This window comes from Corvus cornix, chromosome 1A (assembly GCF_000738735.6).
Source record: "Corvus cornix cornix isolate S_Up_H32 chromosome 1A, ASM73873v5, whole genome shotgun sequence".
Classification (NCBI taxonomy): Eukaryota; Metazoa; Chordata; class Aves; order Passeriformes; family Corvidae; genus Corvus; species Corvus cornix.
In genome coordinates, this window is record NC_047057.1 from 15,557,189 (window position 1) to 15,629,277 (window position 72,089).

Consider the following 72,089-nt stretch of genomic DNA (forward strand, 5'->3'; position numbering starts at 1 on the left):
GTAGTAACTGCATCTCTGTTCCCCAATTGAAAAAATATAATTCAAAAATTCCTTAAAATGAATAATTTCCCAAAATTACATTTGCAATATGATTGATTGCTAAATTCCTTCTTTAGCTGTTACTTAAGGACTAAAGTGTTACTGGGAGAACGTACAGATGGAGGGAAGGGTAAGGAGGGACAAGACCTCTGTCAGTACGTGTGAGCTGTGGAGCTATTTGTGAAGCAGAAAACAATTACTTACCCTCTTCTCTGAGGAAGTAGGGAGAGACAAGGGTGTCTTTGTCCACTGACAGTGAATGCAGTCCTGCCATAGGGATTCACAGTTAATGATGACACAGCCTAGCATGAAGCAAGGGGGAAAAAAAGGAAAGCTGTTTTTCTGAAAAAAATTTTTTGTATTGCAAACTCTTGCTGGCTTTTCTCATGCGTTGGACCTAAATAACAGCCTAAGCTCAGCTTTCATTTTGTAATAGTCTGTTGTTCTCCTCTAGGTTCCAGATGTGCACTTCTAATAGCAACGACAAAGCACAGCTTCTGATTAACACTAATGATGCTATTGTGAAGTGGCACTGTGACAATACAAATGCTTTTTGGACTGCTTAAGCTTTTTACCTTAGACCCACCCATGATCTGCCTCCACCTGGGACATTCGAGTAAATTACTTTCCCTTACCAGATTCCCTGTGGGATTTACGTAGAGTTTTTTCCCCTTTTCTTATTTTTTTTTTTTGGGGGGGGCTCTCTTGAACTGTACTCTCTAAATGTACAGTTAGATTGGTTTTTTGTACAGTCAGTGGCTAGAATAGAGATGTCTTAAAAAGACAGATGTGGAAAGGGGAGAAACCAATAACCTATGATTAATGAATCATTGGGAGATGATGTATAAAATTATACACAGAGAGAAAATGGAGAGCAGAGGCAACTGTGACAGTTGATTATCCTCCTATCTTCATATTTCAGCCATCCCAGGTTTTTCACTGGTATGGTTGACAGATATATTTTTCCAGAATATATTTAATAATTAATAATTTTGGGTCTAGCAAGAAGTTCTAGATACAAAGGCCTGGATGGCAAGACTCAGTTTCAGAAGGAAAAATTATCTGCATTCTTTCAGCAGCTCTGTTGGCTATTGAATATATTTGCTCAATGTTCTTCATTTAGTCTTTCTAAGCCCGTAAGAGCTCTTATCATTTTTAAACATAAGATTACAATTGATTAAATTAAGAGAAACAAGTCCAAGCAGGCAAGTATATCTTTATTCAGATAGAACTGAATCTTCTCCTATAAATATGTAAGTGCCTAAATGATGTCATTGTACAAAATTATGTTGAAAATCCGGATCTCAGAGAGCTGTTTATAGTCCTACCAAAAAAAGGTAACCTTAAGGATTCAGGAAGTTAAATCAGCTAAAATTAAGCACACCTCAAAACTGGTTTACATAAATTTTCTTTGTAATTTATGCTGGCTGCTCAAATATCATGGAAGTAAAAGGTGCAAAAATGGATGGGTGAACTGACAGATGGATATGAAAAATCAGAAAATTAGTTTAAATTTCCGGATTTTAATAAATTAAGCATGACAAGCATAACACAGGAACCCAATATTTATTTAGTTAATTTAGCTTTGTTTTTATTATAAAAAAATTGTCAGTACATATTGGAAATCTCATTTATTTCAGAATAAAAGAACATGCAGTTGGCAACTGATGATGCCAAACCCAGAACTGCAAGAAAACACACATTCTGCTGGCAGGATTAGGGTGTGATTCTGAAAAATATGGTCATGATTTAAGAAAGTTTTGCACAATTTGGCTACTAAACTGACAGAGTAAATTTTAACAGTCAACATTTCCTTCCTTCCTGCCTTCCTGCCTGCCTTCCTGCATCCCTCCCACCTTGCCTTGCCTTTCCTTGCCTTGCCTTGCCTTTCCCTCCTTCCCTCCTCCTTTCCTTCTGTCCTCTTCCATTTCTCCTTTTTGCTGAAAATGTGGCCTTTTTTGGTACTTTCTCTGTTCCTGTTCTTGAACAATTTAATCTCTAATTTTTCATTTGCAGAATGAATGCTGATACTCACAGTAATTTTCTTTCTACTTTCTTTAGGGCTTTTCTCTGTTTCCTTCTAAATTCCCACTTGGTATATATACATTGTCTTTTCTGCAGTCAGGTTTTGGCATTTTGATGGAAGTTTATGGACTTTCGTTCTGTTATATCTAGAGAAATTTGGGTCTTAATAAGAGTCTAAATAGTCTAGATTCATAGTACTGGATTTAAGTCTGTAACAAGTTCATCTCCAATTCATTGTCTGCTGTTGCCCTGAGCTTACACCAGTCACAAGAAACTTCTCTTTTTCTTACAGAAAGCTTTTTCCCTTCCCCCACTGTCACCTCCACTAATGACTATCACTATCTAGTGTATCCATTTCTACCTTCCATTCTCATGCTGGTTGTCCAGTATATTTTCTTCTGTGGGATTTTAAAACTGTTTCTTTCTTTGGATTTTTTAATAGTACAAGGACCTTCACACACAGGAATATAAAGATATGAAAGTGCATTTTGTTTTCTTTGGCTTCACAGGTAACCTTCATGCGAAAAAATTATTTGCCTCCATGAGTCAGGCTGAAGAACTTGGTTTCATGAAGACACTTTGGGTCATGTAGATCCAGTTTTGTTCTACAGAATAGGAATACTTTCTGCAGTAGAAACCAAGCTGCTGTGAATTAAGGATTACACAATGTGCTATCACAAATGGAATACTACTTAACTACATTTTTAATACTTCACTAAATCTCTTATCTATTGAACATATCTTCTTGCTAAGTCTGAATGGTGTTACAAGACAACCCCTTACTAGGGCTAGAAACTATATGCACAAAGAAATAAAAATCTAATCTCTGTTTTCAGCTGTAGCCTGTACAACATCCCACGTCCATTTCCTGTTGTGTTTTCCAGGTAAGTAATACCTTTCAGAGTAAACAGAACATAATATGCAAGAGACCTGATATTTTTAAATTTATGCTGAATTTTATGTGTGAATGAACTCAAGCTCTAACAGAATACTCTTTTCTCTCTGTCCCACTTTAAATCTGAAGGAAAACTTGGGGTGCCAGAAACTGTTTTTTGGAACAGGTACCTACAGTTATTTATATATGGATATTGTTGTTCACATTTAGAGGATTATATGTAGATAATATCAACAATAAAATTAAAGTAAGTGTGCTTCAAACTAATTTGATCTGATAATTTTGATATTGTTTGGTTAGGTGCTGGATAACATTCGAACATTTTTTTGTTATTCAGGGATAATGTATTATTGGATATAAGCCAAAACATGAACTTCTGAAGATTTTTGTATATTATTTCACAGTGGAAAGAGTGTTGTGCACATTAGAATTTAGGAAAAGAGCCCTACATGTAATGATTTGTCCACTCTTACCTAAATGAATAAACATATATTCTAAAATAGGAAGTTAGTTTCTTTTGTTCTCAGACTGTATACTTTGATATACTGGCATTAAAAATTTTTATATCCTGTTTTGACTGCCAGCATAATCAAGTGCCAATAACTCTAGCCGCAACTATTCAGTGATAGAACAATCTTACTAGCTTCCCAATCTTTGAAGATCTAAGTAAATACAAAAACCAATTTTCACTTCTTTGTTGATCTAGTTAATTATAGTGTAGAAAGACTAGCAGCTGTCCTGCATATGTTTCATTTTTGTCCTCTTTTTCTTCCCTCCTGATTTGAACCTTACAGGGCTTCTGAAGTATTTTGGAGGTTAATAGACTGATCCAAATCTTTGTATCCATAGCAATCCATGGATATTATAACACTCACAATAAAAACTGAAAAAAAAGATGCTAGAAATATCTCCATTATGAAAGTGAATCCCAAAAGAAAACAGATGCTGGGTAAATATCTTGTGGTGAATTATTTTTAAAGAGCTTAGACAATTAGCATAAAAATTTGGGCACCAAAATCTTTTAACTCATGCAGGCCAAACTTACATTGCTATAGTTCAGCCCATACAGTGGTGGTGTTTTTTAAACCAAATTTGAAACACACAATTGATTACTTCTTTAAAATACTCAGCAGAGCTGGAGAATGAGATATTATTCTTAATGGCAATCTAATAAAATTCCAGACAGGCCCACATATTGTGATTACCATTAGAAGACCCAACAGTTGCACTGAGCAGGCTATATCTGGGAAACCAGTCTCTGTTGGATAAGCATGGGTTCTTCCAGGTAATTAATCAGCATGACTATTTGTTTCAGAAGTAAAAAACAATGGAAAAATACAAATCTTTCAGAATGAAGATTTAAAAATAAAATTATATATATATAGGATTTGGCCTAAATATACTGACAATCAGGCTTCAAGTTCTGTACAGACTTGAGAGTAGAACTCAGTTTATGAAAGCTCCTATTTACATAGTGTCAACTGTTGGATCACATTTTACTGATCTAAAGACTGCTTTCCTTTTTGATCTGCTGCAAATCTTTACAAGACTTCATAATTTGACAAGTCACTTTTGTAGCACTACAAAAGAAATAGCTTTTATTAAAGAACTCAACAGCTGACAAAAAGTAGTAAGGCAAACTTAGGTCAATGGGGGAAAAGCACAAACAAATCCAAATATATCCATGAAAAAATCTGCAAAGAGAAGTTAAACAATTCTTGTTGCTGGGAGTTCACCTGCCGAATTTTAGCTGTGAGCAAGTTTGGCATGTGGAATTAGTTTGTTGTCTAGACTACTTCTCTAGCAACTGGAAAAAGACCAGCACTTCTGGTAAATATTTAATTCTGACTAGCTTAAAAGCCCTCATCTATAAAGCATATTTGGCATATTTAATCAGCTTCTTAATGCTTCAAATAAAAAATAATAACTTGATTAAAAGCATTCTGGGAAATATTAATAATATTGAATAAATATACCAAATCACTTATTTCCACTGCGGTGAAAAATAGTAAAAAGTGTTTTTATAAATACATCAACAACAAAAGGAGAGCCAAGGAAAATCTCCATTCTTCATTGGATGCAAAGTGAGGAACATTGCCACTAAGGATGTGGAAAAGGCTGAGGTAATGCCTTCTTTGCCTCAGTCTTTGATAATAAGACTGGTTATCCTCAATGCAGCTGGCCCCTTGAGCTGGTAGACAGGGACAGGGAGCAGAATAGACTCCTTGCAATCCAGGAAGAAGCCGTTAGTGACCTGCTGTGACAATTAGATGCTCACAAGTCTGTGGAACTGGAGGGGATTTGTCAAAGGTCACTGAGGGAGCTGGCAGAAGAGCTTGCTAAGATGATCTCTTTCATTTATCATCAGTCCTGGCTAACCAGGGAGGTCCCAGATGACTGGAGCTTGGCCAATGTGACACTCATCCACAAAACGGCCTGGAAAGATGATCTAGGGAACTACAAGCATGTTCTTCTTGATTTTTAGAATCATAGAACAGTGCAGGTTAAGAACGACCTCGAAAGATTGTCTGGTCAACCTTTTCTTGGAAAGGAAGTCTAGATCACAGAATCAGAATCACAGAATCACAGAATATTCTGAGTTGGAAGGGACTCACTCTAGGACCTTGTCCATTTGCATCTTGAAAACTTCCAGTGATGAACACTCTACCATGTGCCAGTGGATGAATGCTCTCGCTGTAAAAAGTTTCTTTCTTCTATGAAGTTGAAACCCCTTCACAGTGCAACTGGTACCCACTGGCCCACAGCTTCTCCACATGACTCCTTGAGAAGTGAGAGGACAACATTTGTCCTCATCAAGAACTGGAATACTGTGATGAGGTTACTCCTGAGCTTTGTTTTCTCTAGGGAGATTTCTTCAGTCTTTCCTCAAAGGACAGGCTCTCCATCCTGAAAATGGAAAATTTATTTTTGAATTAATTTGAAAATAGCATCCCACTCTTACTGTATTTGCCTACAGAGCTTCTTTTTCAGAGACCTTGCAGCCTGAAATGTTAATTCTTCTTCAGGATTGTTTTCAGACAAACCAAAATATATTTGAAAATTATCCAATTACTTTCAGTGTGAAGAGTGCTGCTTTATTCTCTTTGGTATAATAAGGTCACAATGTAAATGACTGGGTTGCTACTGCTTATCAGTGGCTACATGAACATGAAATAACATCTGGTGGCGGGATGGGATGTGTATACCTTACAATATTAAACTTTATAGAAGAAGAAGAGAAAAAAAAAGGCAATGACTGATATTTGAAATTTATTTTCCTTGGCTTTGTTTCAATGACTAGAACATTTATATCATATTGTCAAATGTGCAAACTTCAGTTACCAGCCTCTGTGAATTGAAAACATCTTTTTACTTGTAAAAAAAAAAAGGTGATTTTTACACAGAAGCACTCTTTGTTTACTGCTCAAGAAACTGCGTGAAATGTTATTTGTTAGATTTCATTAAAATCTCCTAAATATAATGAAAGACTAAAGTGGGCCTACAAGAAAGCTGGAGGGCATGTAATGATAGGACAAGAAGGAATGGCCTTAAGCTGAAGAAGTGCAGGTTTAGATTACATATTAGGAAGAAATTCTTTACTGTGAGGGAGGAAAGGCACTGGAAAAGGATGTGGATTCCCCATCCCTGGAAGTGTTCAAGGCCAGATTGGATGGGGCCCTGAGCAACCAGGTGTAGTGGAAGGTGTCCCTGCCCATGGCAGGGGGTTGGAAGTAAAGGATCTTTAAGGTCCCTTCCAAGTCATTCTATGACGGTCTTGCACATGTGAACATGTTCATTCCCGTGTCAATAAGTGGAATAACCATCACTATGCATCAGTCCACCATCTCCTGCTGTAAGTGTATCTCAGGCTAGCCAGAGATATCCCAGTCTTTCAATAATGAAAAACATAAGTAATTATGGTATATTACATCATTTTCAACAAGCAATAATTAGTCCTAATTGATTGATAGACATCATCATCTGTATGCCCATACTTCACATATGGGGGAAGGAGAGGCTGAATTACAAGGCAAAAATTGTCATAATGTACACACACCATGACCTTTTCTAACTTGCAAGACAATTGACTCATAGTAAGATGGCAGCCTTTGGTTTGATATAACTTGTTCCTAAGCAAAGAGTTCACAGCTCCAAAAACCACTCATTAAATTCATGAAGCTCTGCTGATAAGCTATATATTAAAAAAAATTTTAAATAATGAAAGGTAAAATTGTGTTTTCATCAGGAATTTTAATTACCAACTGAGCTTTGTGTGTTGTGAGAAGTATTTAGCAATAGTACTAGCTTAACTGAATGGTACACAGTGAGAAGTGTTTGCACTGGCTTTTACCAAAAAGTAGGAGCAATATGGTCCTGGTAAATTCATTGAATGCTTTTCACTAAGATTACCACAGTTCTTTTACTTTCCCTTGAACTCTGCAAAATAAGAAAAGTCTGAATAATCATCATACATTCATAATCAAATTATGATGAAACAGTATTGGGATAGTTTTTAAGACTGGGTTTCAGTCAGTATCTCAGGGATAGGTAGCCATAATAACCTTTCCAGCATTCAGTATTTTCTATAGTATTGATAACATATTGCTAAAGTTGGTCTTGATTTTAAGGCTGCAGACTTCAAAAGGCCAGATTGCCTGAGGACTAAGAAAAAATCTCTTTGATTTGAAAATGAATGTTCATATCTTGAAAAGACTCAAATGCATTTATCCAGGTAATTTAAGAGGGAATTCAGACTGGATTTAAGTCTGCTGACTTAGAGTTAATAATACAGATTTGTGTTTCAAAAGACTTTAAATGCAAATATCAACTCTTTGATGAGATATGACTATTGTTAGCTCTTGTCCTGCATGATGTCATTTACTCAGTAACCTGATTCAACAAGTGTGTAATAAGGCCAATTGGCTTGACTAAAAATAATTAAAAGACACCAATAAAGATAACATTCTAAACTGAAGTAAAAAGAAAGAGGAAGGAAGAATAAAATGACCTTCAACATTTTGCTAGTGAAATTGCACATCTGATAACTATGGAGTTAAAGATATAAGCATGAAAGCACCCTTCTCTCAGTGTACTAATAATAAACTGCTTGCTTCATGTCTTTTCTTCTGTGGTTTTATGTAGGCATAATACTCTTAATCATGAAGATGTACTTGTAGAGTAGTGCAGTTTTGCATGGCACTTGACTGCAATAAAACTAAAAAGCATTTTGCTGCATTCTCAAATAATTTTTTTCTCAAATACAGACTAGAAAGTAAAACACTTAGTCACTTTGCCTCTGTAGGTGATTAGTACTCTGGAATCTTTCTCTTTGTTATGCACTATAAGAATAAACATTATTTAGTGTGGTAATAGTAAAGGAAATATTGAATTCGAGAGTTGATACAGTAGATAGTGAAAGTTGTATTACACCAATAAGTCACTCTGTTCTGAAAATGTTCTACCCAATGCTTCTGATAATAATTGAATGCTATTATGATGCATCCCACACCTCATATGTTATCATATTTGCTTCTTTGCCTTGTACTAAAATCTAAAGTTCACATTTTGACAACTTTTTTTCTGAAAGCTAAATTCACAAATCTTTTTAAACCCATAGGGCAACAATACCACTTTTTCGCTTTTGCTTTACCTTCTCAAAGAATTGACATTTTGTGAGTCAGCATGAACATTTTAGGTCAATGCTGTTAGAGTTGCTGCCTTGAAAATGTATCTTATTATTACTTTTTTTTAAAAAAGATTTTTCAATAAAGGTAGAAAGATTGTACAAAAATAAGATACAGAAGCATAACATTTCCAGCCTTTTACCATTTTGATCAGACACCAGGATAATTTGAACTCATTAGGGATGAAAAATACGAAATGCTGCTGGTATTGATATCGACAGAAGGTGCACATATATCTAGGAATACTTTCTTTTTTAATCTTCAGTATTTCAGTAATGGAAAGTAATGTTCCTGCTGAAAGAAAAAGAAAGTAAACAAGATGAACTTAACAAACTTATCATAGCAATGTTGCAAGTAAGCAGCAGGAATAATGAGCAAAAAGAGAAACAAAAGGTTCCCCAGGGGACTAAATTAGAGCCAAAATGGTGTAACCTCATTTTCAGTTATTTGCAGGTCTCATTTTAATGAGTTGCCGAGAGTGCTGGTATGGTATGAGTATGAAGTCAGAGTCCTCAGACATTACTATATCCATAAACAGAATGAAGAAATGGCTTGGAATGTCCACGTTTTAAAAGAATCTATATCTTTAGAGTGTCGCTGATCCCTGATATTCTTCTACAGTTAGCCAGCTCTCAAGCAGTCTGACTGCAAGCCCTGAGTCACAGCATGGTGATGGGAAATGAACTATTTTTGGTTGCAACAGACCTGGACCTGACTTCTTTCAGCAGATCTCTTTGTGACTGTGGTTAGGATTTCATTGTAAGTCACTTCTTGATTCTATTTACTGAATCCTTCATAGTTTGTAACACAACAGAAGAGACGTGTGAGACTCACACTGTGTCATCGAACCTCTGGGAGAATAATGGAGGGATTTATCTTGCAGAAGGTCTTCAGGAGAGCACTCTCCTTTGTAGAGTTAATGGCAATTTGTGTAGAAAAAGAAAGGGAAAAGAAAAGACAACGTTCTTGAAACAATAGTCATGTGAAAGTAGCTACAGACAGCCCAGATGGAATTAAGCATTAAACTCCCCAAAGGATCAGGACCTATTAAGCCATTGCCAGCCACTTATTCAAGTAAAATAGATGTAAAGTTAGAACAATGCACCTTCTATTTCCCTTTCAGCACAGGAAATAATATTTTGGAGAAAATAATATAGGTCAGTATGTTAACAAAACATCATACTCCATAGAATAATCTATGAGATTGCTCACTATATTTCAAGGCTCTGTTCACATGGAAGACAGGATGTTATTCATCATTAGATATACCACCCTCCTTCAATTATGAATTCTGATACCTTAAGGTGTTTGCGTTTCCTTTAAATTTAATATAAGACATTAGTTTCCTGGAATTATATGACCAATGAATTCACTCCTGTATAGATTTTCACTTTTAAACTGGCAAAATTTATTTCTACAAGCTTCATTTTACCTAAACAACAACGCACAGGTATGATTTGTCTCACTTATTTTTGAACATTTAAAAGTTACAATATAAATATCTCCTTTTTTATTCAGTGCTTTATAATTCAAAGGAGAAAATGTCTGAAACTCTTTGTCTGAATTACAGAATAAATTAATTATAGAATTAATTTTATCAGGCTCAGATTTTGAGTCTGTGATTTCTGCTCACACTTAGATATATAATTATTAAATTCTGCCATTTTTTCAAGCACTTCCTTTAGTGTTTGGATATTTCTTTTAAACAAATGATGATTGAACAGGAAGCCCAGTTTCTTCATGACTTCTAAATCAGGAAATATTAGCAGATTATTGCTCTGAATGTTAAGAAAATGAAAAGTCAAAATATTTTACTTCCCTGTCTTTGCTGGATGAGGACTACTCGCAACAGTGACTAACCTCAGTTTTTGCAAAACTGGTCAGGACTTCTGCAGATGCTGGCAAACACAAAGTTGAGACTTGAAGAAAAGTAGGACTCCAGAACAAAAAAAAATTATTTCCCCACTGTACAAAAGAAGTTAATTCACAAACAAACATCAGCAATTTTTAATTCTAAAATTCTGAATTTTGAACTTAGAAGATGTTTTTTCTTCTATCACTTTTATATTAGTAGTATTACAGTATTATCTAATTTCAAGTTAAATGTAATGTTATACTATCTAAAAATATCAAGTATCTTAATGGAAATACCTAATTTTTTTAATTTCACTGATGGAAATTAGATATTTAACTGCATTTGAGAATCTGAATAAATTATGTAAATTTGCAGTCACATAAACAATCATATATGTACTGACAGCCAGTGAATAATGTTACATGTAAAATACAGACATGAATATCTTGTCTTGCAGAAAGGCTTGGCAAAATATATTCTAGTTTTAAAATAAAATAAACATGCTACAAAACTTATTTACAACCACATTGCACAGAACACTAGAAATACGTATTTAGAAATCTAGAATTTTTTGAAGTGGATGCAATAATTACTGAAATCTACTTTTTCTCTGGTTTAAAATTAAATAGTGCATTACAGTGATTGACTAAATTAGGAAAATAATTCAACAACCACATCATAGACCCAAGACTTTGCACTAATTGTGACTGCTCAGGTAGTTTTTCCAATATTACATCAGATTTCCCATCTGAAATGGATTCAGTGTAAGGACATATCCTTTCTAAAAATTTCTAGTTTAATGCAAACCCTCCATATTTCCCATATAGATAATAAGGCTAATTTTCAGAAATAGACAAAATTTGGAAATGGAGAACTCAAAATTTGACTCTCTGATCCTTTTTTTTAATAAAGATTTTGGTGTTTGTGTCTTACCTAACACAAATTAAGATTCCAGACAGGAACACATAGAAAGTGTTCTCATTAAATGCCATTAAGGAATCTTTTAGAAAAACTACTGGTTTCAGCAGCCTTACTGAGTGCAAGTGAAATGCTAAAAATATTTGCAAATGCACATGAAGGATTCAGCAATACGATGTTATCACTCTGAGACTTCGTTTCTTTACTGACACTGTTTAAAAGGAGGAAAGAGTCACCCCATTAGATTCAAGGGTAGTAAATCACACGTTTACAAATTTTACACACAATATGCTCACTTGAATACCCAGAATGAGTTGTTGGACATCTGTGCTGTATTCCAAAGATTAATTTCACAACCCACTGTGATAAGTGTAGTCATTCTGTGAAGTTGCCACTACCAGCATCATCAAGTCTGTTAAGTTTATTGTTAGTTTTGCATTGTTTGGCTCCTGTTTTAAACTGAAACTTTTAAAATATCTTCACATGGGCATGTTCGTATTTCATTGTGAGATTTCATTCTTGTAAGGATTATTTTCCTGTTTATCTATTTGCATCACATGCAATATGCTAGTTGTGATTCATTGTCTATGAGCTTTCAAGATTACACTATACAAGGTTATTTTGCAAAGGTGATGGAAACTGACTTTTTTTTCCCCCTTGTTCTGTCAGCATTTATGATATTTTTAAAAATTTGCCTTGCATATAAGCCACATTATATTTTTGTGCAAAAGTGTGATATCCTTTGCCACATATGTACAACAATTCATAGTAATTATAGAGTATTTATTCTACAGATTAGAATAACCAAAGTGTGCTGGCACTTTTGTTAACAATAGAAATCAAATGATGTTTGAAGTTTATAAAGGTGAAATCTCTTAAAAGTATTAGTTTTACTTTTTAAGGGTGTTATTTTTCTAAAGATTTCTGACTACGTCTTGGAGAAGACTTACTCACATGAGTTTTTATATCACTTCATTTCAAGAAAAGACACCATCTGCATTCCTTTAAAAGCAGCAACCTAAGATGCACTGGTGGAGCTGAGCTATTCAAAGTCAAGAGTGGCTGTTTCAGAGCACACCAGACATGCTGACTACTTTAAAAACTTGCTGCTTCAGATTTATGCCTTACAATAGGCACAGATATTAGACAAGACATTAAAGAAAAACAACCAAGTTGTTGTTGTGTAAAACTAGAGCACCAGCTGATGTGTACTTTTTTATTTATTTATCCTTTTTGCTGTAAGACGCACTGTAATGAAATGTGAAATTGATTGCTAGACACTTCTTTTGTTCTGCAGATTCTGAAATGTGATTGCCAAAAGTTATTGCAGACTAGTCCCAGAACCCTCCCACCTTGTTTTTACAAAGGGTTACTAGTTTGGTGAGCCTGTTTCTCTCCACTAATCACACAGTCTTGATGTAAATGTCATCTAGGAGCCCCCATAATTGACTTGATCAAGAGAATCAGGTGCTGTTCAAACAGTAACAGGGATTCAACAATATAGCTCAGGCAAGGGAAAGGGGCTGTGAATAAGTACATATCCTAATCCAGTGGGCTGGGGCTCCACAAGAATTCTTACAGCTCTTTGCCACAACCTTCCTAATTTTCACGATAGTGTGGTCCAAGGTTACACTGATATCACATTCCATTCATGATCTTGGCAGTCAACTCTCTGGGTGAGGGAAGAGATTGCACAGCTAGTTGATTCACTGAGGGCTTTACAAAATATTTCTCAGTATCTTAGACCTTCCATCTTCAGTCATTCTGTTCAATTTATTAAACTATTGTCCTCTTAATGTGTTTCTTTTATGTAATGTCTATATCACATTTTGCTTATATGCTGTATTCTATATTAATATTTCCCAGCAATTTTCTCTTTAATTCAATGCTTTTCATTTTTTAGGGAAACAGACTGAACTTGAATTTTTCTTGGTTAAGCCTCTCTGAGGATTAACAACCAGGAGTAAAGGTACCTAATGTAAGTCCCTTGAGTTAAGTCCTTGTCATCAGTCATGGAAAGGTAGTACTTTTTTTATACCAGCTATTATTGCTGAGAATAAAACAAAATGCCAGAATCATGAGTTCTGCTTTAGAGCTGAACTAGAAATTTGTATGAAACCCTGCATTGTGACTGAATAAGAGTAAAGAAACCTTTTTTTTGAAGATCTATTGCCAGCAAGTGTTGCTCTCCATTTCTGTTAAAATATAGAGCAATAATACTGATAACTAAATCCAAGGCTCAAATACTGCTTGAATGTTCCAGGAGAAACATAGGGTCCACATGTTATTTTATAACTTCACTGAAACAGATTGAAAATCTTCAGTATGTCACACCTAGAGCAGACGGTGATAGTGTGACAATCAAAACCCATCCTCAGACAGGGAAGTGAAGATCAGTGCCACCTGATAAATAAATGTGTTACTTCCAATTCTATTACAGAAGCAGTGAAAATGTGTCACGTTAGCTTAACATTGATTCATTGAATGCCTAAGAGGAACACTGGCAGATTGCTTTAATTAACAGATGTACAAGGGCTGCTGATGTTTTTCAAAGTGAAATTTCCTTGCCTCTTGCTGCAACCCATCAGGCTGTCATTCTCAGGTGACAGAATGACAAGATATCAGACCAACTGCTATAAAAGCTTTTCATTCTCAGTACTGTGTCTAAATATCTATGTTAACAATATGTCCTTTTTCACAACCATATTTTAGTCTTTAGTCCTAAGGAAAAAAAAGGCAGCAACTTCCTATCAAAAAAAGTCAACAGTTGGATCTCTTGACTTTTCCCACAAGATGAAGTGGACTGATTAAGATGTTCTTTTGCTCAAAAATTTATTTCATTTAAACAACAAACTGCTTACATATATGCATTAGAAACCTTGCTGCTGGATTTTCCTGATTTCCATTCACCTCACCTTGTGAGAAACAAAAGGCATGCACGATCTCATCCAATCTAACATAAACATTCACCTCAAACTTAAACTGTAGGTGTCTAGTAAGAATTCCTTTAATGCAATATTATTAGATGAATTTCAAGTATTCACAAAAAAATCTAGTTCACTTAAGTGCTTACATAAGGCAGATAGAAATCTTTCTGCAGGACTTAGAAAGTCACCTTGGTACTAGTGCTGAAACACCCAATCCTTCAGTAGCTCATCTCTGTTCTGAAATTTGAGAGGCCGGACTTAAATTTTAGGTTCCGTTCCAATTCTGCTCAGAAGCATAAATGAACAAATACTGATGTTGTGTATATCTATTTGTGTATGTAAGTATCTGTAAGAAAGGGAGAAAGGAAGCTCTGTCTCCCCAGCTTATAAACCATTTCAAAGGATGAGGTAATAATATCTCCTTCAGGCCAGATGTCATGAGATCATTCTCATTTTGAGGAAAAAACAGAAGAAGAGAAAATTACAGGTTTTGTTGCATGCGACATACTTGTTGTTGAGGTTTAAAGAGCTGGCCTCAGATACGTGTAGACAGGGTGCTGTTCATGCAGAGCTGTGTCCCAGACCATGTCATGCGTGAGCAGAATCCGCCTCAGAGCAGATTCAGTGAGACTTTAAACAAACATCCTATTTCATTCTGCATGTTGGGACTGTTTACAAGACCAAAGCCTTGAAAAAGATCATTTCAGACCTTCATGTTTCTCTGTCTCTCTCACACATCTATCTATTTATCTGCGAAGGCTTGAAGTCTGCAAACAAATATGATTGCTGATGAGGGCACAGCTTAAAGGGACAGTATGCTGAGCAATCAATGAACAAGAGGGAAATCTAGTCCACTAGTCACAATAATTTTGATATTGTTCACTAAGTACTTGCCTTGAGTCAGTTAAATTCAAGAAGTGATATGTATGGCCATAGACATATTCAATTTAATTTCTCTCAGTGGTGTTGATGAAAAGCCATGGCTGAAAAAAAAATTGTTATTGGGAAAATTCTCGGTGTACAAATAAAATGTTCTGTTTTGGTAAACAGCCAAGAATACTAGCAAAATTGTTTGTATTATCCCATAGGCTTTGAGCCATTCCAGTTACACCACACAGGAAAGGTGACCTTGAAACTTAGAGGTAATTCTTGGCAGGTTTCCTGAACTCTATTAAGACTTTCATAAGGAAAATGACTGCAGCAAAAGACCAGGTATAGAAACATTTCTGAATGGAAACCAAGTGTTAAGAATTCAATGTTACACCAATAAACACAGATGCTGGAGGATATGTATTTGATTTGCATTGCTAGAACCTCTCCAAATGATAGACCTATGACTGCTGTATCATTGAATTATACGGAAATATATATTCAATTGAAGAAATGTATAATAGCAATATTAAATGGATTGCCTTTCTCTCTAATGAAAGACTTGTCATAACTAGTGTTTAAAAAAAAAATCAAAGAAAATTTGTGGAAGGAACAGTAATTTCCAGGAAAATTAAAATTGTATGCATATAAACCTAAGTAATTCCTGAGAAAGCCAGACTCTTATACAACAGAAATAGTTCTGTCAATAAGTAAATGGATCTGAAGATCATTTACCTGCTTTATTGACCAATGATGAAGTATAGATGAGAAAATAAAACTATATTAAATTGAAAGATTTCTAGCTGAGTACTGTCACATAACACATACACCAGATTTAATTTTCTTAAAGTGGCATATTTTAAGCAATTTTTCTCATTACACTAAAGTTAACATATTTTAAGATGCTCTGAAAGAGGACATCCGAAAAGTATTTTAAAAGACAGAAACTGAGGGTTCTTTTTACCTTGAAGTTTACCCTACCTTTACTTTCACAGGTAACCACAAAGGAATTCTTACCATCAAATTATTTTTTATATTTTCTTTTCAAATCTTTTTTGTCTTTGAATTATGAAATTCAATATTTTAGACTATGTATATGTTAATCTGTTTTAACAAATTTAGAGTGATAGAAAAAGACATAGATTGGGTAAATTTAATACAATTTAAAATGAGGAGAACAGCAAGAGATTTGGGTGTAAATTATTTGTTAATGATAAAATTTTAAGACAGAATTTTATTTTAGGAAAGAATTCCAGAAAGAAACAGATAAAGAATAGAAGGAAGAGAGGAAGAAGGAGAAAGTTGGAGGAAAGAAAACAAAAGAACAAGAGACCCAACTTCACCCCAAGAGTGCAGTGTGGATAACATTTCTCTCCATTTAGGATCCTAGAGGGTCTGTGATTTGTGTCAGGACCCCCAAAATCAATGGCAAGTGATATGTCTGGATTCCTGGTTTGTCCTCAGTATTACACACAGTTAAATATACCTTGACCTATTTCTTGGCCTCGTTAATTTGAAAAATGAATAAGCTAACCAAAAAAAGATAAATATTTTTGTAGTTTAATTTTATTAATTACTCCACAATGCAAAACAAAAAATTCATCTCGTTGACAGTCAAAATAAAGAAAAATATATTGTGTTTCTGTTTATCAGTTAATCTTCTTATCTTGCACTTGATCACACTGTTTGACTCCTTTATTAAGTCCAACCAGAGAAAACACCAAAGTGCCTCACAGAGTAAAACAGATCAATGACTTAAGGTCCCATACTGGGAGAGACCTGACCCCAAACACTTTCATTTGGTATCCTGCTGAAATCTTTATGATTTCTCTTTGCCTTTTCTTTTTCTTTCACTTAATTACTGGCTTGTTTCTGCATTATTTATTCCTCTAGGTTACGTGAACATGTGAAATGGGGCAGGTCTCGTAGCATTAAAAAAGAACGTTTTCTTAGAAAGAACTTTATAAAGACAGAAGTGTCACAACTGCATATTCTTTTTAGTAAAAGACAATTTCTTGGTGTTATTTCAATAATAACTGGTTTGTATCTCATAGGTTTCAAGTTTGGATTCATATAATTTGCTTTGCTGGATGAAATCATGATTTATTTTAATGAGTAATCATCCTGGCAGGTCTCATCTACTCATATTTACATACATTACATCATTCCCTAATTTGAATAATTTCACCTACTCCCCTTGTTTGTATAGGGATTTGAAGCCTTCCACCTTGATTTTAAGGACTTTCTATAATTGCATTCCTACCAAATTTTGGAATCTTGTTTTCTATTTTCCTGTTCACTTCCAGTTATCTGGTCACAGACTTTCTCCTAAAGTCTTTTTGGAGCTTTTCCTGTACCACTTTTTTATTTATGTTTAAAAGGGTGTGTGTAAAAGAGCTTTGGCATAACAACACTTTGCCTTGCTGCTAACCTGTTGTGGAATCCTGAATGTCAAGGAAGCAGAAAGAGCAAAATGGAGCTCACACCAGTCACTGTGTACTTATTATGCATTAAATTCTTGGGAGACAATTGTGTCTTAAAACTGTCACCTTATAGATTTAAAGAATTTATCTCTGAATCCTTAAAAGAGTTAGGGATTTGCACCGTTTCTTTCAAGACCCATTCAAATCTCTTCAGCGAATACTTCTGTTAATGCTACTCAATAGTGAGTAAACTATAATTGATGTGGGATCTCATTCCCAGATATTCTCCAGTTGAACAACACTGTCATCCCAGACTAGCCAACACACACTTTCATGCGATTTTAAAGATTTTCTCTGAAAAACATGGATAGTATAATTTTGCCTTTGTAGAGAGAACACTGCAAGAGGGCATGGGGAAATTTCAGTATGTGTTCTGTCCGCATAGTTGCCCTACAGTGAAATACAGGAGTTATGTATAAAATAGTTTTAAGCTATTTTAGATATATGAGGAAATAAGCCATGCATCAACCTATGATTAAAGGGATACAAGCATTGCTTGTGTCTAATTTTATGTTCCTCATGTTCCCAGATCCAGATCAGTAAATCTTTGAGGCTGTATTATAAAATTTAAGTTCATTACTGCTTCTGTTGTGTTCAGTTCAACAAATTATTGCATTAATATGTAGGAATGCATCTCTTAAGAAGAGAAAGTGGGAAAAAAATATATAGCTCTGAAAGAGTGTATTATTCCTCCAAAGTAAGGGTGGAAAGGACTCTCCAAGTTTCCTAAAGGCACACAGAGAGTAAAACCAAGTACTGTCATTTTGCTGAAATCAGCAACGGTTGTCATAAAGTGTGCAGATGACATAGTTGGCCATTGCAATATATGAACACCTGTCAGAGACTGAAATAGTTAATGGCTTAAAGTGCAAAGATTAATTGCCTTAATTGTCTACTGTAGCAAACTGCAAAGAAACAGCTGCTCATCTACTGAAACCCACCCCTCCCTGTGTATGCCTACTGATCTGGACTGTGAAAGGACCTTGATACAAGATAAGGTGGTACTATTGTCCCGCTATCCCAGGTCAAGAATGTATCCACAAGTGTAAGAGATTGAACTGCTAACCCTTGATCACCTGCAGTAACCCCCAGGTGCTGTAGGAGACTGATGATAACGGCTGGAACAATTGGTTGGATGCTTTGCTGGTGATGCACACAGTGTCCTCCCAGGTGCAGAAGGGTGTGCCTGCCTGAAGTGTCAAACTGGTATTCCAGATAAGGGAAAAGGCTGATAAAAAATGTGATAAGACATCATCCAGAGGTGGTATAGGGGATGTTCCCACCTAGACTCTACACAATATAAACCCCATGAAAGAGGAGTTTTGTGGACTCCTCCCCCAATCCTATTCCATCCCACTTGATTGATACAGTCTGCAACCACCAAGAAGACCAGAAGAAGAGGCCCATTGGGATTTCATTGAAATCTATGGAATGGTGATAACTTTTTTCTACTTACTTACTTTTCTGTTACCCTCCTTCTTTCCTCTCCTCCCCACCCCCTTCCCCCATCTGTCTCTTTCCCTCTCATTTAGTGTTAAATAAAATCTGTGCCATTGACTTCAGCATATGGTCTTATTTGCACCTTAATTCAAGCAGAGGCATCTCTCTAATAATTTCAATAATTGGATCTTAACAACACCATCCTTACTTCATATCGCTTTTGCTCTGGTGGCAAATATAGTCTTAGGAAGCTTCTTCACGCTATTTTGAAATAGAACATGGGTGTGCACAATTTACTTCACTTCTTGTTAAAATATATGCAAGACAGTAATGAAAGCATTTTAATCAAATGAGAATATCCACAGTATCAGGTAATACCATTAGTAAAAAAAATGTTTTAAAACAAGGATAAAACTGTAGAGTTCTGTATTCAGGGACTTTCACTGAGTCTTTAAAATATTGACTGATCCCTTATAAATTGATCATGCCTTAACCTCTTCCCCTATCTTTCCTTTTCCCTCACTCTAGTTATTAAATACACAGAAGAAATGCAATGGATATTTTCATCAAAAAATATCAACTCATGTCTGAAGAGATGAAAACAACCCTACCATGTTGTAAAAATGTTTTGTTTACTTGTACTCTTATTTTTATTCATTAATGGTTTTAAATTACACTGAGATATCAAATTATGAATAGCAATAGACATAATGACATCCCTGGGCCTTTACAGAAAGTCTCCTAAATTGTCCTCCTTGTGTAAACAACAAAAAAAAGAAAACAATTAGAGGCAATGATCCATTATTCCATAAAGTTCACAGGGGCAAAAATTTCAGCCCTTTCTGCATCCCTAAAACAGACAAATAGAAGTGAATTGAACACAGGGGAGGAACTTCATTACATTTCCTAATAACAACATATTTGAGAGCCTATTAAGAGCAATACCCAAATAGTTTCCTCTGTCAAAATGTCATTTTAGAGAAAAGACAGAGAAATGAAAAAAGGATAAAGCTTTTGGAAAGATGGCATTTTCCTTTTTTATTGTTATGAGCCCTTTTTATTAATGTGTATTAGTACTGTCAAAGAGTACATTATCCATCAGTTCTTTTACTTAAAGAACCATGACCACTCCTAAATACATTTACATGTCCATAATATAACAGCCTTTGATTCTGCACATACATACACCAGTACTTATTTTTCACAGAATCACAGAATAACGAGGTTGGAAGAGACCTCCAAGATCACTGAGTCCAACCTATGCCCTAACACCTCAACTAGACTATGGCACCAAGTGCCATGTCCAGTCTTTTTTTAAACACATCCAGATATGGTGACTCTCCCACCTCCCTGGGTAGGCCATTCCAGTACTTTATTATTCTTTCTGTGAAAAACTTTTTCCTAATATCCAACCTATACGTTCCTTGACGTAGCTTGAGACAGTGTCCTCTTGTTGTCAGTTGCTGCCTGGTGGAAGAGACCAACCCCCGCCTGTCTACAACCTCCTTTCAGGAAGTTGTAGAGAGCGATAAGGTCACCTCCTTTTCTCCAGGCTAAACAATCCCAGCTCCCTCAATCGTTCCTCACAGCCCCTCACCAATCTTGTTGTCCTCCTCTGGACACACTCAAGCATCTCAATGTCCTTCCTAAACTGAGGGGCCCAGAACTGGACACAGTACTCAAGATGTGGCCTTACCAGTGCCGAGTACAGGGGAAGAATGACCTCCCTGTTCCTGCTGGCCACACAACTCCTAATACAGGCCAGGATGCCACTGGCCTTCTTGGCCACCAAGGCACACTGCTGGCTCATATTCAGTTGGCTGTCGACAAGCACCCCCAGGTCCCTTTCCACCCGGACACTGTCCAGCCACACTGTCCCCAGCTTGTAAGGTTGTTGGGGATTTTCGTGGCCAAAATGCAGAACTCAGCACTTAGACTTATTAAACTTCATCCTGTTGGACTCTGCCCATCCATCCAATCGATCCAAGTCTCTCTGCAGAGCCCTCCTTCCTTCCAATAGATCAACACAAGCTCCCAGCTTAGTGTCATCTGCAAATTTACTAATGAAAGACTCAATACCCTCATCCATGTCATCAATAAAAATAGTGAACAGAACTGGTCCCAGTACAGATCCCTGAGGGACACTACTGGTGATTGGCTGCCAGCTGGATGCCGCACCATTCACCATCACTCTCTGGGCTTGACCATCCAGTCAGCACCTGACCCAGCAAAGAGTGCTCCTGTCCAAGCCATGGGCTGCCAGCTTTTCCAGGAGTATGCTAATGGAGACTGTGTCAAAGGCCTTGCTGAAGTCCAAACAGACTAAATGTAAAACTTTCTGCTTTCAAAACATGGGGGCAGGCATGGATTCTGCCCAGAAATCCAGGTTTAGATGTACAGAGTGCATGAAGCAGGATACAAACTGAGGCAGACATCTCTGTACAGACTCTTTCTTAACTGCTACTAACTCTGTAGGAGCCTACATTTGGGTGTCTTACTACTATCATACTCAACAGTTGTGATTATCTCCTATGTCAGTCTTACCTAAATGCAAAAATTGTGATTCTGTCACATATCTTTCACAAGAGATAGTGACAACAAGATCTTGTCTACGATCAGGTGCTTCAGAAAAATTCAGTGTTATACTTACTTTCAGAGCATGAACACAGAGGAAGGAGCCATCAGCTCTCCTACATGTATCTCAGTAGTTCAGTATTTTGGTACTCTAACACAAATCTTATGTGACTATTTACTCATTTAGGCACTGAGCATTAGATTGGTCTGTTAGATGCTCTAGTTCCCTCCAATTAAAGTTATATCAATGCATCTAGATATTTATTGGGTGTGAGCACACCTCTCTACCCTACAGGTTGGGGCACTCATTTGGAATGATACATACCTGTGTTCCAGTTTGTGGGGATAGTTTATGCATCAAACTGCCTTCCCCTGTCACTCTCACAGCCATCAGTTTTTCTGTCTACCTCCTCCTGCCATGTTGCATTATGTTTGTGAACTGCACAAATTTTGACATGTGCATTTGTGCACCATATATACCTTTAAAATATCAAAAATTGCTTTTAAAACTTCCTATTGCTGCAATGTCAGTGTCGCCCAAATGTTTCTAAAATTCACTGCATTGGATGTGCTACAGGAATAAAATACATTCATTATTTTTGGGATTGTTGTATTCTGCATTTCAGGGAAGATAAGCTGTATCCAGCCCTGACTTCTCCTTACAATTTGTTCTTACCTTATTTATTCTAACAACTGACTGTTTGCATTTTACAATATTTCCAAATTAAGAGTAAGTTTAAGCAAACCACATTTAAATTACCAATGCTGATTGTTTTCATATAATGAAAGAAAGCTTAATACCATTCCTCTGGGTGACATAATTTATAAGGTCTTGAGAATACATTTGGTAACAGTCTCTGGGAACAAATTGCTATGTAGATTTACAGAACTTTGCTCATAGACAGAAATTCAAATTTTCCTCCCAGGAGTCATAACTTATTTCATTCAAGACTATGAGAAGGTGACAGAGTTGGGTCAAACTTACTGCAGCTTTGCTCAGAATCCTCATGGGAAACTAAAAAATAATGGTTTCTATAGCAACTAAATGCATCAGCATTATGTTTATTAATTACAGATACACGAACAGCAGAAATTGCAGGGAAAAAGCCCATGATGAGTCAGGACCTCACGCTAGGACCAAGAAGCTATTACTTGTAACAAAAATTGAGTCACTTTGTTCTTAGTCAGTATGAAACAATAGCAATAAAGCAGAAGCAGCTAATCAGGTATCTGCTATCTGCATGTATGACTTTATGTCACAGCTGGAGGATAAGATAAAGTTACTGTAACATATGAATGCTGTCCTCTGAGTTGTTTGTTTTGGTTTCTTTCTTTCCCCACCACCTCTTAATTATGTTCCTGTTAGGTAGATTTCATCATAATATTTGGGACCATGGACATGCCCTCTCTGTCCATAGGGCAGGGTTTGGTATTATAGGACTCAGTTGTCACCTCAGGTGTTTTGCCTTTTTTTAATGGGAGTTTTTTACCATAAACCTCTGACATGTTAGCACTATACAATGAATGGTAACTTCCACTACCTGGCCTTGTAGGTCTATTCATACTCTTGCCTTTTGTCAGTGATATTAAATGCTTTCTGCAGTATATCACATTTATTATTTTCTTTTACCTATTGCTTCTATAATTTTGTCTCTATTACAGAACAAGCAATCAATTTTTCTGGTAACATCAAGTCTTTGTATATCTGATATACTTTGTACTTGTATAATCATTATTCTCTCTTGCAAGCCTTTTCCCATCCAACCTTTCCTTTTCTATCCTTTTTTTTTTCTAATATTGTCTCTTAAATTACAAGAACAAACTTTCGGGAAATGCTAGAGATGGAGCTATTACAAGAGAGCAGTAACATTTTTGATTTTCTTTGCTGCTTTTTAATTTTCCATGAAATTGGGATAAAGAAAATGCTTGGAACTTTAAAGATCTTAATGATGGATTTCAGCACAACCAAACAGCACGACTAGAATTAAGTGGCAGCTGACACTGGAGATAATAGTTGCAGCAAAGAAAGCCAAACTGCAGCATGCCAATAAACTGAACGCCCTGTTGCTGCTAGTAGTGGTGTTCCCAAGGAAGAAAGGTGAGGTACAGCAGGGTGAATTCTAATAAGAGTAGGAGCTCTGCCAAAGTGATTTCTGTGTTAAGCTTCTCTTCTGCCCTCCTGATTTGGAGCTGTTCTGTTTGACAGACTGCAAGCAGGTGCACTTGATACAATTTCTCAGTGCTGGGGGTTGTAGCAGGCTGGCCCCTCACCCTTTACTGGTTCCACCCTTGGTAATTGCCCTCACCAGGATCCTTACCAGCAAGGCTGTCTGCAATCATTTGCAGAAGAAATTTGGGGCTGGCTGGGGAGTATTTACAGCTCACTTGAAGACAGATGTAAGCTCATGCTGACCATCAATCAAGCCCACCTTCCAAACTGGGGCAAACGTGTAGCCACCATCAGCATCATGCCAAAGCCAAGGTAATATGCCCGGCTTGGAGTGCTTTATATTGTGCCAGCCTGCTGCTCTGGGGATGGAGCACAAGTACAACCAGTTTGACTTCTTGCACAAGGCTGGTTAGAGGCACATACTTGAGTCCAGGTACTACTTTAAAATCATCTAAGTAAAGGGACCAGAATGGAGGTGAAAATTTTTCTTGGTACACCTCCAAGTTTTGAACTGTTTCTGTTGCTAACTAAACTGTCATGCAACTAGAACCCATCACATTTGCTACAGCTGTGTGGGCGTTAAGAGTCAAACAAAAAGCTCTCAAAGAGCCTCACTATGTTATTGCCAGCTTTTGAGGAAAGCGAATAAAAACAACAGCTGGGGCTGGCAAACAAAGAAAATCTAAAATCCAGTATGGAATAACATTGGAAAAAAAGGAAAAAGTTTGGTTTGGGGTTTTTTTCCAATTTCTTTTTTCTCAAAGCCTCTTTGCAGCCTGCTTCTGGTAGAGAAAATCCTCAGCATTACAGCATTTAGAGTGGCAGCTATTGGTAGATGATGGCTTCCAGTCTGTACCAGTCGGTTATTACCATATTGTTGCAGTTGGTGTCAATGAACTTCAAACAGCCTTCAGATTAGCCAAGCACACCATATTCTACCTTGAATAATGATGCACTAGAAATGCATAGAAATAAATTGTAAGATTGCATATCCCTGTTGAAAACGTATACACTTGGCTACCTGATCAGCTCATAATTTTTTATGTAAGAAACTTATCTGTACAAGAACTCTATGGAAACAAGATGAAAAAAACCCTGTTTCTCATTGTGCTCACAGCCTGACTTTTCAGACAAGTGTGGATTACTTGCCTCAGAAAAATGTGTGTTAGTTGGCAGAGAATGTCTTTTAAAAACTCACACAGAAGAGCAGAGAATAAATAATAAATGATAATAGCATATAACTCAAAGATCTTTAGATCTCAAAATGCTTTATGTAGCTATCTTCATGACAAAGTGACATCAGGACAAAGAGAGGCGGAGTAATTTACTCTGTATCACACAGCAGATCGTTAGAAAGACCAGGAATAGCAGCGAGTATCCTGAGACCAAATCCACTGCCCTATCTTCAGGGCCCATTGTGCCTTTCATTACTGGCAGATAACGAATGTGAGGGAGATAAAGCACTGACAGTCCTAAGCTACGGTTAGTCAAATATAGCCCAGTTGTTTTGCATCTGAGGTCTGGAGAAAAACATGCTTAATAAATTCCAAGATTTTCTAGTTGATCCTTCATTTGTTTTGTTTGACCAAAAAAAAAAAAAAAAAAAAAAAAAAAAAAAAAAAAGTACGAAGATAAAACTGGTATTCGGAGCTCGGTTATTAAGTTTTCAAAATTCTTTCAAAAAGCATTGTCACCTTAAAATTTTGAACAAATCAAAACAGTTGGAGAAATTTGTGTAAAAAAAAATGTGTAAAAAAATATGACTTGGTGACAAGTATGACTTCATGTGACCAGGATCAAACAGGCAGGCATTATTGAATTTAAGAGTTGTTGCTGTTCCCGTAAGTCTGTGAGTTTTTTACTAGTTCAGAAGATATCTGTTTTTTTAAAAAAACCCCACTTTTTCAAGGAGGCTACATTACAGAGGACAGCTAAATTTGTTTGTCATGGCAGAACTAACCCAGTGGCTCCAAAGAATATTATAGTGGTAGATGTTGCATAAATTAATCAAAAAATATACATAGGGCAGTGGAAACATTCTGGAGATCTTCAGTACAGTTCGTATAAGACTTATGTAGAAATGCTAATATAGCCATTGTCCCCACACAGTCTTATTAAAACCACCCCAGAGATATAAAGAAGCAGACTGTGACCATGAGTAGATAACTAGCTGTAATAGTAATGGGAAATGTCACTAAATGTCATTAGAGCCTGACATAACCTAAATGATGGCAGTATGTTTAGCATAATGGAATGATATAATGAGAATATGGCATTTCCTTTAAGGACAGTAGCAGATTCAGATCAGTAAATTAATTCAGCAGTAATGGCCAGCTGAGTAGGAAAGTAACTGGTTGTGCTGACAAAACCCCTTTAGATTCATAGTAAACCTAGAAACATAAAACCTTTAAAGGAAAGGAAAAGCAATCACCTTTATGAGGTGTAACAAGAGGTTGAAGCACAGATTGTGAGAAAAGCGCTGTAATAAAGCCTGCTTCTTTCACAGTTTCCCAACAGGTACATAACTAAGGTTCCTAGCAAATAGAGTGAATTTTAATTTCTTCAGAAGAGCCACAGAAACCCCAGTAATTAGATAAATCCCATGGAAATCTTCTATTTCAAGTGGATAACCAATTTTATTACAGAAATTAATTTATCCTGCTGAGTTCACTGTCTGAATAGGGAAATCAAGACTAGCAAGCAGGGTCTAAAGACCAGTTGTACCCCACCTTTAAAGTAGAAGCCTTATTTTTGAAGTGAAAGAAGTGAAAGATGACCTCTACATTAGGAAATTTACAGTGTGCTATGGATTTATTTTTTGCTTGACTGGTTGGTTTGTTTTGTACCTTTAAAAGCTGTAATGAAGGGGGAGTTTTTCTGAGTAAAGAGAAGTGACAGAAACAATTACGGTAAAAAATAAACAGAATGAAAATGTAAAGAATAATTTAGCAATAGGGAGGCTTTTTAATAGTTGTGCTACTTGCTCCTAATCATCAAATTATAAATAAATAGATTTGCAAATGTCCTTATAATAGCTCAGTATTTATCAGCAATAATAACCAAAAGAAATCAATTCACAGTTCTCTATCTTAAAGTTACTTTTCAATAGTTATGCTGATATTAGAAACAATAAAGATTGTTTTCCCAAACTGCAGTTATGAGATGGTGGGCCAAATGTGTTCTTAGAGCAACTCTACTGAAATCTGTGACTCAACACCAGGAACAACTTTAGCTTTATATGCTCAGCCTTTGTAGGGATAGTGAAAGAACTCTGTGGACTAATGCACCATATAGCAGGACTAAAGCCATTTAATCTTTGCTTTTAGGAAGACAGCAACTGAAAATTGTGGGGAAACTGGAAACATGTCAGGTTTCTGATTTGCATTAGCTATGTTAGCTATTAGTGTTGAAAATCTTGATCTCCAGTTCATGTTAAAAAGCTGAAGTTAGACAATAAAATTTTAAAAATTAAGAAAAATAAAAATTAGTTTTTCAAATTCCTCGTCTATATGCATAGTCTAGGCTGTATGGTGTACTAGTTTGAAAACAAACCAGTGGGAGGCACCAAGTCAGAATAACAATTTAATGGAAATTAAAGAAAAAGGGGAAAAAAAAGGTAAAAGAAAACACTGTCAAACTGACAGAGTCAAGGTACAACCTGACACCCTGTTAGGCAGGGTGGTGGTAGCAGTCTGGTAGAATGGTGGCTGCAGTCCTCTGAAGCAGTGATCCTGTAGTAAAACAGTCTGCTCTTCCTCAGGAAGTCCAGTGGTGGCTGTGTAGCTCCTGTCCTCTGGCAATCCAGTGGGAAGCCGGTGTCTCTGGTGTTCAGCCTCAGATTATATCCACGATGGGATGCTTGGTTCCTCCCTCTGGGTGGAGCATCTCACAATGGGGTAATGAGTCATGAGGCCAAGTGTTGATTAGGCTCATTAACAGAAGATAGTCCAGAGGGAGTTATCTCTGAGTCATGTGGCAGGACAATGATGGGCCATTAACAGAAAGATAGTCTGGGGGGAGGAGGCAAGGAAACACTGCCCCACCTGATTTCAACAGCTGATGGGGATGGTAATAGAATACACTGCAACCCAGGACATATGGCTACTGGGCAGGATACAATTACAGCATATTCCTCCCCTTCACCCAGGTTTGTAGAACTTCCAGTGATTTTAATAGGAGTGGGAACAAGCACTATGTCAGCAGCTGAGACCATTTCTAAGAGAAAATCTGTGATTTCCCTTCAGCCCTTGATAAGTGTTTGGCAATTAGGATTGTGAAGCTTTGGTGATTTTGTACACAGAAGGTTACTTTATCTCCTCACTCTGTAAAATAAATGATAGTTATAACATTCCATTAAAATATATATATAACAGGAAGGAAAACCTAATGCTTTTCAGGTATTTGTTCTCCCAACTTAGAATAAGCCCCAGTTTAAGTTGCAAAGAAAGGCTGTTGGGGATAGATGGTTGATATTCTGGAGAAGACAGAGTTCTGCTGTAACACTTTTCAGATGATGAGATGGCAAGCAAATACCCCAAATTCTTAATAGTAGATACTTAACAGTAAATGCGTGGCTCTGGAGATTCAGGGATCATCTCCATTGTTGTTTCGTAGGCAGGAGACATTGGAGAATTATCCTGCTTCCAAAACATACATTTTTCAGGGCTGAGTGAAAGCAGAAGCTAGTGCTTAAACTGGGTGACCTTGGACCTATGGTAACCAGAATATGGACATGAAAACTGCAACAGCTTTTGTTTACCATGATCTCATCACTTGGCTAGATTGCTACACATACAGACAAGTTTTATCCTTGGTCAGACCCTACTGTGAGAGTCTGTAATTGCAATGATACCAGAGAAAAACAGCAGATTTAATCCAACAATTCTTCTTCATGGTTTCCACAGTCTTTGCTGAAGGTGTTGTGGTAAATACATCTTTTTGGTGGTGGGATTGAAAAAAGAATGATTTCACTGAAAAAAAGAAAAAAAACGCAAGAATTCAGTTTCATGCAAGGAATCACACAGATAGCAACTCTGCTGTAGTACACAAAGGAAGCTCATTCAATGGGACTTTCTCTGGAGGTCATAGTATAAAATTACTGTTTGTATGTTCCTTGTTATCACACAGCTTTGCAAGTAACCTCCTGAAATCCAGTAATTCAGAGCCCACTTCATCCACTGGACACAACAGTTATTGCCATCCTGAGATAAAGGATAAAAGAGAGATCTATATTTGTTATGATCAATTTAGGTACCTTAAGACATGAAATACTAGAATTAAGCATTTGGGTTTGGGTGGGATGTCTAAAAACCTGGCAGAAGAAAAAGTGATCCTTAAGCAGAATGTCTCAATTCCCCCACTTGCAGGGATGGTAAGATGTCACTCCACAGGGTCATCCAACTCACAGAATTAGGCTTGGATTTTATTTGACTAAATAGGGAGTTTATAAACAGTAGGTACCCACAGGCATCAAAACTTTCTGAGACTGATGATGAGCACTGTCAGTTCAGGTGCATCCCTGGATATTGACAGTTACCCAGGCTAAAGACTGAAGCACCAGATGAGAGATGGGCTGCTATCATCACAGACTAGGGTCTTTCTGGGTATATTAAAGCAAATTAAACTAGGTGTCACGAGAAGCTCCAGAACAGATGAGATGATATCTGGTACTTTTAGATATCTGCAGCATTAGATAGTGACAGGGTGTAAGCAGTCCAGGTCTTGTCTAGAGTCTAGCAGATTTTAAGGTGATAGGGTCCCAGTGCAGGTGGAGTTAGTCAGAGTAATCTGGGTAGAAACAACATTCGGCATTATGAGAATCATCAAGCTGGGTTATGAATCATGGTAAAGACTGCAAATGCCAATTTTCTACAGAACAGATTATTTTCAGGAGCTCTAAAAGAGATATTTAGCACATACTTAATGTAGTATTGTAGACTGAAAGACAAAGAAAAGAAAAGAACATATTTTTGTAACCTAAGACATATCTATTTTGTTTAAAATTTTTTTCCTTGTTATTGCTATTAGTGTTTTTTTCTGTGTTAAACTGAGACATCTAGATCTAATTATTCATCTGCCTTTAAAAATACAGGTCCCAGACTAGTTTTACTTAATAAGTAATGTGTTAAGTGTTAAAGAAAAACAGCTTTGTAAATGACTGTCACTTTCCTATTGTAGTATCACTGACCCGTGTCCTATTATAGAGCATATTTGTCACAGTGGTTTGAAAGGTCAAGAACAATTTTTTTGCTTTAAAAAAACTAGGCAAGAATATGTTTAGATACACAGAAAAAAAAAACCAAAACCAACCCAGCTGCTAACATTTCCTTCCAACAAAGGGAAGTCTTTTCATCATTATGTCTACTTTCATGTTTGTCTTAGGTATACCAGCTGGCTGAAAAAGGTCAATATTTATCCATTCTTACTACAGAGTGATATTAGAAATGACAGCACTTTCCTGCATTTAGCAAAAGAAATATCTAGGCATAAGTAAAGATGCCAATAATTTACATAAATGTTGAAAATTTTAACAGAGACCATTCCATAGACTTACAAGAATGCATATGCATTTACACATTACAGATTCCTTTCACAAAACAGTACTTGCCCAGCTTAATTAGCTCTTCATCTATGAGTTTACCTATTTGCATGTTCCTCCTATCATTATACCATAAATAAACTAAAAATCACTGTGATCTAGAAGAGGTTTCCTTAGAAAGTCACCATTTAATATCACTGGTGATTTTTCCCCTACATGTGATTATTTACTTTTACATGAATCACTTATATGTGTATATTTTCTGCTTGCATTTTTGTTATAGCCATTTACAAATTACACAATATTTAGAAATGGTTATTTGATAGAGAGGAGGTCTTTGTATTTTATCTTTCATGACAGAAATCTTTGAGCAGAAAATTGTTTCCTTCCCATCTGATAAAATTAAAGACTGATGGCAAAAGCTTCCTCCTGTAGAACTTTGAGAGGAGGCAGTATGTTAACTGATGTTTGCATATTACATGACTGTGAGAAATGCACATCTATGGCTATCAGTTTTCAAGCCATCAGATTACTCACATATTTATTGTGTGAGTAATCACACATAGTTCCATAAAAATTCCCACCTGCCTAGAAACAACCATGTACTTAAGAGCTTTACTGATGGCAATGAGGAATGAAGTTGTATCACATCATCTCCCATCCATCTTAAGAGAGGAAATACAGGCATCTATTTGCCTGTACCATTACATTTTCCTTATTTTTTTTAACAGTCCACCCAGGGATATCATTATTCAGAAAAATCTCCACTCTTTCCTATTTCAGCATTTTTTGAAATGTGATTATTTTAATCCCGTATTTTTCAGTAGCATTGGGAGAAAAGAAAATCTCAGAAGGGGCTAAGTATTTCTTTTTCTCCACCTTATTTTCTGCATGCACTATTTTATGGCATTCTTAGCTGCAAGCCCCATCAAGGAAGTAAATGAATCAATAAGTCACAGAAATGCAGCATAGCAAGGGAAATTTTACGAGAATTTTCAACATTTTGAGTGACAGGAGCCACAATCTCGAAGTTTTGTTTTCTTAATGTTTGGGTTATTTTTTTGTACAGGGAATAATAAAAATAGCATGAATGGACTTCAGTGCTTCAAGTCATATGTATGCTGAAGTGTTCTACTGAATTGGCAATGACTTAATTTGGATTATTTTAAGAAGTTTGTAGGTTAAAAACAAAGAAAGAAGCCTGGGTTTTTTTATGGTGAAGTTCCAAATATCAATACTGCAATTTACAGTCCAGAGGAGTAGATCGCTGTGAGATTACTTACAATAATTTTGACCCTTCTCTTTTGTAAAACTTGTTGCTTCTCTCTAGTTCTTTCTTCTCTAGTATCATTTGAAGGCTTGTTTGAGACCTTGAAATCAGTAGGGTCGGCTTCACTTTACAGTAACATCTGGAGGATCAAGACAAAACCCAACACAGACTTCTCTACTTCCCTCACATGAATTAATCAAAACAACTGTGATATGAAAAATGTTGTGCTGTTTTTTGCTTTTTCTATTATACAGCTGCATGTAGTTACAGCAACTTGTTAGTGGACCTCAGGGATCTGAATACTGCATACCAGAGCTGGTTCATGCCAATTATTATGTTGAGTGATGAAACTGCTTTGTATCATTTCATTTGTGGATGTGAACAGCAGGTGAATGCTATAGTTTCTGCTTTCCAATTATAAATCACACAGACCGAAATCTCAGTTCTCTGAGTAAGGGATGTAAAAGCAGTGGAGTGTAAGGAGACTACTGTTTCTTGTGAAAAGGAGTCTGAGATTAGAGTTTATTGATGTGGGGTTTTTTTCCCTACCTGTCATAGTTAGCTTTTAAGATCAAAATTGAAAAATTATTAGATAAAGGAACTGAATGGAAAGCAAATGAAATACCTAACTACAAAGACTGTATTTAGGAATATAAACCCTAGATAGGTCCAGCACTGATAGATTCAAGTGATTGAGTAATATGAGGTTCTCTTTGGGAACAACTGGTTTTCTATAGGTGGGCTTTCTAGACAAAAATGTGAAAGAATATGGTAATGGTAACAGGACTCTCTTTCCAATCCAGTTTCTGGCATAGACTAAGCATGTCTTTAAATATTTATAATTTTGAGATCCTCCTTGAAGTGTATCTGCAAAGACCTGTGTGCCACTTGAGTCTGCAGTCTAGACTAATGTGCATGGACAAAGGCTAAGATTCTTTACAGACAAAACAGAACGTGTTTGATGGTAACATTAATAACTAACAACATCAAAAGGACTGGATTCAGTTACTGAAGGAAAATCTTCAGAATCAGAATTTTTTTTTCTGAAATAGGTATTCTGTTAGCCATATTTGTAGTCTGGTTTTGGCTCCCCAGTGCAAGAGAGATTGTACTTGCTGAAGTGAGCGCCCCATGTACCACCAAGGTGGTCAGGGGGATGGAACACACAGCACATAAGTTGAAGTCCACTTATTTAGGTAATCCTGAAGAATAAAAGACCTAAGGTGGTCATAGTGTTCTCTACAGTCACTTAAAGGAAGGCTATAGAGGAGATAAGCCATCTTGCATATGCATAGAGAAAGGACAAAAAAGCCATGGTCACCAGTTGCAAAAAAAGGAAAGTCTGTCATTATTAAGAAAAAAAGATCACTATCAGGAGCTCAAACATAGGAACAGTTACACAGAGATTGTGCATTCTTAGACATACTCAAATGACTGGGCAGAGTCTGGCTATGTGATCTTCCTTTGAGTTTGGGGGCAAAGGGGAGGAAAGGCTGGATTTGAGACCTCCAGAAGTGTCTTCTGACCTAAATCACTCTATTAGTCCATGATTCCGTAGTAGTTTGAAAACAAAACAGTGGGAGGCACCAAGTCAGAATTACAATTTAATGGGGAAATTAAAGAAAAGGGGAAAAAAAAAAAAAAAAAAGAGAACACTGGTTCAAACTGACAGTCAAGATACAACCTGACTCTCTGTTGTAGCAGTCTGGTAAAATGTTGGCTGCAGTCCTCTGAAGTGGTGATCCTGTAGAAAAGGGTCTGCTCTTCCTCAGGAAGTCTAGCGGTGGCTATGTAGCTCCTGTCCTCTGGAAATCCAGTGGAAGGGTTTTTCCTGGTGTTCAGCATCTCAGATTATATCCATGATGGGATGCTTGGTTCCTCCCTCTGGGTGGAGCATCTCAACATGGGGTAATGAGTCATGAGGCCAAGTGTTGATGAGGCTCATTAACAGAAGATAGTCCGGAGGGAGTTCTCACTGAGTCATGGGGCAGGACAATGATGGGCCATTAACAGAAAGATAGTCTGGGGGAGGAGGCAAGGAAACACTGCCCCACCTGATTTCAACAGCTCCTGAGGATGGTAATAGAATACACTGCAACCCAGGACAGATTCTCACTCTGTTAGTTTATGATTCTATTCTGCAAGTTGATGATTTGTGTTTCTCCCATGTTTTAAATTTGGGGGAGGAACTGGGAAGAGGCAACTTATTCTCGTCATGAGCACATATGGTAATTTCTTCTAATGATATAGTATCTTATTCTTCTTGTCTATGCAATTTTGTCTAGTAAGGGCTATGAAAATTGTTACTGAGTGGGTGTAAGTCATATCATATTATGTGTATGTGTATGCATCTCATAGGAAGCTATTTTTAGAAGGTTTTTGAATCCTATTGACTGGGGATCAGTAAGGACCAATTTGAATTTAGTTCTGCTCCTACCAACAAGTATGAGAAAAGAAAGAACAATATTCAGCTCTTACCTAGTTTTTCAGTGAGTTACAACATTCTGCGATGTACATTCACTGACTGCAAAAGAGTCACATACTAATGAAGTCCCAAGATAGATCTACCAACAAAGGCATACAGTAGTAGAATACTTTGCTTCATTATGTCTCATACTTATCTGTGGTGCATTATGCAGGTTCAAAAAGAGATGTGCAGATTTTTGAAGCAAATAGCCTATGAGTGTTTGTCTTCCACTTTGACTAGGCTTTTGTTTACACTATATTAAATGTGCAGAACAGTTCAAAGGTCAAAATTGGCTGGGAAAAATCTCTGTAGAAGATTTGGTGCCATTAAAGAACAAACAAACATGGGAAGTATTTAATAGAATTCTGAAATTTTGAAGTCTTATCTGCTCACAGAATTTTTTAACCAACTTGCTTAAAGCAGTGAAATTACACATCACAAAATGTATGTTTTTATAAGAGTTGTGTAACTACATAATGGATAGCATCTGGTGTTTCAGAAAAGACTAATCTGATTTGGGACGAACTATGAAAATCACAGGTCAGTATCAAGAAAACTTATTTCTAGGTTACCAAAACCATAAATATAAGATACTGATCTTTTCAGCTCACTATGTGAAATCTTATGCATGTAATTATATATTTGCGTGATTAAAAAGTTTTTTGTACATTGGAATATCAGAAAGTTACACTTCTAATTTATCTTTAAGTATAGTCACACTCCTTTTTTAATAATTTTTTTTTCATATTCATCTAGTTTAGCTCAGGAAATATTTTTGGTCCATCTGGTTTTCCTCTGTATAAGTCTAGAAATACAAATTTTTGTACAGCATGAAGCTTCTATTTTTTTTAAGGAGATAAAATGTTTACAGTGACTCCACTGACTGGACTCTACATTGCTTGTGCAAAGGCTATCTGATTTCTCTGCAACTATGATTCAATGATTCTAGTTCCCAATGTAATAACTTTTGCTGCTCTGTTTTTCAAATTCATAATTCGATTTCAAAATTTATGCAGGTTATTACCATGAATCTGTGTGTGTAACTGCCCCAATGAAATGGCAGAAAGGAATCTCAAGTGAATTAGGAAATGGTCCTTTGTCATGATTTCGTAAGCCATTGCCAACATCCTGTTCTACCCTCACTCTCCACTGCAAGTAGCGATTTTTGGCTCATTGGCACCTGAATGACAGCAAAACAAATAAAGTTACATGCAACATAGGGAAAAATTTGGGCCTTTTAGTAATGTTACTAGCTAATTGACCTGAATCACTGCAGTCAGAGCTTGGGAAGCTGAGAAAGAAGTGAAATTTTAGGCCCCCTTCTGACATTGTGTCTTGTAGTAGCAGTACAGGTGGCTGCAGCTACTCTTTCTCCAGAGAAAATCTCAGACAATGAGCTGTGGTGGTCAGCAACCCAAGTTTAGCATGTAACTTTCAGTCATGGTGAGAACCCATGATTCCCTTGTTTTGTCTTTTGCATGTTTCCCCTGATTGGTTAATATTTTGTCTCCTAGTTTTATGTATAAAGTTATGTATATTCATTTTCTTTCTTCAATATGTATTAGTTCTAGAAAGTTCTTTGTTCCTCAACGCCCCATTGGATCCTTCCCTGAGCCCTGCCTATGTGTTGTTCCCATTGGTTCCCTTCCTGTCAATCCCACCTGCTTGTGTCTATCCCATTGGCTGAGATCCCTTTCCCCACCTATTCTGTGCCCAGTATAAGATCCCTGGACCCTCCCACCAACTGGCCTCTTCATCCTTGTCTTTTCACGGGAATAAACCTGCGTGGAACACATATGGAGAGTCCCCTCTCTTTTCTTCTTTGCCTTCGCCTGTGTTCCTGCAGAACAGTGACAGAAGGATGCAGCCCCTTTGGGTGAGGAGCTCTGCCCCGTTTTCATTGTGTGTTGGGCACTGAGTGCCGCCTTCCAGAGGGGTTTCAGTGTTGACCTCCGGCTTTGTGTCGGCACGCGAGGGGAAAAACCCCCTTCTGCCAGCTCCCAGTGGCTGCAAACCCCTCCAGTGTGTATCATATATCTAGAGTTTGCTAAAGGTATCAGATCAGAAAGATCATGTTTTGGAATCTCTTTGTATGGATCTAAATGACTGCATACTGCAAAAAAGGAGCTCTCAGGATCACAGTAACTTTTAGAGAAGCCCGAAATGCCGTGCAGTTTAATACTGCCCTGTTCTAACTAGATGAGCTAACCCATCACCAGACAGACTTCAGAGTCATCTGTTTTTTGATATTGTCAGTTGGGATTTCCAGTCAGGTATCTCACTAGAAATGTGGGTTGCTCAGCTTACAAAGTGTGAGGAGAATGGATCCTTTTCAGAGAAACCGACAAGGCCCAGGGGATGAGACTAGTGTGGTACAGGCTTGATTCAGACAAATCTGACAAGTCTAATTCCCTAGACATGTCAAAGAGCTGGAAAGCAGACACCAGTGAACAGATCCAGGATTGTAACTGGGAACGGAAAAAGGCAAGTGCCAGGTGTTTTCTAGACATGGTACTCAGTTTTACTGTTCTTTTAATCAAATTTATGTCTGCTGTTTTTTGAAGAAAATACTGAGTGGTCTTATGCCACTGAAGATACTACAAAGGTGGGAGGGAAATATGTTGCCAAAATAAAGATGTAAAATAGGGGCACATATGTAAAATTTTCCATCGAAAGAATAACAGTACAGTTGAGGGAAACTCTGCTTTCTAGTCACCCTGGTACAAAAATAAGTAAGGTTTGATGACACACTCATCAATGTTATTTTATTAAAGCTACTGGAAAGTGAGAAACAATTAGGGCATAAACAGTCCCTTTTATGACAGCAAAGGAATTGAGAGTCAAGGAGAAAAATGAAAAGGACAGTGATTCTTTTTTTACCTATATTTGCTGTTTGATTTTCTTTTTCTATTTCATTTCGGTTTTGTGTTTTATTTTTAACTCATCGTATTTACTAATTTCTAAGTGGCTTCAAATATATTAGTTTATATTGAAGCCTAACATTACCATCAAGCTAATTTTTTATGATGTATCTAGTCTTTTTTTTTGGGGGGGGGGGTGGTGCATGTGAAATGGAAGCAAGATTTAATTAAGTGTATATTATCAGGATTCTAATGAGCTGTAATTAACTTCTGCTCATGAAATTTTTGTATTCTCTATAATAACCGTGGAAAAAATTATTACTCTACTTGCTGAAACATTTGTAACATGTTTGAGAAAAAAAAATCTCAGATTTCAGTTGAAGAGCCTATTCCTTGATACACAAAAATACCTATGCTTGAGTGACCTAGCTAATGACAAATACAAGGGAAAATTCTCCATGTCCCCAAACATAACTGCTAAACAAATATGTGTCTACAAGCTTTTTATCACACCTCCCTTGAAAATGGAACAAACAGTTATGTAGCTGAATAAAGCTGCTTCATTGCTCCACTGCTCTTATCCAAGATATGGCCTCTATCCTTGAGTGGACACCAAAAATCTTTAAAAATCCTCAGGGACAAAAGAGAGCATTTTAATGGGTGAACTTTACATTTTGTTGTGCTTTTCTCCTGTGTATATTATGAAATATGTTGCAATATATAAAGATAACAAGTACTATGTCTCGACTATGGACAACTACAAGGATTGTCAACATTTGGGATGTTTTCTTGTCAAAGACAAATATGATTTTTAACAGAAAGTTCCTTTGCAAGTCTAGGATGTCTAACTAACGTTTGAGTAGCTGCTTCCATTGAATTATACTACCATTAATCATTTCCACTAATTCAACAAAAACACTGTCAATACGATAAAACACTTTTTCTATTGAATTAATGAGGGTGCTTGGTTACTAATAGGAAATGACTGCATTAGGGAAATGTTTTAAGTAACATGATAGATTAACAAGGAAACATTTAATGAACATTTCATATAATTTTTAACTCATTCCAAACCCTAGGAGAAAGGAATGGAAATATGTACTATGAAGATAGCCACTGCATAAACTTACTGAATACTTTACTATTTCCCTTGACAATGTGTAAACTAAGACATATGACTGCCCCTTTCTTGATCTTGTGTTTTGTCATTTATAAAATGTGAGGAATTGCAAACACCCTTTGTTCAGTGCTATAAGATTTCCCAATGGAAATAGTAAACATGAGCCATACATTATTCATATGAAGAGGGGTTTTATCTTCCTGTGAGAAAAGATGATCTTAACCCACCTCAAATAATGATTATTTCTGTAGCCTTAGGCAACTCACTTATGGCTTTTCAGAAGTTGCACTTAAATTTTCCATTGGTTTTAGTTAATGTAATATACGAGTAGCAGTATCTCTGCAATTCAGGCTGTTCACCTTAAGCTGAGCCTTAAGCTCAGTTTCTTCAGCTGTAAAGCAGTTGCAACAATACTTTTATCTGTCCACACCGACTTCAGAATTAGTGACCTAATGGTCAGAAATCAATTTCACTATGAAAATGAGTTAAAAATAAAAATCTTATTTGTTTATTGGAAGGCAAAATGGTAATTTCCTGAGGATGTTTGGATACTGCAAAGTAGCATAGCTACTGTAACATGAAAAGCAGAGTAACATAGTTACTTGTCCATGGAAGAGCTTTAACTTTCCTTTTGTGCCTACACATGTCTAATGTATCAGTCAAGTCAGTGAAGAGGTCCTGAAGGGACGGCAATTCCAGCCATAGAACACTGCATGCATTTAACCTTGGACATGGATTTATACCAGCCATGAAGGAGCAAATAAGGTCTTTCTATCATTACATCTTGAGAAAAACCTTCTTCCATGCAAGTGGTTCTCTTTACCTGATTTCAGTTTTGCTGTATGTGATAAATGTGATAATGTGATAAATCCTGGTTTAATGTGGTATGAACTTTATAGTGGTGCTAAATAGAGTTGCCTTCTTATTGGACAGAAATTAAACCATGTATAATTTTGCAGTGTGTGACTCTGGATGGATGTGTTCTGTCCATCTTTGGCTTCAACCTGCGTAGGGCACACAAAGTACACCATATTGTGATGACATACCATGTACTTATGAAACATAGATATATGAAACAGGTAATCTTCTTCAAATTAATATATCACGGTATTTTTGACATATAAATACTACAAAAAAATTAATAAAGTTCTTTACAGTTTTTCACTTATGTCCTTAAAGTTTGAAAGTAGTGAAATGGATATATCTCACTTTGGTATTTTTTCAGGATTTTGGGGAAGCAAGGATTTTTTTGACTCCTTTTTGTTTAAACAGAAAACCAAAGGAAAGATATTAAAGTTTTACAATATCTCAGTCCAGTATTAGAGATTGATTTACTTTATTATTTTGAGCCCTGATAAACCTCTTAAAGCAAAGTTATGGTAAGAAGCATCACATCCGAACAGTGTTTTAGCCTAATAATTATAAGAATGTTAAGGAAGGAAACACCACTGATTATAATGACATATAATACAATATTACTCTTATACAGAAGAAAATTCTGCTGTTTTGGAAGCTTAGTATAATTCAAAATGCAAAAAATACAAAGTAATTAAGAAAATTCTATTGAATTCTATTGCTTCTATCATAGTAATATGCAGTAAAATATTAATTGTTCTACAAGATTAAAACTGATGATTTATAGTTGTTTTAAAAGACTGCCTTTCTGCTCTCACAAACACTGTGACTTTTGATGGAAAATGATACCCAGGGTCTTAATTTCTAAATAAATAAAAAGAGATAAGTGGACAGGACATTAAAGAGTGTGAAAATGTAAAAGTAGAAACCAAAATTGTAATACAAGGCTTTTTTAGTAATCTAAACTCTGTCTTAAAATCAATGTTTTGATATTGCCAAGCACTGTTATATGTTTGTAAAAGCCCTCCCACTAAAAACTTCTAAAAATAACTAGAAAAGAATTTATGGGATTTCTCTACAATTGAATGCACCTTTTTTTGTATGTTTGTTTTGTTTTGCTTCTTAACATATAGGCATATATTAAAATTTTTTAAGAGTCTTAAGCATTTTCAAACTCCTGATAGGCCATATTATCTGCATAAATTCTATCAGGCATTATTCCCATTAGTAATTCACTATGGAAAAATACCCCTTAAACTTAGTGTTAAATATTTGGTTTCTTATAGTCACAATGACAGGTGTTTTTATTAAACAAATCACAAGTGAAAGAAAATATTAAAGCTATACATTTATCCATAATTATTAATCTTCCATTAAAATAATCATGCTAAACAATTGATGTGTGGGCATTCCTATCAAGTTATAACCTTCGTTCCACATGCTTTGCAAAAGATTCATTGGAGTCTTAGCAAAGTGCTTCCTTTCACAGCATGTATGAAGGTCTACAAGTTTTTTAAGAACTCCTAATAATCAACTGTTTACAAAATTTTTCAAGGGTCCAGCAACTACTACTTCTCTTCTGGTGCTCATTCACTGCTCTACTACTTTTATCTTAGTAGAATTTGCCAGTTACAGCTGAACAGCTGTATATTGTGTTCCAAAAAGGAATACTTTCTTTCTAAAATTTAAATAACCTGGAGACCTCAGTTAAAAAAGAGAAAAAGAGATCAGTACTTAAATATGTACATTCCTATGTTTAGTGCCACTTTGAGAGCTTTAAAAAGTCTTAATAACACTTAAAGGCAGAATGATCTTGAATGTTTTACAACACAACTGATACTTAATTAGCCTCAAATCTGTGCTAGAAAGACATGTTTGTATACCCAGAACACTACTCTATCCAAGAGTGAGCATATTAGGGTTTATATTGCCATTTCATTTCTCAGTGGTACATCTTATGGTGTGCTGTGTTTGGGGCAGAGGGAAAACAATCAACTGGAAAGGACTCTGGTGAGAGCACAGTACAAAAATATCATTCAAGGACAGCAACTAAAAATGTTAAGATGACACTTTGCTATTGCTACTCTTCGAAACACTATTGTTGAGATTTTAATGTTTGCATTGTAGGCACATGCCAACATCTATATCTAGGTATTTTTAAACTGTTGATGACTTATGTATGTCTACTTTCATGGCACAGAGATGCAAGTACCAGACAAGTGGGAACACATATTACCTGACTGCCTTAAAATTTCACACAATAGCATGTTGATAGATAGATAAAGTTGTAACAGATAAAACTTCCAAAATACAAAGGGCTTTTAGTATTTAAAAATACCCCAAACACAGAGACAGTGGAATACCCTCTTTGCACTCCAGTTTTTCAGTTAAAAATCAGGAATGTGAACTATCTTGTTGTTTGATATGGATACTGGGAGAAAAATCTAGTGGGTTACATCCTTGACTTCTATCACCAAAACCATAATTTAAAGCAGTTACATAGTTCTCTGAAGGAGCTGGGTGTCCCCTCACCCCTTAGGATACGTTCCACTAATGTAATCTCTGTGCAGACAACTGGTTTGTACAGTGTGAATCAGATTTAGTAAAGTGGGGTTCAATCCTACTAGGATTGCTTTCTTTTTCTATGGCCCTTAAGGCTATCATCTGTGCTAACAATACGTAAGGAAGGATCCAGGAAGAAAAAAGAGGAAATGTTTGAGATGTGGAATTTCCTTCTGTAGTGCCATTAGTGTAATTAAAAAAAATAAACAATTCATATCTATAAAGATGTGCAACGTGGCTGTGGGCAATAATGGAATGTTACTCCAAAATTAAAACAAATCTGGATTATTCTCATGAATATTTCTATCCTCCAACAAACTGAATTGGGCATTTCTGCATCGCTGACTTTCTGAGTGTATGGCAAGGCAGGATATCAGAAAAAAAGAAAAGCTTTTTTTCTCCTGACAAAGTTATTAACTTTTCTTTATATTCTAGAAGCTGCTAAACTTTCAGAAAGAAATTGTAAAATGAAGAAAATTAATATTAATTTGGATCAAAATAAAGATGGAAGTCCTTGTCCTCTGTTCATCCAACCCAAAATGTTGAACTAAGATTTTTTTTTCTCAAAGAATCACAGAATCAATTAGTTTAAGACCTCTGAGATCATCAAGTCCAATCTATGACTGAACACCACCTTGTCAACTAGACCATGGCACTGAGTGCCAGGTGCAGTCTGTTCTTAAACTCTTCCAGGGACAATAACTCTACCATCTCCCTGGGCAGTTCATTCCAATGTTTAGTTACCTTTCCTGTGAAGAAATTCTAAACCTCCGCTGGCACAGCTTTAAGACTGTGTTCTCTTGTCCTGTAATTCGTTCTCTGGGAGAAGAGGCTGACCCTCACCTGGCTACAGCCTTTCAGGGAGTTGTAGTGAGTGAGAAGGTCCCCCCTGAGCCTCCTTTTCTACAGGCTAAAAGTTTCTCCTTTAAACCTTAGATTTTATTGCATGGAGCTTGTCGTGTATGTAAGCATTCATCCAGAATATGCTCTGTCTCCTTTCAGCTGAGTAACAGACCTTTCTTTCCACGCTAAATTACCTAGGAATATTTATTATCTCAAGCAAGGACTTAATATATGATCTTAATTATAAAATGCTCTTAGATAAAACCTGTCAAGCTCTTAATAAATGAATGCAACTCCCAATGTCTCCGATTAGCAAAGTAAATATAATTAAAATTACTAGAGTCCCTAAATTTAATTATCTATTCATGAACATTCCTTTACTTTTTTCAGCAGAATTAAAAAAAAAAATCTGACTATATAAAATACCAGATTAGGTATAAAAGCATTGACTTTACTTTTTAAAAGTAAACTAGTTTCATCAGACTTTTGCTGAATTTTTGGCTCAATAAAATATATATATAGACAGAATTCAACAAAGATCTGCTTAGCGTTAGAGCTGGGGAGACAGTGAAGACTAATGTCAAGTACTGATGGAGAAGTTACTCACCCATTTCATTTATCCTTGAAATTTCCTAATATATTTTTTGCCTTGGCTGATAGAGGATTGGAGAACAAACAAAAGAACCTTGTGCAATTACTATGACTGCAAGAGGAAGATCTAAATGTGAATTAATATAGTAAGATTAAGTAAGGTAGGGTTTGGGGCACTTTGTAGGAGAAGGTAAATGTCTGTTTCTTTGCAAATAGCTGATAAAAAGACTCACTGTGATGTTTCACACATGGCCTTTCTAGAAGAAATATCCCATTCAGCACTTTCCATTGACTATGGACTGCTGACTGTGTCTTGGGGTCAGAATCTGGCTTTCACTTCCCATCTTTCTGTAACTGAATTTCGCAGGGTTCTTCATTTGGCAAAACTATTTGCCTAGTCTCAGCTAATGTTCCTGGTCCTGCGCCCCACCAAATAGTTCATTTTCGTGGGTGCGTCTAAACAGTTGTACACATTGAACTTTAGACACATACATACATTAAAGAACTTACATGCTATAAAAATAGCAAAGTACAGAGATTTTCAAACTCTTATGCTATGAAAGTGTCAAATAATGTTCATCATATTTTAAATGGACAGAATAAAAGTAGAATATCTTTTTTTGCATCATGAATTAAAAGAACACGGACCTATCTCTCACAGCTCTTCCTGTTTGCTTTGTGTGTAAGTCTGCCTGTCTTAACATCTTACCTGCTCCCTGAACAGGATGATAAAAATACCAATAATATCTTCCAAGGAGATGTATGTTTTCTGAGACAAAAAGTTCCTGCCATACTTGACTCCCCTTCTGAGTTTAACCTTGTGGGTGGGACCCACTTAAGGCTTTTTGAGGGCAGTCTGCAAGATGTTTATGTTGTTCTGTTCTTCTGACTTCTTTGTGATAGTTCCCTTAATAGTTCTCTTTGCTCTGTACCTTACAGCAGCACAAAGCACTCTTTCTCTCCATCTGTGAGCATGTCACTCTGACTACACAGATATCTGATTTTCTCAGAATTCTTCAGTGAAAATATATCTCAGGTGGCAGCAGACATTTTGCCATAGTAAAACTATTCAGCATGTAAACATTGTTAGGATGTCTGATCTAGCAACATGAAGTCACTTTCTTCAGATCTGAGACACTGGTTTAATTCTTTTATTTGCAGTATGCATAGCAGATAGCCCTTACCCTAGGCTTGATAGGGATCAGATGAGAATTTCCATGTTCAGCACCAAAATTCAATTTAGTTATCAACAACTGAATAAAATTGACTCAGTGCCTGGTGGCATTTTCCAGACTTTGCCTGTAATCATCCATAAGTGGAGATGTTGAACGTCTCTGACCTTGGTGGGACCGTAACGCAGGTATTTCTCTGTATCTTCTAAGCAAGAGATAAAGTAGTACCCATTCTTAAGGTGCTTCTAATTGAGTTGACACCACAAACTGTAACAGGTCAGCGTCCACATTTTATACAGTGCTTCAATGTTTGGGTGCACATCCAAGATATCAGAGCCCTGTGACAAATCTCTTATTCTCCTGCAGCTTTCAAGATGATAGGGATTTCAGTAGTTTCCAACACATAAGAGATATATGTGCTGTGAACAGTGAATAGCAGCACTCATAAATGCTTTAATAGTGCCTCACTGTGCTCCAAATGGTGCAAATGGTGCAACAGCAAAATGGTGAAGCAGAATTTTGTTAATTTATGTGTCGTCAGGATGCATCACATAAGCCTTTGCAGTGTGCAGATGTTTAGGCAATGCTAATAAAGTCCCTCTAGAAAACCCAAGTTATTTGCTTGAATATTTTTGTGACTGATTTTTTTTTTTGGAGTCTGTAATTGAGTCTGTAATGCCTTTGTTTTCAGATACATTTTTCCGTTTAGAAGACAAGCTACTGATGTAGAGATTGGTTATTGGCGTTCTCAGTATTATGTCCCTGAACTTTGAGGCACTTGGGAAAAACATCTATGTTACTAACATTTTCTTGGTTTTGTCTTGTCTCATGGAGTGTTTCTATGTAAAAAAGGCTCTTCCAGGAATTTCATTAAGGTATTGGGAAGTCCAATGTACTGAAGCTGAACTCTATTCCCAGAACTATCAGCAATCTGTCAGAGGCAAGGTTTCCTGGAATAACATCAGAACCTCTGCCTGTTATAGCCAAAGGAACGGTGTTAGTCCCTCTCTAGCAAATTGTATTTAAGTGTAGTTTGCTGTGAAAGAGACAATTGTTTAGAAACCCCAGAGGCATTAGGTACATTACTAAATCTTAGGCAGCTAGACAGATCTTAAAGGTTGGGACTGCTGAACAAACTGGCACACTGGTACATCTGCAAATTTACACAGTGGTGGAATTTGAGTACAGGGAAGGGTGAAATGAGAATGAAAGGAAGGCTACATCTTTCCCAGCTGACAGCTGACAAAAAAATTGAAATTTGTATTTTTCCAAATATTTGTCTACGCATGAATTGATGATAAATAAAGCAAGTAAAGAACCCAAGCTTCTGGTTTAATATCTTTTTTTTTTAATTGCAAATTAAAATGAGCAGTTCAAACTGGAGACTTTTTGTGGAATGAAATTTGCAACAAAAAGGATCTGTTCAGAAAAAAAAAATATTTCTGAAGAATTTGAAGACATGTTCATGAATATGAAATAATAAATGTGAAACAAAATATTTTGACATTAGTGAAGTTAAATGTTTTAACACTAGTGATATGAATAAGAAAGTCACAAGACATCCCTTTGACACTAATTTTGTCATCAATATGATACATTTCTGCAAAATGATTTGATTACAAAGAAGCAGCATTTTCTGCAGGATTTTTATTTTTACCCATGTATGGCTTAATATCAAAAAGTCTGGAAATAATCATGAAACCTACTCTCTTTGCCTAATTAATTCCTGGAAAAAAATACTGCTTCTATATGTCAAGACCTAAACTGTTTCAACCTTGAGAATGCTAGGGAAGCTTCTTCAGAAAAGCAAAAAGCAGGAATAACTGAGGGGATGACAGTGGAAGAAAAAAAACCTGGATCTATGCTCCAGTAGCTTTAGAGGGGTTAATTTCTCAATCTTATTCTCAGCCTTTTCACATATTTGCTCTATTTGGCAATAAGCTGTCAAAGAACGGATTTTCATCCAAGTAATAGTCTTGACTGTTACCAATTGATCCAAATTTATGTATTGAAGAGCTGAATGTCTTTTCACACTCTCTACTCAGAATGGTTTTTAATTAGCACTTAGTAGGCATCATAGCAGAATAAAGGCTAAAATAAAAGCAATCATTTTGATTTTTCTCTTTTATGTTTTAGCAAATGAACATTGCTTGAGAGATCTTTGTCTCTAAACATTAAAAAGTACACTGTGATTTATGCCAAGTAGAACACAGTCTGAAGGATGAGAGATCTGTTACCTCTGTGACGGCCTTTGTTTTGCATAATGCAATTAAATAGATACATGCCAAAATAAGGATGATGTGCAGTGAGTACACTAATTGAACTGGTTGCATTCATTTTCATTCTTTTACAGTATGAATTCATTTTTGAATGTAGATTCTTTACACCTTTAACCGTGGTGATGACTCTCACATGGCAGAGTATAATCACACAGAATAAACACAATCTGTGCAGTAGTTGTTTTCACTTTTTTTTTTTTCTTTACAAAATCTAAAAGAAGTGACATTTTGACTGTCTAGGTATACCCTTATATTCCCAGTTTTCTATGACTGGTGACAGTCTGTAGGAGTGAAGTATTACCCACTTTAGAGGAAGATCAAGTTAAGAATCACTTAAGCAAGATGAGCATACCCAAGTGTATGTGACCAGGTAAGATGAAATCAAGGGTGCTGAGGGGATGCTTGACAGCATTGTGAGCCTAACTTTTCATCATTTTCGAGTTTCAGATGACTGGAAAAGTTCCTGACAGACAAAAAAAGGCAAACATAAAGCTTACTCTAAAGAGAATAAAATAGATATCTGATATTGACCAGCCTATCTTTAGTCTCTAGGAATGATAACCAAATCTTCCCAGAAGCTGTGGCCAAGCTAGTGACAGACCATATAAATGGGTACAGCCAGCATGACCAAGAGTGAGTCGGACCTGAGGAGCCTGATTGCCTTCTATCATCAGGTGACCCTCTGTACAGATGAGGGGTGGCAGTGGATGAGATTTACCTTGAATGTAGCAAGACTTTTGGCACAATATCCTATAGTATCAGTGCAGTCAAATTGGAGAGACAAAGCTCCTGGATTAATTAACGTCCTGCTTTGTTGTCTGTCTTTCCAGCAGATACTGGAGTAGTTGAAGTCCTCTATGAGAACCAGGGCAGAGAACATGAGGGTGCTCTTATTTGTAGAGGGTCTTGTCCACTTCTTTTTCCTGGTCACCTAGCCTGATGCCCACTACATTGTCACTCTCTTTAATCTGTATCCATAGGATCTCAGTTGGCTCATAATCCATCTAGGCAGGAGAATGAATCCTATGAGTCTACATTTCTATATATGATAGTACACAATCTGTTCCTTTTCAACTTTAGGCAGTGCAACTCTTTTTCTTACACTGGTATGATGAGAAGTTAATGCCTATTCTCTTTCTTCTCTACATGTCAAAGCTTTCTTTGTTGATTTTATTTCTACATCTCTCTTAGTGTGATGGGTAATTTTTGTCATCTGCCTTTTTCTTAGAACTTAACTGTTACAAATCTTCCTTGACATCGATATAACCTACTAGTCAATGGAAAACAGAATTGCTACAGACCGTCAGGACCTCTGGAAAGCTGCGTATGTCTGTGTGCTTGACCATCCCATGCAGCCCACTAGGGTCTTATACCATTTACTTACCATGTGTGCCTTGCAATCCTTACACCCACTCAGAACGCAGGTGTTTCAGGTAAAAATATTCATAAAATAAAGGGAAGCTTCTGGAATTCTGAGTCTCCTTTGAAGTGTTGTAAAGCAAGAATCTCAGACCCATCTAGCTATAGTTAATTTTAAACCCCCTGACTGATTACTTGAAATAAATGTATATTTGTTCATTCCAGTTTAAATTTTTGTTGTTAGATTTTTGTTGGGAGATTATAATTGTTTAAATGTTCTCATGTCTGGATTGGAAAAACTAATGCTCCAAGTAGTGAACATATCTGGTACCTTGGCAGCAATATAATCTGGAACTACAGAACATGTGAATGCTTTTTCAGGTTGCTAACATTTAAATTACAATTGTGCTGTAAATAGTAGTCTAGTTGGTTTCCATGACAAAGAATCTCAACATGGTAGAATGAATCATGCTTGTGAATCTGTTTGCTTAGGTGTCTATATACATATATATATATACAAAATCCCGAGCCAGAACTCAACAGTGTCAGAGGGAGAAAGTAGAAGAATAAAAATGAGGAAAGCGTAAAATCAGTATTAGAAATAAAAAATAAGTAATGAAATTATAAGTAGTTTAATTTCCTTCACTCTTAAAGCTGAAGTCATGTTGCTGCTACACCAATGTTCTTATACCACACTGGTAAATTCACGCAACATTTAGCAGTCATTTGCTGCTCAGCCTCTTGTAAATGTGACACAAGTTGCCCAGCTTGGATCTTCCTTACACAATGAATTAGTTTTATTTTCAAAAAAACCAGAATTGATGTAGAATGTGTAGTATTATACTGTTTTTCTGCATGTGTCAGTGTTCTCAAATATCTCCCAGCAATGGGTGCGTTCAGGCCAGAAAGCCAATCATATTCAGGGCTGCATGAAATGAAGAGTGACAGGAAGGTCAAAAGAGATGATTCTCCCTCTATACTGTGCTCTCGTGAAACCTCACCTGGAATACTGTGTCCAGATCAGGGGGTCCCAACATAAGAAAAATGATCTCTTGGAGCCAGTCCAGCGTAGTGCCACAAGGATGATCTGAAGCACCTCTCCCATGAAGACAGGCTGAGAGATTTAGGGCTGTTCAGCCTGGAGAAGAGAAGGCTCTGGATCTTAGAGTTGCCTTCCAGTACCTGAAAGGGGCCTACAAGAGAGCTGGAGATGGGCTTTTGCAAGGGCATGTAATGATAGCACAAGGGGAGTGGCTTTGAGATGAAAGAGGGCAAGTTTAGGTTAGATATTAGAAAAAACTTCTTCACTGTGAGGCTGATGAGGCAACACTGGAACAGGTTGCCCAGAGTAGCTGTGGATTGCCCATCCGTGGAACTGTGCAAGGTCAGGTTGGGTGGGGCCCTGAGTGATCTGGTCTAGTGAAAAGTTCCCTGCCCTTGGCAGGAATGTTGGAACTAGATGATCTTTCAGGTCCCTTGCAGCCCAAAACATTCTATGATTCTATGATCTCTTGTGAGCACTACAGTGTGCTTGACCACTTGGGTTTAACAAGTGTAATGAGCTGCAAGGGGACAAGTATAGCAGGAGCTCAAAGTGATTGATTTCCCTGAGCCTGCAAAAGATATTCTCGGTCTGACAACATCCAGTGATATTCATCACTTTTGGCTTGTACTTCTTCCAAAGTGATTTATTTTTTTTAAAGAATACCTTTGGGTTTAGAGAGACTCTGAGGATAACAGTTTTCATTCAACATATTTACCGACTGTTGCAATTTAAGCATGTACTTGAGAACAATGTTGAAGCAAAGTATGTTATTTAATTTAATTTCATTAGAGTTTTAGTACTGTAAGAAAAGAATAAAGCAGCAACAAATTAAGCTCTAAATGACAAACACATGTCTCTGTAATATGAAAGGATAAAATATGTGGGGATTTTATGATTGCAAGTAATTGGGAATATGATTTTAATATGATTACAAGTAATTTAGTGCTTTCCAAATTGTGCAATAATAGATGATTATCAGACAAATTGATCTGAAATATTCCAGTTCCTCCATTTTTTGCAAAAACTGGTATAATTTCAATTCTTAATTGAACATGTAAGAAACATATTTTACTTGGCCTTCATTAGATTTGACAAAGTTGTATCTGTCACAGGGTACAAAAATCATGGTGTATTCCAGATGTCATCATAATTATACCAACTTTCTGAAAGTTTCAAAAAAATATCAAAAAAATTGGTTAGCTATTCCGGTAACGTAGCTCTTGACAAATTGTACTCTGCTGTTCTATCTGTTCCTCACGTAAAATACGTGAGATAATGCTGGATATTAAAGAATCTAACCACAAAGGTTTTAAAAAAAGCCCTATAACTGGATTCTATGACATGAAATCTTGAGGTAATAGAGGCCTATACTAAAGACTATAGACTTTGTATAGTTTATTGACTGGTTTGATGGAAGCCAACTTGCATTATTGCTATTTGTATTGCTGGTTTGATAAATAAATTAATAACAGTGTTAATGTGTTAATGTTAGCATATTTTAAACAAATAGTTTAAGTTCATTGCTTTAATAATTGTAGCTTCTGTTATTATTGCATTTTCATAATATAGAAAGTCTGTTTCAATGGTTTAAGCCATCTGGTTCTTGAAGCTGTTATTTTCAAGCTCTGTTAGTTTTTTTTCTGTTTACTGTTTGTAATCTAAAACATTCCTGATGAGAAACTCATATTCATTCATGGAATTCTTTCTCACAATTGTTAGCAGTTATCGTGTACCTCTGGTGTGATAATGCTTAAAATATGCAAGGCTTCTTCAAAGTTAAAAGCACAGGTCATTGTAGTGAGCTTTAACTCATGTATGGTCTGAAGGGCATAAAAATCAAGAAAGAGAGAGATACAGAAATGGGAGATGATAGAAAAGGGGTAAAATAATAAAGCATTGAGTGAGATCCAATGAACAGGAGATACCAGTAGACAAATACTTTCTTGGTTATAATTTCTGGCTTCTTGAGTAAGTTTTTTTTTTTTTTAATGTTAAAATATGCTCTAATATCCATCATCCTTTTTATATCCGTAGATAACATCCATAGTCGGAAAAGCTTGCTACTTGTCCATAGCCCCTTCCTCTTCGAGCTAATTAAAATACATTATTTTATTAAGTAAAATAGATGAAAAGCAGTTTTCAAAATCGAATTTGAATTAAGGAGCCATTAAGGGAAGATTTGACATCTGGGTAGGTTTTGCAAAGTTTGAGAACAAGAACAGACAAAATTTTTCAGATCTTACAGAAAAATATTTTCTATTTCTTCAGTGAGTTGCAGTACTGAAGTGGGTGATTTCACAAGATTTTCTTTAGCATTATGAAATAAAAGAGCATTCAATTGTGAGGAGCATTATGGATGCATGAGAAGATACCAAAACTGGAATCAGAGGGAAAACAAAAAGGAAAAAATGTGACGTGAAGACAGAAAGGAGAGATACTAAAAAACTTCAAGTTTTTGCCTTGAAGAAGATGGAATGGAAAGGTACAACAAATGTGATGTGGTGAGATCAAGGGCTGGGACAGCACCGGGAGTACTTGGCAGCTCCATTTTATTTGAGCTGGTGAGTATTGGGAACCATGTGAAGGATATTTTGCTAAACAAGAGAGAAAATGAAACTTTGTTTTCAAATCAAAGAGAAGAAGCTTGGTCTTAAAAGTATTGTGAAAAGGAAAGCAAAAAGACTAGTGGTTTAGATATACACAGTATGTAAGAGCTGAAAATATTTTCTGAGATTGCAGGTCAGTGTTTTCAGAACCTTACAGTTCAATACTATTACAAAAATAAGGTCTTAGACTGTATCTATGTTTAATATGCTAGTGAAACTCCTTAGTTTGTCATAACAAACACTGAAGATATCTGTAACACAGAAATCTGTATCTGAATGGGCCAACCTAGTTAATTTAGTCAATGGAGTTTGGGATGATACATCTCTTAATGAAGCTGACATTTAAATATATTTGATGAATCATAAACCACACAAAATAAATATTTTCTTCACCAACTACAAAGAGATCAAAGAGTAGCCATTTGGAATGACTAAGGGGTTCATGGATTCAGAGTAGCTTTTGAAATTAATCATGCATCTCAATAAAATGCTGAAATGAATCTAAATATGGGATACTGACTTTAAAACTGCATTTATTTTTAGTGCATTTAATCAATGAGAAAACTAAAATAATTCAGTTATCCAGCATATATTTGGTAATATGTACCAAAATCCCTTTGGTAAAAAAATAGCTGAAAAGATTTAAATGCAAATGAAGAAAGGAAGAGTAAAGAATTTAAAAGTTCCTAAAATTATAGATACCTAAATTTAAAAAACCCTCTATAAATTCCATTGTACCCTAAATCTTTTTTCTCCCACAAATATATAGCTTTTCATTATTCCTGTATATTTTAAGAGCATAGCATGGCCCTAAGAAAACAACTTACCATTTAATAAGCTTAACATGCCAAGCTCTGGTTACATGGTACTTGCCACTACCTTCTTTAATTTAGCATAGATATCAAATGGAAAGAACATATCAGAAGAACATTTTTGGCGGCAGATTTTGGATAACACATTCTTTTGCAATCCAGACATATAACATAACTGATTAGCCCTCTGCTTAGCTGTGATCATACCACAGTTCCCAGAAAAAGAAGCATAACATTGTAAAAGCATAATATTTCAGCGAGCACTTGAAAAGAATGATGTGTGAAACACATTTGCATCACCTAGAGAACAAACACCCTTCAACGGAAGAATAAGTTAATGAGCTACTTTTAAAGCACTAACTAAATATCTAGTCTAAGGTATGGCTATCCTTCTCCTCCCTACTGACTCTACTATAACCTACCTGGCTTCACAGTGGTAAATAGATAGATTAGTGAGTGGGTGAGCAGAAGTAGAAAAAGTAGCCAAGATGAATCTGTCTTGATACGGTAGGGCTAAGTGGCTAGGATTATTAATAAAATAAATAATCCCAGATGAAGTAACTATCATTAGATACCAGTTTCTGGTTTTTGCCTCCACATCATTTAGAAAAAGTATCTGCAATTCTAAAATACCTTTCCAACGTGATTTCTCAAGCTGATCAGAATTAGAAATGCAAGATACGCAAAATATTCAGCAATTACAAGTCAATTTTGTCTAGACTACTGTTTTTAGGAAGACATAGAGAGATTGCTGAAATCATGGATTTATTTGTACCATGTGGGATGTTTGCTTAAGAATTGTTACAGGCTAATATCAGTAAGAGAGCCAGACTGAAACGTTCTGTAAATTAAGAATTTGTATTTCCTTTTTCAAATGCACACAGCAACTTCATAGCTATTTGCTGAACAGATACAAAATAAACCAAGGGAATTATCATGTTCACTTGCTAACACCTCTCTATAAAAATTGAGAGGATATTTTTTGGTTGAAACGCACTTGAATGATTAATAAGGACTCACATCTTGCTCTGTGTCCCTTGTAGTCAGAGAATGTCATTTACTGGGCCAGTGAAATCTGACTGCCTAGATCAAGTTGACTCATATTGTGACACTCACTAGCTTAACAGAAAGGGGAAGTAACCTGAGCCCTTCATAGAAAAAAATCTATTCATGAGAGCTTTTTTTTCTTCCATTCCAGAAAAGGTCTCATTGCAGTCTTCAACAAGCTCTTTATCCAAATGTTATTATATTAATAGAAGTGAGGCTGCCTTAAGTGAAAAGATGAGAGACACAGAAAACACTTATGTGAAATGCTGTGATATTTGCCTTGCTGCTTTCACTGTATACAACGAGTGCTCAAGACATTATTGAGGCCCATGACTGGATTCCATCTTGCAGCACTTCTCCCTTTTAAAATCCATGTTGCAAGGATTTTCTCTACATCTCAAATCTTCAACAAATCTCTGTCTTCTAAAGATTAGAGATGCATAGCAAAAAATTCACAGAAAATATATTGTATGACAGCTCATGGTTATGTGTAAAATATGTCTGCATTCTCTGCCCTATAGAATTACTGAATATCAGTCCTTTTTTCCAGTGCCAGCATTGCAAACAAGGAACGGACCTATTAAAGTCAACAGAGTCAAACATGGTAAGAGATGATGTGACAGGAGAATCATATCCTTTATCATTCTCTACCTCCTTCACCAAAGAAAGAGCATTTTCAGTTTTAATCTAAATTCATTAGTGCCCCTGGATTTTAGAGTCAGCTCAAGTGTATAATAATTAGTGATCCTCCAATGGGACACACCTCTTGTATTGTATCCATGAAGAAAATACTGCTGAGAGCACTGATTATGTTTCATTCCCCTCCTATCAACTTAATGTTATTTATTGGCATCACTTGTAATGGTACTATTGTTCTCAAAATATCATGTCCTTTTCCATCCAATGTGTGTTATTTTCCTACTTATGAAGACTTTTCTTTCTAGCAAATCTTTTCTATTATATTGTTTAGAGTTCTGTAAAGGTCCATTTCTGTCCCTGTTGTTGAGCACTTTCGCTTGTCGCTGAGATTAAAAGAGCACTCAACATCTTCAGCGAAAGCTCTTTGCCTTGCAGGATTGATCCTTTTGTTGTTTCCTTGCAGGATTGATCCTTTTGTTTCCTTTCTTCTTCATCCTGTCATTTCTGTACTTCTGTAGAACGGGGAAGGGTCAACTCCATCTCCTTATCACTACTCTTTTCATTTGCAGAGGATAGAAAGTTTTGCAAAGGACAGAAAAATATCTGTATAATGCAGGAGCAATGCTTTCCTAGTGCACTTCCTGCTTCCAGGTTCCAGTGTAAAGGGGATCGTGCCATGCTACCATTTTGAAAAATGTCCTGGAGATCATTGAATACCGGTTTAAGGTATTAAGCAGAAAATGTGCTAGTCTTGAGTTGGGGAGGGACCATATATTTTTGAAAGACAGCATACCAAAACTTTGCTCTTGGCCTTCTGTGATCGCAGGCATGTGCTTGCATACCAACTCACTTCTGCAAGATGGACCAAAGAGCCTTCTTATTTGTTTCAGTTATGAAATTTTTGAAAATTCCCATTTCAGAAAAAAATTTCTGATTCCAAATAGACATTTGATCTTATTTATTGGCAAAGTAAATAGGCTCATATTACAGGATTTTAAGGGGGCAAAAATCCCCCCAACCCCCAAAACCCCAAAACATTCTGAAATGTTGTCAGGGATTAAGTTGTGACACTATGAGTAAGATGGGATTTCATGTTTTTCGTGTTTTGTATTCAATATATCTCATATTTTATTTAGAAAATCTTGATCAAGCCTGAGGTTTTCTTAATTTCTCTGTAGGAAAATTTATCTTTGGTTTGTAAGGAATGTGTGCTTCACAGAGGCAATAAAATTTTGAATTATTTTGTTGTGTACTCAAACAAGTGAATATTTTACGCTTTCAACTGAATTTCCAAAATGTTCTCAGCAGTTTTATCATCCATATAAAATGCCTGGTGTTATACATTGTATGGAAAATTTCCATATGGAGGAGTACTAAATGAAAGATTATGAGTGTTTTAGTAATCCTGGTTCTGGAAGGCAGATTTGAAGAAGTGTGGTTTTGCAGTGTAGGAAACAGGTACAACATTTTGAAACTGAAACAGCTGCATACTAATCAGGACTCTTTCAAATAAATTGTCCCAGGCTTATGCCATATATCTACAAACTTCACCATATCATTGTATGGATTGTGCTGTTAAACTAATGGATCAATTTTTAGAGTAGAAGGGTGTCAGGCCAATGTCTTGGTACATATTTGAATTGCTTACTAATGTCTTACAAAGGTAAAAAAGAACCCAAGGTTATCTGGTACTTCTACAGTCTCTTTACTACGTGTTCAGATGCTTGTGTTTGCTTTTATTGCAGAAGTACTTCTTTGTGACTAGTAGCTCAAGCTAAATGAGTGGATTGTAAGTGTCAACTGTTTTTCTTTGCTGTTTTAACTACTTTCATGTAGCTAAGCATCTGAGTGACATAGAAAATCCATTTTAAAATCTACAGTGGTTGCACAGTTAGATATTTACACAATATTCTGCTGCTCTGCATACTTACCTTTGACCTTCCACAGTTACCAAGCACATAACTCTTCACCTCACTTAAAGTGAAACACCCAGATGGAAAAAGGGCTTCAGTAAGTCTAAGTCACATGCAGGACCTTGCTGTAGAGCCTGTGAGGAACAGAACGACCTTTCTTTGTGGACACATTCTCATTTCTGATTTGTTTCAGTTAATATTTGAAAATTGTAAAAGTGAAGTCTTGATCCTTATAGTCAAAGCATAGTACAAGGCCATAGATATATCAGAGAACTAAATATTTTTAAAAATCCCCCTCAGGTTTTGAAGATATTCTTTAAAATAATAAGGCTATTCATATTTATTTTAAAATTTCTTTAGGATGGGCCAAGTGCAAAAATATAATTTATTTCTTTTAAACATACACAGCAGTGAAGGAACTCACAGCTTATTGAAGTGAAGCTCATCCTTTGCCTTCTGTGGTCCCTCTTAATTCGGTTACCCTGCCTCTCACACAGCAAAACATTTGGCAGTGTATTTTTAAGAATCTTAAGACAGGAATTTTCTCAGAGCAGAGGAAATTGAGCATCATTCCTTTTATTTCTTTGTCATAAAAGGGTGTTACCATTTCTCTTGGGTGGCCAGACCTCAGCTTTTTATCATCACCTTGAAAATCAACTGTCAATCAATGCAGATCATAAATCACAGGTGTAATATAATATAATGAAAAAATGCAGGTCCCCCAAATTCAAACCCACATCAGTATCATACAATTATACAATAGGGAGAAAGTTTTCCTTTTTAGCAAGTAGATGGATCTTTGGAAGTTTGAAAGCACTGTTGCTGTTTTTTCAACAAATGTATTTCTGTAGACACAGCATAAATGAGGATATCTATGCTAACTAAGGGAAAAAAATCTTATTCCTTACCAAAACCACCAAAGAATCACAGAATGGTTGAGGTTGGAATAGGACCTCTGAAAATCATCTGGTCCAACCAGGGCCACCTAAAGCACCTTGTCCAGGTCCATGGTCAAACAGCTTTTTTAATATCTTTAAGGATGGAGATCCGACAACCTCCCTGGGCAGCCTGTGCCAGTGCTCAGTCACACTCTCAGTGAGAAGGTGTTTCCCTGGTGTTCAGAGGGAACCTCCTGTGTTTCAGTTTGTGCCCATTGCCTCTGATCCTGTCACTGGGCATCACTGAGAAGAGTCAGTCTCTGTCCTCTCTGCACCCCCTCATCAGCTGTTTAAATACCTTGATGTGATTACCCTGAGCCTTCTCTTTTCCAGGCTGAACAGTCCCTGCTCTCTCAGCTATTTCTCACAGGGAAGGATGTCCCTTCAACCATTTTGTGGCCCTTCATTGGACCATCTCCATACATCCACATCCAGAACTGGACACACCACTCACCAGTACTGAGTAGAAGGGAAGGATCACACCTCTGAGCCGGCCAAATACTGCAATACTTTTCCAAATGCAGTCCAGGATACCATTTACCCTCTTTGCAGCAAGAGCACGTTACTGGCTAATGTTCAACTAGGTGTCCACCAAGACCTGCAAGTCATTTTCTGCCTAGCTGGTTTCCAGCTCAATGTTGTGCTAATTTCCCCCCAGCCCCATCATATAGCAAGAATTTCTGGGTTTTGATACTCACAATAAAATTTATCACAGATTTATATAAAAGTAACAGAGGGTATTTCTCATAAACCCTTACAAGTTGTAAGTTCCTGAATCTTATGCAAAAATCCAATTAAAATACATCTAATGGATGGGAAAAGCTTAGAAGTTGAATTTTACTCCAAAATTATACAAGATTATCCAAAATTTATGTTTGTCCACAAGTTCTATCCAGCAATGGTAATAATATTTGTTATACCGTTATGTAAATTTTCCTTTCAGGAAGTTCAAGGATGTATATAAAAAAGTAATTTTACATTGAAAAGGTAGTTGAAACTTCTCTTAGATTTGGATTGATGTTTTAGTGAAAGAAAGATTTTGTTTTATCTATACCAATATGAACATCCTTAATACTTATTATGGGGTTTCTGTCCTAAAGCTCACTGTGAAGTGCTGAATATCACCCATTTTGCATGCTAAACATGTTATAAAAGATATGACTTCTGCTCTTTGTACAGATGTGCTGGTGCTCCTGTATCAATAATTTTCAATGCTTTCCTGAGCTATTTTGAATGAGCCCTCTAAGGTGAAGGATGGTGGTGATACCAGAGTGGGCCTTATCCTAAAATTTTGTAATGAGGAAAGCAGTGGTTTCTTACTACATCTGTCCAAATGTATCAAATGTCTGGTTGTTGCTTTAGATTGTAAACATTTGTGGATATGAACGTGTTCACATACATATTAGATCTGAAATGGGACTTTTGAGGACTACAATAATAATACTAATAATAGAGCTGATAATTCTCATCTCTATTAAATTAAATGGTAACTAGGATGATAAAGAGGAATAAATTTTCTACTAAAACTATGCAATTATACTGAAGAGAGACAAGAGGATTTTTGTGGTCTGACTATAATGAATTAAAACTTCAAAATATGAAAGAATTTTGATTGGAGTTCAGAAAAAGCCTTTGACAACATTCTAGGGAATTAAATGCTTTCCATTTTTTAAGAACAGTTTCTGGAATGGCAATTTTTGTAGATATAAAAAATTAAAATTATCAGCACTCTTTTTCCCGATTTTGTATCCCAAAAAACACATTGCTTTTCATGTTCTATTGGTTGAGATAATGTGCAATAAGTTAGTTAAATTGACTATATAAAATATGAAGCTTAGAATTTATGTAAGAGAAGTAGGAAACATCTAAAATTATTTGTGTGTTTGCCACACGAGGATTTTTAAAACATGGAAAATGTGTGAAAATTAAAGAGTAAGTACAATGTAGTAAATGTAATATTCCTTATGTGTTATTTTCAAAAGTATCAGAAATAGCATACCAGTACAATGCATTTATTTTGTGTTTTACTTTTTAAAATATATTTGAATATTCTTTTTACAGGACCTTGGGAATATTATAAAAATGGAATAGATAGCAAGTTGTTTAACCAAAGGGAACCTTAAAATTATATTAGAATTTATTTGTCTTTGTTATTATTAATATTACTGTCTAATTTTGTTTTGTCAAATCACCAGAAGAGTATTTAATGAACAGTTAGTTTGCTGGATGCTATATAAACACTGGGAAACTTGGCATTTTCCATGCTCTAATCGGGAGGCAAAGAAACTGATATGTAGGTCAGTGATCTTTGCTGGGGGAGTGGGGGAACTCTGAGCTTCTAATACAAAAAGCACAAGACTCCTGTGAGTCACAAACAATCCATTCAGTCAAAGACAGGCTGCAATTAAAGAAAAATGAGTTGACGTGTGCTGATTCATATCATAATGATATGAAATTATTTCCATTCCTTTAAGGGAGAGGTAAACAGAACAGGACTGATCAGACTGTGAGGGCAATTACTGTAGTCCAGGCATCAGTTAAAGCATAACAACTATTTTGTGGTGTGTTCAGAGGAGAAATTGTAGGGTTGCACCCAGGTTAACATTTTGGGTCTAAACACAAAAAATGGCTGGAGCATCAACCCAAGGCCCCACTACTCATCAGCTGGTCCAGGCTGATGTTTGCCAGCTAATATGTATTCATATGTATTCACACACAGACCCCACCCCCCCCCCCCCCCCCCCCGGTCTGGAAAAGATACAGGCACTCATTTTCCCAGCAGCTGGCAACTGGAACACAGACTGTATCCTCAGGTCTTGTTTCAGGCACTGATCCCCTCACCTGCTCACACCTGTCCCCCCCAGTAGCTGGTTTTGGCACCTGCATTGTTCTCCAACCACAAGTGGAGTTTAAAGAACCCACTCATTCCAGTCATTGACACTGAGACCCCACTTGCTCCCATAGCTGACACCACAGGTCAGGGACACCCACACCCTGATCTGGCTCCTGGATCTGACAGCAATTTTCACTTGCACACATACAGGTCCCACTGGTAGCTGGCAGCGAGTCTTTGCAGCACACACACCCAGAGGATAGAGTGGGATTATACAGACAGATACTGTAGAAAAAGAATTAAAAAGAAGATTGTACAGACAGCGTGATCAGGTGCAGGACTCAGTCAGACAAGCACACTGGCTCTGTTTTACACAGAACTGACCCCTTTTGTACTTTTATGTCTACCCTTGTATTTGTTCCTCCCAGCTCCCTCTTGTCCCTGTGCATTCCTTATAGATTTGTACAACTCTATAGATTCCCACACCCCTCCCAGTCTGGGATCCTCCTGGTTTACAGTCTTGCCAGTTACCAAGTTTAGGCTGAACTTCCTGAAAGTTGCACCCTTAATTTCTTGATAGTCCATCAATTAATGTGAGTGGTGAAGTTTATTTCTTGTCATTATTTCCATGTTTGTTTTGCCAGGTCCAAATCTCAGTATACTTTGTTTCTGATTTCCCCTTTTCCCTTTACGTTCCCAACTGACAAGGTCCCCAATCAGATAAGCTCTCTGGAATAAACATTCTCACACTCTCGTTCCCTTATCAGTTAGTATGACTGACCATGTTTGGTTGTTGTCACTGCCTCCTTTGCCATTTGTCAGTGAGGTGTTTGGCCATCTATGTCCTTGTTTATGGCTTTCTATTTTACTTATCTCTTGCTGCATTTGAAAATGTCCTTGACCAAGTACTTTAAAAGAGCAGACTCTTTCCTTCCACATACCCTTACTGAAACATAGTATGAAAGGAACTATTTGGCTGCTGGATGCCACTGGGACTCGGGCTTGAGATTCAGCAAAAGGACTTGTAGCTTTTTTAGCCAAAATCAAGAGGTCTCCCAAAAGACTTCCATGTCCCTTGAGGGTCTGTAACTTCATAGATAGTTGACAAACATCTATGTTTGTGTGTACTTCTGTGCACCATTGTTCAAAATTTGAGGTATTTTAAAAATCTGGTTAATAACGTGGAACAAAATAATATCCCACTACAGTAATAGCCAGATGATATAAAAAGTCTCTAAAGTGAGCCAGAAGTTATAGTAACAGTGTGTATGACAAATTGAAGACATCATATACAAACACACAAATTCTAGCTGACCCTTTCTCAATAGGTTCAGGGAGTGGTGGAATCTGGTGGCCTTTTCCCTAGGACCCACATTCAGATTTCTATCCTATCTTTGCAATGAAGGTGCTGCAGATTGAAACCAGGAGGAAGATGATTGTCTCTAGCACAAAGGAACCATATATCAATATTACCATAAGCACAAATAAGCACAGATTTCATTACTGCTTTGCATCTATGGACAGAATCACTATTGCCATCCATTTGCTTCTTCAGTTTGGTGCTTTATATTTTTTGACAGGCAGGAGGGAAAAATAGAGAGAGTTGGAATAAAAATTAGATGATAATTTACATTTCCCAAACACTTCCCCAGTTTGAAGCACAGTATTAAAAGTGCCACAATATGGTACTACCGTGCAAGGTATTGTTGATGTCACTGTTAATCATTTCGGTTTAAAATAGGTTCTGCAAGAGGTAGAAAGTATCATATGTAACTTGCCACTGCCTAATGTTAAAAAAATATTATTGTTTTTGCTAAGAAATATTATTATGTATGAACTGCATTGTGGTAATGCATTTCTTACTGTGAAGAGCTGTTATGTTATCACTACTGAATTCTCCTCCAGGTGTAGGTAAATTTAAACCCATGGAAGTAATTGTTATGTCATCTTCTAATCTTCACTCAAGTCTCCATAATTACATGGCCTGCTGCCTCAGATGAGCCAAAAATGTCAGTTTCTAGTTTCAAGCTTATTTTCACAAATCTGCAATTTTCTAATAAAATTTTTGTGACTCAAATATTGAAATTGTATAGTTCCTTCACTCTGAAATGCATACGTCTCTCACTCTAACATGAAAAACTGATAACAGGCCAGTCTCCTGTCACTATATCCAAAGTATAAATTATGGGTATAAATTACAGCCCTTCTTCAGCAGCCAGTTTTACACCATCACATTTCTATTTGAGCAAACAGAAGGATTTTAAATAAGAGAGTTTTATGGCTCAGTTTGCCATCTTTCAGTTCACAAAAGAACGGGACTGGGTCATAGTAGCATGGGAGTTTCCATTGGGTCAGAGCTTGTCTTAGATAACAGCTGATGTTGGAGGATTCAACAGGCCCTTTCTTCTTCCTTTTCACACTAAGTATAAAATTGTAGTTTCTCATGCAGACTTACACTTAATTAAAAAAACATTCTGCCCAGATTCAGAGGGCTAAAATATCTAGGGCTGACTCTCATGGAAGGATCTTATCTAGTCAGAATTAGAAGTGTGTACTATGGCTCCCAATGAGTAGAAACAACTGCAAGGGAACATATGGGATGAAATGAATCTAATAAAAATAAACACACTTCCTAGAGTGATATTGACTTGTAACAGCATTAGGCGACATGAATATTTGTAAGGATTTGAGAGAGAATGGGAAAATATGCCAGATCTAATTTGGTAGGTTTATAATTTGCAGAAGCAGAAGGTTAGGTTTCCATTTTAAATAAATGTAAAATTGTCACGAATTATATTTGCAGCCAGACCCACTGCCTAACTTGGGGGCTTTAGCATCTGCTGAGCATATTCCATACATTTGGTCATCAGAAGGGCATGATTTGTAGACTATGTTCAACTATGAAACAACTACCCTCCCCCCAAAGAAGGCTGCAACCAGAAAATCTTGAAAGATATTGTAGAAGCTGTAGCTGCAGCATATACAATCCTACTTCCAGGTTTTTATTGCATGCAACAGGATCTTCTTTTATGTAACAAAATGAACAAATCCAGTCCATGATATATGCATTATGTAATACATTAAAAACTTCAGGATGCCAGCTGGTATTGCTAACATAAAATAAGTTTTACACAAAAGACAGATAGGGATTTTAAAAATTAATGCAGCTAAAAATGAAGAGTGTTATTCCTCATAATTACTCAAAAATGCAAAAATTATGCCTACCAAGAACTGGGAAAAAACCTTTCCTGAATATGAAACGTATCCTAATATTCTAGGCTCTCTCACACAGATAATCACTGTGCTGTATCAGTTGTATTTGGCACAGGTCAAATATTTTGCATGGATGTACTCCTTCAGCTTTTGTTTTAGTGTTCCATTACACTTCTGCTCTCACAAGTAAAGAATAGTGTTGGCTCTTCAGTTAGTGTCTCTGTCTCAAGTTGCATTTAATTCTCTGATAACAAGGTTCTCTTGCTTTGCAGTTGCATATACAGTATCATAGAAAGACCAACCCTTATCAGCCCTGGAAAACTGGTGAGCAGTGCTTCTCATCCTCAGGCACCACATCCCATCATGTTACTTCCTAGCTGTTCATTCATCTTCTTGCAGAACTCTCTGTCAGGAGCCGCAGTACTTCAGTACCCAGTCATGTTGGAAATTAACCCCTCTGTTGAGAATAAGAATAAATAAAACTCTGTGGAAACAGTGAAAACCTAGACTTAAGAAAAAATGATTCTGATTGTATTGGAGAATACACCACTAAAAGAAAGAGTGGTGAAGTCCTGGAATTGTCTGCCCAGGGAGGTGGTGGAATCACCATCCCTGAATGTGTTTAAAAAAAGACTGGATGTGGCACTTGGTGCCATGGTTTAGTTGAGGTGTTAGGGCATGGGTTGGACTCAATGATCTTAGAGGTCTCTTGCAACCTGGTGATTCGGTGATTCTGGGATTCTGTGCAGTCTGGTGGTTTCGGGTCTGTTTTCTCTTTCTGGACCTTCCTCTTCTGTTTTACAACTTTATAAATTGTTTCTGCAAAAGACTGCTGAGTACTCATACTAAAATCAGTTCCGTGAGGAGTCTGTTGCTACCTTCAGACCTGTCAGGCATGGTGGGTATTGCTATGACTCTTCATAGGTAGGTACTGCAGCCCTGTATTGCAACTCTTTGCCAAGAGACTGGGTAACTAGTACAAAAGGAAGGATCTCTCATGGGAATATGAGACACCTGAGATGTGTAAAAGAATTTACATACAGGCCAAATCTGGCTTACAGCTTGCCATCATCCACAGCGCTTGAGAGTGTGGGCACAGGCTTGTGTGTTTCTGGACACACAAAACATGAGTTGGTGCAGCTTGTACAGTCCTCCTAACTGTGCATTCAGAAATTCAGTTTCAAGCTCTTTTGGGGGGGTGTTTTGGGGATTATTTTAAGAGGAAGAGAAGTGCATGAGATATGTAGTTGCAAAGTGGAATAAAGGGCAGATACACAGCTACTTTAATATTAATTAGGCCAGCTCTCTCTTGTGGCTAGGCAGCTTGGCTTAGTCAGGATTCACACTAAGCATAAGAGATGTCAGTGCAGCAGCACACCACAGTAGTGTCACTTGTGCCCAAGAAGCAATCCTGTAAGCTACTAAATAAGTGCCTGCCATTTTAAAAGAAATGGCAACTGGAAATGAAAATAAAATGTATACCATAAAGATCAAGTTGAAGAACATTTTAAAGTGCTGTTTTATACAGAAGAAACCATAGAGAAAGCCATGGGTCAAAATCAATCAGTTTTAAAAAGATTGCTACTGGCATATTTGAGGAATTACATAACCACAAGTCATTAAATTCAGAAAATTATTGTGATGTATTTTTGGTGGCTACATGCCACAAATTCTCAACCATTCCAAAGCTGAAATACAAGGGAAACATCATGTTTTATTACTTCCAGTGATCCATACCTTTAAACCATCAATTTGATCATTACAGGGGCTACTGAGAATTGGTTCCAGAAGACAAATATAGGTCACTGCAATATGCTATGCAGGCAAATGCCAGAGTGTATTTCTGCTCTTATTGTGCTGCTTGTTTGAGAAAGTCATACCTCTGATGTAAGGTAAAAATTGCTCGTGCTGCAGAATTTGCAGAAGTGCCTTTTTAGCGTAAAACAATAGTTCAGTTGGTCCAGTTTGATATTCTGAAAAATGAGTAATATCCAATGCTTTTGAGAAAGGTCAAGAAAATTCTGTAATGCACAACTGACCAGAGGGAAAATATATTCCTGACCTTGGGTAGTCTAGCGTTTGACTTATGCCCTAAAGCATAAATATCTGCATGTTCTATTTTTTTTTTTTTTTTTTTTTTTTTTTTTTTGGGTGCAGCAGTGGGAAATTTTTACACATTTATACTTTTCAAATGCATTTTTGAATAAAAAGTTTTTGCATTCTAATATTTTGTGCCTGGGCACTGGTCAAGACTTCATTCAGGACAAGTCCCATTTTCCATTCTAGATTCTGTTTACAGAGAAGAGTACCTTAAAACCTTGAGCATAACAAAAATATATGTATCTTTATGTAATTTCAATTTCCCATGCAGACTGGAATATGAGGATGTGTAATGTCCTTTTTTAATACTAACATCTTCTCTGATACTAATTTAGGTTTCTGTTTCAAATTTCATAGTGTGATCTGGCAGACAGATTGGAGCAGGCAATATCCAGATCATAGAGCTGCCAAAACACTTTTCAGTTGTGTGAAAGAAGCCACTTTTCAGGCAAAGTCAGCCCATCACAGGAAACACATTGAGCAAGATAGTCCAAGTTCCAGCTTGAACAAAATTATATTTCTTTTTTATGTTGGAGGCAATATTTTGTCTTAATTTAGGTGTTTGCTCATTATTTAATTCACTAAACAGTGGCATAGTTTAAACTTCTCACTCTCTAAAGCAGTTATACTGCCTGTCTAAAGACCATAGAAAAAAGTACCCTATGACTACCAGATTAAGGGCAAGATGAACCTTTGTAATGCTGCACAGAAGCAGGGAGAAGAACATAGGGAACACGATGAAACTTTACATCCATTCATCCTCACAATACCCTCAAGGGAAGTCCCCAGACTCTACAGAGGCTTTACATGCTGTGGAAAAAGGCCCATTCAGACTACATATAAAGAGGGAGGCAGAGATTTTGTCCATATTCATCCCAGGCAGGGCTCCAGACTGACAGAAGATCCTTGAAGAAGCAGCGTCCTTGACCTGTCCCACTACATTGTTCCTCAGCTGACACAGAGATCTGCTAAATGGCACATGGAAAAACTATGTGAGTGGAAAGAGTCTAATCCTGCAGTAGTTTAGGGAAACTATTTATTAGGGAAACAGGAAATATGTTTTGCTGGATTTTCAAATGTTCGTTTCACAGAGACATTTGTGTAAAAAATGGCTTTGTGTAAGAAAATCAGCATCACTATCATGTTTCTATTTCTCAAGTCAGAGAAACTGAAAGATTTTAGTAAGTATGCATGTTTATCTGTTCAGAAGAATGTGCTTCAGGAGGGCTGACGTGGAAGATTAAAGACAGACACAAATTTATCCAGTAATTTTTTAACATATTGTGGTGGTTTGGGCTGGTGTAGAGTTAATTTTCTCTATAGTAGCTAGTATGGGCATATGTTTTGGATTTGTGCTGGAAATGGTGTTGATAATATAGGGATGTTTTTAGCTAATTCTGAGCAGTGCTTACAGAGAATCAAGGCCTTTTATGCTTCTTGTCCTGATCCACCAGCAAGGAGGTTGGGGATGCACAAGGGTTTGGGAGGGGAAAGAGCCAGGACAGCTGACCCAAATGATATTCCAGACCATGTGGTGTGATGCTCAGAGCTAGGGGAAGAAGAGGGAAGTGGAGGACATTCAGAATGATGTCATTTATCTTCCTAAGTAGCCATTATGTGTGATAGAGCCCTGCTTTCCTGGGGATGGCTGAACACCTGCCTGCCCATGAGAAGGGATGAATGAATTCCTGGTTTTGCTTTGGTTGCACGCACAGCTTTTTCTTTACCTATTAAACTGTCTTTACTTGAAGACACCTTTTGCAAATTGTGTGTAAATTCAGGTCCCATCTATGTCTGTAAGCCAGAGAGCTCAAAATAATAAAATGCCAGGGAAGTGAATGGAAATATTTGAAAAATAGTGATGGAATATATAGTATTAGTTCTTTCTACTAAACTGATATATAGCTTCTCTGATATTGTACAGGTGTATATGTGAACAGTTTGCACTAGGAGTATTTGATTGAGCTACATGCCCAGTGGCTTAGTTCTTGAAATTAAAAAGGGCAACCTTTGCCCTTAATTATTTTGTCCCTAAATTCTGTGAAATGGTTACGATATAAAACCAAAAATTATTGTATGACCAAAACCAAAATCAATAAAACAAACAAACCCATCTTATTCCCAAAAAATCATCAGATTTTTTCCTTAATATATGTTGATGGACAAAGTTACTCAGAAAATACACTGTCTGAAATGAAATGAATTTTAGTTTGAAGTTTCAGAGTATTTCAAATTCTTTTGATCAAAGGGAAAAAAGGTCATTTGTGATTCTAAAGAAGTGCTGATAGCAATTATAGGAAAATTAATGTATGCTTCTTCCTCTCCTCAGAAAATAATAGATTCTTTTAAAAGCATTAGATTAAAATAGAAAACAGTCAGGTAATTCTGTACACAGTGTCCCCACTAAATTATGTATTATATAGGAGCAACTGAGATGAACTTCTGGATAAATTCAAGTAGATGGAGAGATGTTTCAGCAACTGATTGGATGACCCTTATTGAATTTTGTTCAATAATTCCTGCTAAGAGGTCTTTTCATGTTCCCTGCAATACCACAAAAACTATGAACCTACTTAAATAAAACCTACCACTTAAAGACGCTGTATGTCTTTTGGAAAACAGTTGGAAACACAACCATTTTACTTTTAACACTTAGTGTTACATGTATGTAAATGTGATAATAGCTGACTTACATGAACATCTTACCCATATGAAGATCTTTGCTTTTGAATTCCATGCATATATTATATATACATATGTATATTTGTGCAAGAAACCACTTGTTAACAATTCTTTTGGGAGGGAGGGGGAGGTGGTGGTGAAATAAATGTGCTCTGGGTACAGACTTAGGTAGTTTAAGGAAATAGCTGTAAGTTTACAGGTAATTATCAAAAGAAACAGAGTCTTTATGCTTCCAAGATAGGGCAATGATATGAAAACCCTCATTCTGTATTATCCTTTGCTGTCACACAACAGCATCTTAAGTCAATCATTTGTCTAAGCCATCTGATGAAAACCAGGGTGTAAAGAGCAAAATAGTGAATGAAAATATCATGGCAAGACATGCAGGTCTTCAACACAAGCTTCTGTAAGAGAGAAAGACATTTCAGGCTCCCTTATACCAGTTGAAAACTGGTCAATGTAGTTATTGAGACCAAGACATGACTTACATCAACTCTTTCTTGTCTTTCTATCAAATTAGCAATTTATAGATTCCTACCCTGGGAGATAGGCTTATATTACAAGGAACTGTAAAATCAACAACAATGATGCAATCCCTCAAAACCAACCAAATCAAACCAAACCAAACCAAATAAGAACACCACAAAGAAATTGACTAGAAATCATGATAATACATGATTCACAAACCTGTAAATTCTCACTTCTAGTTTTTGGAAGGAAAATCTTTTGAAACTCCAGCTTCACTGAGTTATTTTAAGACCTTGTGTCCTTGTAGCATTTCTTCTAATATGGTGCAGGATCTTCACTATATCACAAGAAGTAAAAAAGGTAAGGGCATACAGCTGCTATTTTGTGCAATAGTTATTACTATTACTGTACTTTTTCATTCAGGCAAGGAATATTGGGATTAACTTTACAGGTTGTTAACATTCAATTAGAGAAAGTACAGTTCTGGGTTTGAATTTGGCAGTATGACTTCACTATGTAAAATTTGTTGGTATATAAAAACTTTAATTTTACTTTAATAATTTGCTGCCAGATATTTTCAAAGCTAAATAAGTTCTTTTATCTTAATGTGGAACATTGCAAAGAAATAATGTACAACACAGAAACAGGATATATATATGCCTATATCTTTTAATTGTATTCTAGGTTAATATATACATCATCTTAACATGTCTCTTGAACAAACACAAATCAAAGTCTACAACCTTCAAGATTTTTTTCATGGTTAGCCAAATGAATCTTCACATAGAATATGCAGATTTTTCTGTGTAGACCTGCACATAAATTAGTTCAATTTCTATTGAAGTATTGCTTCATCAATCAGTAACGCCCCAGGGGCCAGTTATTACTGTTACAGAAATTAATCTTTAAGGCAGAGTAATGTTTCATCATTATATTTGTGTCATGATTACTCTGACAGGTTAATTTCAAAGATAAGTTATTGAGCATTCAGGAATATTTGTCAAACAGACAAATGAAAACATTGTATATATTCATTTTCTGAAACAAGAAGACAGAACTATTGAAGAGTTGACAAGGACTGAAACTAAAACATTTGCTACATTCTGTGTCAGGAATTTCTTAACACTCAACAATGGAAAGAAATAAAAAGCAAAAGCAAGTCTTCCAAAAGTCTGTGTAATTCTCACAGCTCAGATAATACTTGTGCAGTTCTGGCTCCCTGAGTTATGGAAGAATTGCCAAAACCAGAACATACCTACTTTTTTGCTTTTGAAGCATTCAGAAATACATTTTTCTTTCACACTTGTCACGTAAGTAGGATGGTCTTCAAGCCCTTTACCTAAGGGATTCCTACATGAAACCTTATGACTATAACCTCCAACACCTTGTTGTACTGTACTGTCAGAAAGCACAGTTAAATGCAGTGATTCTGTGAACTAGGCATCAGGATGGGAGGAACTAAATACCCAGGGATATTGCTGGGTCACCAACCCCAGAGGTATTTAGAAGACATGTAGATGTGGCCCTTGGGTACATGATTTAGTGGTGGACTTGGCAGTGCTGGGTTAGCAGTTGGACTCAATGGTCTTAAAGGTCTCTTCCGACCTATAGGATTGCATGGTTCTACTCTATGATTATTCTGTTTCCAGGAATTCAGAAAATAATCTCTGCATGTGTCATCTTAAAACTACTTATAAGGGAACATTTTCTATATAGTGTCAAAAAGTTATTCCATAAAAATCAGGTCTTGCCCCAGACATCATAATGGAAGAGTCTAAACTCTTGAACCAGAGTTGAAAAAATCTGGTCAGTATCTATAACTGCTTATGGTTATGAATGATTGCATGGGAAAAAGAATGACAATTACTGAAAATAAGTAACTCCTCCCCGTAAATTATGAGGGCACATATTTATGTCTTTAACACAACTATCTAGCTTGTAATTGATCAGACTTGGGATTTCATAAGATCTAGCACTGAATTAATTTTTCATTTATGGTGTGTAACATATCTGTTAAACTTCCATTCAAGCTAGTTACCCGTCACAAATTAAAGACAAGAAAAGGCACCTAGAAGAATGTTATTAGGAACTGTTCTTTGTAAGGTGTTGCAAATTTTCTTTTGTAATTGAACAGCTTCCAAAGTGAACAGGTCAGTAAATCTTAAGGAATGTATTTGTTATGACTAGGTACAACTTTCAAAAAGAGAACTGCTACGTGCATTCAGAAATAACGCATTACATCTTCCCAATCAACCTGCTTGTCTTTGTGGTTTAGAACATATCCATACGTCTTGATATGTTAATTACGATGAGGTTGAATGTGTCTGTCTAGAAGCTTGACGTTCCACATGACAATAAAGATGACAGAAAAAAGTTGCGTATAGAAAACAAAAAAAAGATGATTAAATGTAGGCTACCTCTATCCCCCAGCAGTTACAGGTTTAGCTTTTATTCCATCATCCTGAAGTCCTGATTCCACTGACAGTAGCGAGGCCTATTTCTCCCAGCTGGTGTATCTGAAACAGTTAGTGACTTAGGATATACAAACACACATTCATTAAACACACCTGGAAGCATTTTTTTTCTGGGACTGTGTCAACAAACATCTCTTTTGACAGGATTTTGGAAAGTGTTTGTGCGTGAGTGCATGCTTCAAATTCGGGATTGTTTCTTGGTTGGATAGTCAGGGCAATTTTGTGAAAGAAAACAGAGGAAAGCTTAGCAGAGCTGGATAAGCTCCAGCAAATACATTTGATGTGTAGGACTTTCTTGCTTTATTCTTTTCAAAGCTTTTAGCTTCTGTTAATCTTTATATTACTGCATTTTCAATTGCCCTTCCCACAGATAATATGAAATATAAGGACTCTGCCATTTCAATCTGATGTTTGATTCAAGTTACTTGCTTTGGATTAGATCAAGCAGGACTGTCTATCCAGGTGCCAGGACAGTAAGATCTGTTGGTTTCTACGCCAACACAGTCCTTTCAGTCATCCATGACTCATGCAAAGGAAGGGGCTGAGGCTTCTGCTGTGAACTACAAATGAATTTGCAAAAATTCACTTTTTTTTTACCAGGAATTTTGACATGTGATAAAGCGACCATAGGCCCTTTATAATGTCCTTTTTAAAATTAATCAAGCCTGATATAACACTGTCTTGTATCCTGTTCCACCGATGTTGTGATGAAGACAGGAAAACATTTATCAGTGTCATATCTTTCTTCATAAAAAAGACATAAGAAAAAAAAGGCTCCACTTGTGAAATGAGGCCCTAAGCAGTACAGTGTATCGATACAGGATGTATTTTATCCTCTGTGCCCATCACTTACCTTCTCCATGTGCTGTAATCAGCAAAAGGTGAAACAATACATTTTGTTCCTGCTTGGAAGAGCAGAAAAGTGGCCCACATGGCACATTACTGCAACATGCCCTGAAGAGTCTTACTGTAGGAAGCAGTTATTTTTATTGTGGAAGTGGTGTGTCTATTCCTTCATTCTTTATTATTACTTGTGTCCATAACAGGAGACCTGATAATGAACTGGGTCCTCTTATCCCTTGTATTATATATGTAATGAGAAAACAGGTCTGCGCTGTAACAGAAAGGTCAGGATTTAGCATTATAATTGTTGCAATAATTTTACCGTAAGACCACGGTAACAAGATAGTCAACTGCTTTTTGTGTTTGCTGCACAATCACAAAAAGCAAGATGATTGACTTTAGCAAAAAATAATTGGATGATGAGTGCTTCTTTTTTCATGTAATGTGGTGCAGTCCTTTCTTATTTGGATCAACATTCAATTTAAAATAGATTTTTCTGTAGCATTTGCAGGTCAGTGAGCAAAAGCTTTCCTCCTTGAAATACAGGAGCAACTTTTCAATTTCCTGTGATGTATATAGATCTACATGGCAAAACAACTACTTTGGCAGCACAGAAAAATTGAATTTGAGGCAATTTTTGGCAGACTAAGAAAGGAAGAGAAAAGTGAATTGGTCTAAA

General features: G+C 36.5%; 1 long non-coding RNA gene across 1 annotated transcript; it reads right to left on the reverse strand.

The window, feature by feature from the left end:
* Positions 1–1,588: 1,588 nt before the first annotated feature.
* On the reverse strand, positions 1,589–27,581 carry LOC109144128. The gene is made up of 2 exons (XR_005604560.1): positions 27,539–27,581; positions 1,589–5,866 (listed from the first exon to the last, which is right to left on the reverse strand). It is a non-coding gene; the product is annotated as an uncharacterized LOC109144128 (long non-coding RNA).
* Positions 27,582–72,089: the final 44,508 nt, after the last annotated feature.